Source organism: Miniopterus natalensis, chromosome X (assembly GCF_054644295.1).
Source record: "Miniopterus natalensis isolate mMinNat1 chromosome X, mMinNat1.hap1, whole genome shotgun sequence".
NCBI classification, from domain to species: domain Eukaryota; kingdom Metazoa; phylum Chordata; class Mammalia; order Chiroptera; family Miniopteridae; genus Miniopterus; species Miniopterus natalensis.
The window spans coordinates 29,127,448-29,188,395 of NC_142103.1; the positions used below are offsets into that span (position 1 = coordinate 29,127,448).

General features: G+C 39.1%; 2 protein-coding genes and 1 long non-coding RNA gene across 5 annotated transcripts in view; 2 read left to right on the forward strand and 1 right to left on the reverse strand.

Annotated features, from left to right (window-relative positions):
- XKRX (XK related X-linked) overlaps window positions 1–24 on the forward strand; it is a 10,671-nt gene extending 10,647 nt beyond the window's left edge. Inside the window, exon 3 of the mRNA XM_016195753.2 lies at window positions 1–24. This exon is cut by the window's left edge and continues 731 nt beyond it. Within this exon, the coding sequence (XP_016051239.2) occupies window positions 1–15 (15 nt within the window). The 3' untranslated portion in view covers window positions 16–24.
- A 38,104-nt stretch (window positions 25–38,128) lies between these two features.
- On the forward strand, window positions 38,129–60,724 carry NOX1 (NADPH oxidase 1). Of its 3 annotated transcripts, XM_016195750.2 has the most exons (13): window positions 38,129–38,173; window positions 42,134–42,229; window positions 47,798–47,908; window positions 48,467–48,551; window positions 48,894–49,045; window positions 49,148–49,329; window positions 49,417–49,549; window positions 55,845–55,937; window positions 56,496–56,731; window positions 56,977–57,139; window positions 57,566–57,712; window positions 57,912–58,036; window positions 60,598–60,724. In XM_016195750.2, exons 1-13 carry the CDS (start codon window positions 38,129–38,131, stop codon window positions 60,722–60,724), a joined length of 1,695 nt encoding a protein of 564 aa, XP_016051236.2. The 3 variants fall into 3 exon arrangements, with proteins under 3 accessions (XP_016051236.2, XP_016051238.2, XP_016051237.2); XM_016195752.2 differs by lacking the exon at window positions 57,566–57,712; XM_016195751.2 differs by lacking the exon at window positions 47,798–47,908.
- On the reverse strand, window positions 47,761–53,101 carry LOC148090447 (uncharacterized). The gene is made up of 3 exons (XR_015713705.1): window positions 52,892–53,101; window positions 48,914–49,558; window positions 47,761–47,965 (listed from the first exon to the last, which is right to left on the reverse strand). It is a non-coding gene; the product is annotated as an uncharacterized LOC148090447 (long non-coding RNA).
- Window positions 60,725–60,948: the final 224 nt, after the last annotated feature.

The following is a 60,948-nucleotide window of genomic DNA, read 5'->3' on the forward strand; positions in this document are numbered from 1 at the left end:
CAAAGTGTTGTCTGATTCTATCTCCTGGGTATTTTTGGATGGATTTGGGTGGCCAAGAGCAACTGTGAAATTTAAGCAGAGGATGAGGCTCATGAATGATGAGTACCCACTGGGACTTTTTTTTTTTTTTTTTTTTGAGTTTTCTGGTAAGCCTTTCAGAAGAAAGAGCAGCCCCCAAATAGGTTTCATTTTCTTAAAATTGACTGCTATGTTTGCACACCAGGATAGCCACCATATATTCAGAAGGGTCAGAGATAGCATTTATACTCCTCCCATCCAGGTCAGCTGTCTCGCCTCCCAATGGGATAACCTACCTCCATGCACTTCAGGCATTCTTTGACCTTCTAGTTCTGCTCATTTGCTTGAGGTGCATTACTGAGCTTTCCCCAGGCTGAACTAAAAGACCAGAATCCAGCCAGAATATATCCTGACTGATCAGAGGATGTGACTACTTACTAGCTATGGTTACCCTTCAGGAAACATTCTGACTAAGGTGGAACATTTAACTGTAAGTGTGGCTGGGGTCTTTAATTCGAATGAGAAACTCTGGTTAAGAAGAAAAACCCCACTATTAAAAGTTCTGCTCTCCAAATGAGTTAGCTCTCCATTAAGATTTTACTAGTGATCATTCATCAAGGACCTCTCTTTTCAGTGGTCCGTTATAGGCACACTCTGAGGAGGGAGTGGAGAGTAGGATTCCTTCAGGGCATATGCCAGAATGACTCTTTTCCTCAGGGACCTGCATGGACCTGCAGCTTGTACAATGGAATGGTTAAGTAAAATCTCTCTCTTTGTGGCTCATTATCAGGGATTCCCTTCAACCCAGCTTTTATGTGTTTTTGGTGTTTTGCTACTTGATATGAACCTCAGAGAAGGTGAACTGTAATTAAAAATGTTTCTAATGTGTGGAAGAAGTGAAGATTTCATTGTGTCTTTTACTGTCTTGAGTATTTTGTTGATTTGTTTTTTTAAGGGAGAGAGAATGTAATAACTGGGATATCACCTTTATGTTTTTTTGGGTTGAGATGGTGGCTAACACTCCAAGGTAGAGTGAAGGCAGAGGAGGGAAACAAGATCACAGTAAATCATGTGACATGGGATATTATTTTCTAATTAGGAGCATATGTTTATCATTCCCATACCCCTAATGGATGAATGCAAGTCTCCCTTTCTCATGTATCTCAATGTTTACATCTCAAATCATTTGAGTATTTTGATGGGAATATCACCTGGATGCCTCTAAGGTAATGAAGGAATCAAGGTTAGTATATCCATTACCTATTGGGACCGAGAATCCCACCATTTACCTAACTAATGCTTGCCTCTCACAGACCAAGAAGGTGAGAAGAACTCACTAGTAACATGTACTACTACCACAGTTGCTGTGAGAAGTTCTGAATAGCCCAAGCTAAGACTTCTCATTCCCATCCAATTTTACTCTTGGGATCATGCTTTAGCCATTTCCCTTCCTCTTATTCAGTGTCAGGACATGTTGCAGGGGCTCCCCCTTCTAAGTAAGTAGCAGGCTGTTTAGCCAGAATTGTCCTGTTTCCTGGCGTATCTAGTGTGGTTTTCCCCTCTTCAACCACTGTTGGGGGCTAAAAGGATTGGATAGTACTTAATTTGGGGGAGACTAAAGTGACTTGCTTTGGAGCATGGAGATTTCCTTTTTCAATCCACCTCCCTCATTCCATCCTTCATGATGAAGAAGAGATTTAGGTGGTCATAAAAAGCTCACACTGCTGTCTTCTATGTTATTCAAGGTGAATTTGAAAGAAATAACCTATCAGACGTCCAAAAGAACATGCTGCCTCTTTAGAATTCAAACAAGAATCTCTACCCAGTGATTAATATGCCCTCCATTAAAAGCAGAAGTAGTGTGGAACTATAATTTGGTCCATAAAAGCCATGTGAATCAGCTACTTAAGGGGTGGGTGCTATGGGAACATAGAGAGACACGCTAAGCTAGGCAGGCCAATTAGAGCTAGAGTGGAGATACACAGCGTGGAAAAGCATGTCTTGGTACTGAACCAAGCCTCTTTTCCCAGTGTATCTTCCCCAGCCTTAGTGACTTAATATCCAAGGAATGCAGGAAGTTTAGGGTGAAGGGTGTGGAGCAACTTCTGACCTGAAAAACCTGCTGCCCTTACCCAAGGAGAAAAGACTCTAGTGATATATTATGCAAATGAAGCCTCAGAACCTCCTATAAGTGGTGGCCTCTCTATTCTGCAGCAGTCTTCTAGATACACAGGAGAAGATGGAATTGTGGAATATGATTGTGGGGGCAGGGGAAGCACCCCCTTTCACCTACAAACCCTTCTTTAATTTACTACTCTCTTTTTACCCTTTGAAATCTTAAAGCAACACAGGGTACTAATGTAGGGGCAAGTCTGACTGAGTGGGAGAGAAGGCAGAGATTGGGCCAGAAAATTGGTCTTGGAAGAGGAAGGCAGAACCATGAAGATAGGCCATTGTAACAACAGCTTCTCTCATATTGGAAATTTGGTGGGCTAAGTATGGGCAAGTGAATATGGTAAAGAAATGTATTATATAAACCAGTAATTTTCACCAGTGCTGCAAGAATTTTTAAAACATGCAATACCTGACTATTTAGTCAGGGCCACTAACCTCTTTTCCCTTAGATTGTCAAATAAAAAAATGACAACAGCCAACACAACAATAGTCATCCATTGTGAATGAGTAAAAATTATGCCTATTTTTTTTTTTTGTCGGATTGACAAAAAATATATTTTTGGTGTGCCACAGATTTTATTAATTAGTTTGTGTGCCATAAGATAAAAAAGGTTAAAAATCACTGATATATACTAATTGTTGTCAATTTTATTTCTCCACAAATGCTTTAAAGACTATGGGCATAAAACTGTGAGGCACTGTAGGAAAATTAAATAATAGCTAATATTAATGAGCACTCACTATATATCTAGCATTGTGCTTTATGTGCATTATTTCATTCAATCCTCAGAACAAATGAAGGTTTGAAGGCATAGAAAAGTGAAGCGAACTGCCCAAGATTATAGCTAGTGTCAGAGCCAGGATTTAGAATTAGACACTAAGGCTCCAGAGCTTACACTCTTAATCATGATACAAGCCTCTAAATCCTCTTAGGTCCTTTGTGAGATTATTTTAATATATTAGTGATTTCAGGAATATTTTCTGGGCTATGGCTAGATTCATATCAAACATTCTTTCTCATAAACATACCTTATCAAGGGGCACCACTCTAAAGAGAGTCAAGTCCTAAAAGGCCTGGGATGAAAACTGAGTGTGTGTTCACATGTACTTATAGGTTGGTATGGGAGTGGGGATAGGGTGGAAGAGAATGGTAAAGGGACCCATTTCCTTTCTAGTTTCAAGATTTTGCTTCCTGTGTGTTCTTAAACACACATTTTCCAGACCTTGGTTGTGGGAATTAAAATGGTGGGAGCAATTTTCACTTCGATTTGTATGAATTCTTCCTCCAGAAACAACCTATTAGAGCAGGGCAGTGCTGAAGCCCATTCTTTTAAACTTCCTCTTGCCAACACTGCCCTTACTCTCACTGAGAGGCTGACTTCTAGTTCTTAGAGCAGGCCATAGAATGTGGATGTTAGAGAATAATACCACCTGCCCCCCCTCCCCAGCTTTTCCAATCTTGAGAGCCTAGGTCAACCTTCAGTGCTCTTTCAGCTAGCCCCCTCAAGTCTGCACCTCACAAGGTCATGATCCTTAGCATTACAGACTTGATGGCTATTTCACAGTGTGGAGGTGGAGTGAGCAGCTATAGGGTAGGGTATTCACCAGGACATTCCATTTAAACCCATGGGGCTCTATCTCTGAGAAGTCCTTTATCACAAAATCAGTGGAACCTCCAAAATATTTACCTACTTCAAAGTGGTAATCCTTGTTCTCTGAAGCTTTTGCTATTGGGCTTTATTACTATCTTCAGGGGAAACATATGCCCATAATCTTATGTCATTGCACACACTTTAGACCTCAGAGCCTCTGGGGTTCTCAGTGAAAGTTACCTCAGGAGCCTTGGCAATAAAACATATAGCATGTGAAACTGGGAAGTAGCAAGACCAACCTGAATGAGAGATAAGAACTAGGTGTGAAAACACATTTCTGTGTATGGAAGGGATGTCTGAATAGCACTGCGTAATATTAAAGGGCACATTTACATACATTAGCTCTGTGCTCTTGTATCATTGTTAGGACAAATCTTCTGAGTTGTACACATGGATTTACATTGTTCTAACCTTCAGTTCATCAAACAATTACTAAATTCTTATTTTATGACAGGGAAATCTATCTGGATATCTAAAAATGCTTTATAGAGGCTCAAAGACTCAAAGGAAATCCCAAATATCGAGTATAAGTCATTTTGGAGATAAGGAGGCACTCTAATGCATTACTGGTATAAGGGTAAAGTATTAGCACAATTTTTTGGAAAGCAATTTGTCAATATTTGTCAAAATTAAATAGACATGCTTTTTGTCTCAGGATTTTAACCTCTAATAATTTTTCTTATGGAAACATAGTCACAGTTGTGCAAAGAGATATGCATAGGAATGTCCGTTGCAGCACTTTGTAATGGTGAGAAATTGGCACCAACTTAAATTTCCATCTATAGGGAAATAATTAAATTCTGGAAATTCTAAAATTAGAATACCTTTTAGCCATTAAGAAGAATGGGGTAGATGTATACAGCATTATTAAGTGAAAAGGCAGATGGGAAAAGCTTTGATTTTAACTTAGCAATATTGTTTTAGCATTTCTTTGTTTTTTAACTTACTATAAAATGCCAGTTCTCATATCCTCTTTTGAGTTAATTTTGCCACCATGCTGGTTTCCTCCTTCATGAGTTAAAATTAAACTTTGACACATGCTCACTCTATTTGTACGAAACTTAAAAAAGCACGTTGAGAATCTACTTTAACAATGATCCCACATTTGTAAAAACAAAACAAAAACAATATGATGTGGAGGGAGTAGGCAAAAATTGCTCCAAACTCTTTACAGCAGTTCTCTGGTTGGGGAAGTGGAGGAGGTTATTGGGGATATTTTCTGTGTTAAATAGTTTACAATATTTGAATTTTGTATAATGTTACATGATATTTATAATCAGAAAAATACATTACTTCAAAAAGTAAATATATGTAAATGAAATAAGCCAGTCAAAAAATACAAATACCATATGATTTCACTCATATGAGGAATCTAATGAACAAAATATAAACAGATTCATAGATAAAAAGAACAGTCTGACAGCTGTCAGAGTGGATGGGAGTTGGGTGGAAAAAGAATCCAAGAAAATGAGGATAGTTTAAGGCACCTCTGGGAAAACATCAAACATAACAACATTTGTATCATTGGGGTACCAGAGGAGAAGAGAGTGCAAGAAATTGAAAACCTATTTAAAGAAATAATGACTGAAAACTTTCCTAACCTGTGGAGGAAATAGACATACAAGTCCAGGAAGTGCAGAGAGTCCCAAACAAGATGAGCCTAAAGAGGCCCACACCAAGACACACCATAATTAAAATGCAACAGGTGAATCTGAAAAGCGGCAAAAGAAAAGCAGTTAGTTACATACAAGGAAGCTCTCATAAGACTGTCAGCTGATTTCTCAACAGAAACATTTCAGGCCAGAAGGGACTGGCAAGAAATATTCAAAGTGATGAAAAGCAAGGACCTGCAACCAAGATTATTCCACCTAGCAAAGCTATCATTTAGAATTGAAAGAGAGATAGTTTCCCCGGAGTACTATGCAGCTGTAAAAAAGAAGGATCTCTTACCCTTTGAAACAACATGGAGGGACCTGGAGAGTATCATGCTAAGCAAAATAAGTCAGTCAGAGAAAGAGAAATATCACATGATCTCACTTACATGTGGAATCTAATGAACAAAATAAACTGATAAGCAAAATAGATCCATAAACAAGTAAGCACACAACAGACTGACAATTCTCAGAGGGAAGGGGGGGGGGAGGCAGAAAGAGATTAGCCAAAGAACTTATATGCATATATGCATAATCCATGGACACAGACAATAGTGTGGTGAAAGCCTGGGAGGGGAGCGGGAGTGGGGAGGAAGGGGCCAATGAGGAAAAAAAAGGGGACATCTATAATACTTTCAACAATAAAGATAATTTTTTTTAAAAAAAGTTTCCCAGACAAGAAAAAGCTGAAGGATTTCATCACCACCAAACCATTATTACAAGAAATGTTAAAGAGACTTTTAAGAAGATTTTAAAAAATTAAGAAAACACTGCAAAGAATAGAAATTCTCACTTACAAGGGCCAACACATAATAAAAGCAGTGGATCAACCAAGTTTAGAACTAGTACAAAGGTTAAAAGGCAAAATAGGAAGACCATGTGTAATTACAACAGTAAAGTAAGGGAAACACACACACACAAAAGAAGTAAAAAATAATGACAAAACATAAACATGGAGGGGTGAATAAAAATGGTAGTGATTTTAAAACGTGCTCAAACTTGAGGGGCCGTCAACTTAAAATAAGCTGCTATAAACATAGCTTGTTTGGTATATATGAAGCACATGGTAACCACAAACGAAAAATCTAGAAAAGATATGCAAGAAATAAAGAGAAAGGATTCCAAACACAGCACTATATGAAGTCATCAACATACAAGAGAAGAGAGCAATAAAAGGAACAGGGAAAGAACTCAAAAACAATCAGAAACAATAAAATGGCAATAAGTACATGCTTATCAATAATTAGTTTAAATGTAAACAGATTAAGTGCTCTAATCAAAAGATGAATGGATAAAGAAGATGATACATATATATATAACGGAATATTACTGGGCCATAAAAAAGAATGAAGTCTTACCATTTGCTACAGCATGAATAGACCTAGAGGGCAGTATGCTCAGTGAAATAACTCAGACAGAGAAAGTAAAATACCATATGATTTTACTTATATGTGGAATCTAATAAACAAAATATATGAACAAACAACAGAAACAGGCTCATAAGTACAGAGAACAACTCATGGCTGCCAGAAGGGAGGGGGGTTGAGGGGCTGGGTGCAAAAGGTGAAGGGATTAAGAAGTACAAATTGGCAGTTATTAAATAGCCATGGGGATAGAAAGTGCAGCATAGAAACTATAGTTAATAATATTGTAATAACTATGTATGTTGCCAGGTGAGTGCTGGACTTAAGGGGGGATCACTTTGTACATTATATAATTGTCTAACTGCTATGTTGTACACTTGAAACTAATATAATACTGAATGTCAACTGTAATTGAAAAGTAAAATTTTTAAAAAATAAATGTATGTGAAAATGATTCACACAGTGCCTGCCCTCAACAAATTTAAGATCTGGTTAGAGAGAGAGAGAGGCATGTATTGCATATAACTAACTAGAAATGTAAGTCAAATTATGATAGGTGCCCTTTGAAGGAAGGGGGCTTGTCATCTCTTGAGTGCTTATTAGATACCAACGTCCAGGTTGGATTATTTATATAATTTCACTTCAGCATCACAGTGATTCTCAGAGATAGTTGCTCTCTATCTCCATTTCTCAGATGATGAAGCTGAAACTGAAAGTGAATTGTCCACGGTCACAAAACCTTTAAGGAAAAGAGCCAGAATTTAAATCCTGGTCTTTCTGAATACAAGGTTCATATTCTTCCCATTCTACCATGCTGCCTTCCATTGATGTTGGATCCCATAGTCCGGACTGGGTAGGACTGAAATCAGTGGGTATTTTATACTCATCTTTGGCTTTTTAAATAGGACAGGTCCATTCACACATAACACAGAGGGGAATAGTCAAACAGCCCTTATCACTAATATTTACCCAAAAGAGCCTATGGTTTTGCCTGCTCTCTATGGTTCAGTGCTCTTATTCTTGGCTTTGGGATCCAGTTCCTCCTTGTTTACTTGACCCACTTGGCTCTGCTGCTCTTGTTTACCACCCTCTGCCTACCACACTTGACTTTAGAATTTCGTCTTCCCCATTGGGTTGGCTCAATTGCCAATGAGACAGTCCTCCTGTCAGCCTCAGCCCCAGGTACCCACACCTGTTAGGCAAGCTCCCTTGTCTTCCAGCCAGGAGTGTGGGATTGAACAGGCATAGCCAGGTCAGAAAACTAGAATGTCCCTGGGAGTGGCATGGAAGAATCATGCTTAGGGGACCAAGTCAGGAATTCAGTGCTAGAGCAGAAAAGCTGGAACTTATGTAATTGAGAATAAAGTTGATGCTGGGGTTTGAAAGATGGGAAGGTAAATAACAGGACAAATTTAAAGTCTACAGGTATAATAAGCTGGCCTGGAAGCCAGGGGGGCACTGGGTGCTGAGATAGGAACGGAAGGAATGCAAATGCTTGGTACTAAGTGAATAGTTCTGAGTGGGTTTAGTGGTTTTATTGCATAATTATTGGAGCTTGTTTCTGCTTGGGCTTGTCCTATAATATCTGGTTGTATCAGTCAATGAGATAAAAGCAGAGTTCTGTGGCAGCACTAAGAGATTCAATTCTGATTGAGGAGCTGAGGTCCACAGAAGATGTGAGGTTTGAACTAAGCCTCGAAGGATAAGTAGACTTGCTATTGTTGGTGGGTAAAGGTGCATTTTAGCAGAGGGAATATTAGAAGCAAAGACACAGAAGTGTCAAGGTCCTTGACATATATGTTCATTGAAGAGCAAGTACTTAGTGTGGCTGGAATATAGTGTGCATTTGGGGTGAGGCTCCATGAGAGATGAGGTTAGAAAGGTAGACTGGGAGGTGGGGGAAATGTGGAGGGCTTTACATACATTAGCCAAGAATCCCGAGTTTGAATCTATAGGCAATGGGGAACCATTGAAGGCTTTTTCAAAAATTATAGAAAAATTGAAATTTTGGGGTAATGTATAAATTTTAACACATTTATAGATTTGTGTAACCACCACTACAATCAGGACAGAGAACAAATTCAATACCCCCCAAATTTTCTCTTAGTACCTCTTTATAGTCACACCCTCCCCACACCCCGGACCCCTGGCAACCACTGATCTTTTCTTTGTCCCTGTAGTTTTGTCTTTTTGAGAATGCCATATAAATGGAATCATACTATTATAATCTCTTGCACTGAATGTTTTTGAGCAGAGAAGTGACATTGTTAGGGCTGTTTCAGGATGATCACCTTCATGTTTGTGTGAAAGAAGGATTAGTTGAGGGTAAAACTAAAAGCCAGGAGACCAGCTGCAAAAGCTCAAACCAGAGATGACCATTCCTTTGGCACATATGGTACATATTCATTAAAGGGATGACTGTAGTTAATGAAACAGCTGTCAGAAGAAGATAACTAAACTAGGTCATGTTTACACATCTATAATGTTTTTGATAAACTTTAGCATGATTACCCCAAGGATATAATAATACACACAGAGACAAAAAAGAAAACCCAACAAAACGAAATATGAGGCCACAAAATGACACAGTATAGTCCAAATTTTATTTTTTTAAAAAACATGTATATAGCCCTAGCCTAGTGGCTCAGTTGGTTGGAGTGTCATCCCATACACCAAAATGCTGCCAGTTTGATTCTCGGTCAGGGCACACACCCAGGTTTTGGGTTCTCTCCTAGTTGGGGTGTGTGTGGGAACCAACAGATCAGTGTTTCTCTTTCACATAGATGTTTCTCTCTCCATGTCTCCCTCCCTCTCTCTCTAAAAATCAGTAAAAACATATCCTTGGGCGAGGATTAGAAAAAGAAAGACAGTATATATATTCACAGAAAAATATCTGGAAGACATGTCAAGATCTTTGTAATTGCTGTATGGTGGGTGGGATCTTCTTTATAATATTCTATGTTTCCAAAAGCCCTGTTTTCTTTCCTACTCCCCCTCCCCACCCTGATGCCTTTAAAATAAGTAGAATATTTCCTATATATGGACCATACTTTCTTGTTTGTTTTAATGATTCTTATTTTTTTGTTGAAAATTGGATATTTTGAATAAGTTGAAATTCTGGAACTCAGATTTTCCCCCAGGACTTGTTGCTGCTTGTTGTGAATTGCTGTTTTTTGTTTAGTGAGTTTTCTAAATGATTTTTTTTTAAAATATATCTTTATTGATTTCAGAGAGAGGAAAGGAGAGGGAGAGAGATAGAAACCTCAATGATGAGAGAGTCATTGATCGAGCCCGCAACCCGGGCATGTGCCCTGACCAGGAATCAAACCCCGATCGCCTGGATCCTAGGTCGATGCTCAACCGCTGGGCCATGCCCGGCTGGGCAAAATGATTTTTTTTTTAAAGTCTGTATTCTATGTCATGTGTGGCTACTGAAGTCTGTGTTCCATTATTTTAGTGACCAGCTAGTATATTAGCAGGGCTTTCCTTTAAATGCCTGGAGCCAAAAAAGAAAAAAAGAAAAAAAGAAAAAGAAAGTTATATTCTCCCAAATTTTGTAGATTGGCTCTTTTCTGGGGTAGTCCTTCAGTGTTTAGCCAGGCTGTTAGCAACTGTGCTTCGACCTTCACTTTCTACTTGCCTGGAGCCTGAAGATCAGCCAGTGGTGAAAGCTCAGGGTTCTCTCAGGCCTTTTCAAAGTATGTGTTCCGCCCTGGGCATATGTGTGGCCTTGTTTTCTTGGTATACCCAGGAACTTTTAAAAGCCCTTATTTCCTTATGTATCTCCTTTTCCAAACTCTTCCCATATTTTTCAATCTATTGCTTGTCCCAACTGACATCCTTTGACGCAGGGTGCAGAGACCAATACCTTTGCCTTGAAATCCTTTTAGCAAACACCACCTTGTAAGCTGCCTCAGCCTTTGGAACACTTGAAGTTGGGCAAAATAAACAAACCCTTATGACCTTTCTTTAGGGAACCACCAGACAGGTTGAGTACACATACCCAGTTCTTTGAGAATAAGGTCTATGCTGTTTCCTCTGACACAAGCAACCTGCACCAGCTGCCAATTTGATGAGTGAAGAGGGATGGAAAGCCGGAAATTTCAAATACCAAAAATCCTCTCTTACTGCAATTACAGCAGCTTCTTTCTTCATTAAGCTTTCCTTTGTTTGATGTACATTTTTTTACCAGGTTCCAGAGTTCCTGGAAAGTTGATTCTGACAGTTTTCCACATTATTAGTTGTTTTTGTGGAGGGGCAGAGCCCTGGAATTACCTATTCCACCATTTTTTGTGACCCTCAGTTTTTTATTTTCTGTAAGGATGGCATTACCACTTCTAAGCTCTTAATATGCCAGAGCTAAAGCCAGATGTCCACCCATTATTATTTTTTTTATGCACAAATCATCTTATCATTGGCCAATGGAATTCCCTTCAAAATGGCTCTTAGTCTTTTTAACAGAATCTCAGTAATCACTGATAGCTTCCTTTCTTTCTGCTACAAGAGATCTCAGACTCATCTTGTACACTTACTGACTCGGGTTCCTTTAGGTGGGAAACAGTATTTAAAGGCCAAAATCTGGATGCTAAGGATATTTGTTGCTATTGAATTGTCATTGCTTCTAGACTTTTCAGTGGATAGACCTAGAAGAAACCTTTTGAAAAATGAAAAATATCATGACTTTGTAATGATATTTCCAATTCAAATGTAATAGTACAAAAATTAATAGTACAAGGTTTTACCTAATTTCTTTATTTTGTACTTATGTATTTTTTCTCTTATCCTGACCATCTTGGTTTCTAACTACATGAACTTCGTACTTATTTGTAATATTCTAAATAAATAAATTATAATTCCAAAGTAACAATGCTACTATTGCTATTAACAATAAAACTACTGAAAGCAGTTTAACATTTTTTGTGTGTAGTTCATTTTGTTCTTAAACCATTTATCACTAAAGATGTACAGCCAAAATACTATGTTTTAAAGTCAATTAAAGTTATTCTCTTCTTTATATAATTATGCCACCAACATGACATAGAGTAGGGTTCATTTGTTTCTCTTCATTTTCAATAGAGATTGCTTTTTATTTTCCTTTTTATTTAATTTTATTTTAAATTATGCTTCCAAAGTAAAAACTAAATTAAAAATACATTTAGAGAAGCTTAGCTTCTATCTCTGTCATTGCACTCTGTTCCCTCCTTGCCCCAGTTTTTTTTTTTTTTTTTTTTTTTTTAGATTTTGGTTTATACTTTTGATGTTTCTTGTTGAAAAATATAAACAAATATATGTGTGTATGTATTTCTCCCCTTTTTGTACACAAAAGGTGGCACACTATAAAAACTATTTCTACCTTGCTTTTTATCAGTTATTATATCCTAGAGATCATTCTATGTTAGTATATGAAGATTATCTTGTGTATTATTTCATTATGTGAATGTACTGAGTTTCTTTTAGTGTTTTGCTGTTATAAATAATGTTACAGTGAATAGCATTAGGCATATGTCATTTTGAATTTTTTCCAGTATGTCTTTGGAACACATTCTGGGAAGTGAGATTGCTTTATTGTATGCATATGTAATTTTACTAGATAGCAACAAATCCCCCTCCATAAGGGCTATACTATTTTGCATTCCCATCAACAATATATGAGAGTTAGAACTCTTTACATCTCTCCACAGAGCTAGTGTGGATAAGTTTGCTAACTCTGGCCTTCATGGCATGGGAGACTTTGCCTTCTTTGCTACTCATCCCTCAGATACATACCAGAGCTTGCAGCCTATTATCTTTCTTATTACATGCCTTGGAATTCAAAACAAATAGGTTGCCTAATTTGTTAGAAGTAATGAGGAATGAAGTAATGTGGCAAGCCTTGGCTTGTTATGAGCTGCTTCTCAAGCTGCCTGTGACGGAGGGAGGTTTCTGAAAAACATGTTCAACAGCCTTGACAGCCTGATTGCAAATGAGTCCACATTGCTGTTGGTACCAACCATGTGATCTTGCCTATGCCCCTGTGACCAGAAGGCATGGCCTAGTACACACGGCTCAGGAAAGTACATTAGACATGCATCTTTGTACTTCCCTGAAGTAACTGTTTATTGTTTATTATCAACTTTGAAATAAACCCATTGAAAGTTCCCAAAAACAAACACATCTTTGTTTTTTATTTCCTTTAAAAATTGTTTACCTTTCAATTACAGTTTACATTCAATATTACTGTGTATTAGTTTCAGGTAACAAATCATTGATATTTAAAAAATAATTTTCTTTTTTTTTTTTGCCCAGCCAGTGTGGTTCAGTGGATTGATTATGGTCCCATGCACCAAGAGGTCACCAGTTCAATTCCTGGGCAGGACACATGCTTAGGTTTTGGGCATGATCCCCAGTAGGGAGCATGCAGGAGGCAGCTGATCAATGTTTCTCTCTCATCTATGTTTTCTTCTCTCCCTCTCCCATCCTCTCTCTTTAAAATATCAATAAAAACATTTAAAAAATAAAATAATTTTTTTATTTTTCAATTACAGTTGACATACGTTATTATACTAGTTTCAGGTGTACACCCCAGAGATTAGACATTACATAACTTTCTAAGTGATCATCTTGATAAATCTCACACTCAGCTGACACCATACATAGTTATTAGAATATTATTGACTATATTCTCTATGCTGTACTTTACATCCCTGTGACTATTCTGTGATAATCAATTTGTACTTCTTAATCCCTTCACCTTTTTCATCCATCCCCCCCCTCCCCTCCTCCCATCTGGCAACTGTTAAATGTTCTCTGTATCTATGAGTCTGTTTCTGTTCTGCTTGTTCATTTATTTTGTTTTTCAGATTCAATTGTTGATAAATATGTATTATTGCCATTTTATTATCATATTTTTATTTATTTTTCTTCTTAAAGAAGACCCTTTAACATTTTATATAATACTGGTATGGTGGTGATGATCTCCTTTAGCTTTTCCTTGTCCTTCCATTCTAAATGATAACCTTGTTGGGTAGAGTAATCTTGGTTGTAGGTCCTTGCTTTTCATCACTTTGAATATTTCTTGCCAGTCTCTTCTGGCCTGAAATGTTTCTGTTGAGAAATCAGCTGACAGTCTAATGAGAGCTCCCTTGTATGTAACTAACTCCTTTTCTCTTGCTGCTTTTCAGATTCACCTGTTGCATTTTAATTATGAAGTGTCTTGGTGTGGGCCTCTTTGGGTTCATTTCCTTTGGGAATCTCTGCACTTTCTGGACTTGTATGTTTATTTCCTTCACCAAGTTAGGGAAGTTTTCTGTCATTTTTTCACATAGGTTTTCTTTTTTTTCTTTTTTTAATTTTATTTTTGTTCAAAATATTACAGATGTCCCTTTTTCTCTCCAATGACCCGTTCCACCGTATCCCTTCCCCCTCCCCAGTCCCTCTCCCCATAACTGTCCGTGTCCTTGGGTTGTGCATATATGCATATAAATTCTTTGGTTACTCTCTCCCCCTCCACCCACCCGCCCTCTTCCATCCCTCTGACATTCGTCAGTCACATCTATGCTTCTGTATCATTGAATCTATTCTGTTCATCAGTTTATTAAGTTCTTTAGATTCCACGTATAAGCGAGATCATGTGATATTTGTCTTTCGCTGCCTGGCTTATTTCACTTAGCATAGTATTCTTTAGATCCATCCATAGTGTCCCAAAGGGTACGAGATTCTTCTTCTTTACAGCTGCGTAGTATTCCATGGTGTAAATGTCCCACAGCTTTTTTATCCACTCATCTACTGATGGGCACTTGGGCTGTTTCCAGATCTTAGCTATTGTAAACATAGGTTTTCAATTTCTCGTTTTCTCGCTTCTCTTTCTGGCACCACCATAATACAAATGTTAGTACTCTTGAAGTTGTCCCAGAGGCTCCTTATACTATCCTCATTTTTTTGGATTCTTTTTTTCTTTTTGTTGTTCTAATTGGGTGCTTTTTGCTTCCTTATATTCCAAATCATTGATTGGATTCTTGGCTTCATCTATCTACTGTTGATTTCTTGTAAATTATCTTTCATTTCAGTTAGTGTATCCTTCATTTCTGAAGGTCCTTTTTTATGCTGTTGAGGTTTTCATTAAGTTTCTTGAGCATCCTTATAACCAGTGTTTTGAACTCTACATCTAGAAAATTGCTTGTCTCTGTTTAGTTTTTTCTGTTCTTTCATTTGGGTTATGTCTCTTTGTCTCCTCATTTTGGCAACTCTCTGTGTCTATTTTTATGTATTCCACGTATAAGCGAGATCATGTGAGCTGCTACATCATCCAAGCTTGGTAGAGTGGCCTAATGTAGTGATGTTCTGTAGGGCCCAGTGACACATCCTCTCCAATCATCCAAGCTGGGCCCTTGAAGTGGACCCTTCCACCATGTAGACTGTGATATCCTCCTCTTGTAGTTGAGCCTTGATTGCTGTTGGCACATCAATGGGAGATATTTACCCCCAAGCCAATAAGCTTCAAACACTGGCTGCAACCACTGACTACCATGGTCGATCAGCTGTGCAGTGGCTCACCCCAAAGAACAGGACTCACTTAAGCAGGGCTCTGTTGCCTGCTGAGTCTACCCCTTGAGTGTGTGGCTTGTGGAAGTGGTTGAATGGTGGTGCTTTGATATGGTCTGAAGCTGTCCACTGGGTGCACTGGCTCTGGGGCCTCCCAGGAAGTGCAGGCCAAGGTCAACCACTGCCTGTGTTCTTCTCAGGGCCACCTGACATAAACTACAAAGCAATCTGTAGATGGCTTCTACTTGTGCTGGGCTTGGAGGTACCCAGGTGAGGCAGAGCTGCAAACAAGGCTGGCTGCTGCTAGTGCCAGGCCTGGGGCACTTAGCGAGAGGTACAGGGCGTGCTAAGGCCAGATGCTGTTTTTTTGAGAGATTTTAGGAAAAGATGAAGCATGGGCCTAGACAGGCCATTCAATAGAAAAAGCCACTGGAAACAGCTTAGGTGGGCCTGAAAGTTGGGTTAGATGGGGCCTCAGGGAATGAGGGGAAGAGAAGTGCAAATAGTGTTAGTAGCCAGGTTGATGGAGTTTCAGATATGGCGCCTGCCTGCCGGCTTTGGCTTCGTATGGGGAGAGCTCATCAAAGGAACAATGGACTCTGCCAGCACTTCTGTATGGGAGAAAACTGCCCCTCCAACTCTCGCTCGGATGTCTCTGGTGCCTTTCTTTTTTTTTTTTTAATTTTTATTTTTGTTTAAAGTATTACAGATGTCCCTTTTTCTCCCCAATGACCCATTCCCCCCCATTCCTTCCCCCTCTCCAGTCACTCTCCCCACCATTGTCCGTGTCCTTGGGTTGTGTATATATGCACATAAATTCTTTGGTTACTCTCTCCCCTTCCATCCCCCCGCCCCCCTCCATCCCTCTGACATTTGGTCAGTCTCAACTAAAGCTGCTGCCCCAACACTAAAACTCAGAGGGAGTGAGTCCAAGTACTTTTGTGCATGTGCCCTTTAAGAGGAGCTGCCTGGGACTCCAGAAGCCCTCCGTCTCCCCCAGCTACAATCTCTGCTCGTTTTTACAGCCAGAAGTTACAGGTACTTCTCTTCCCAAAACTAGAATCCTGGGTTGGGAGACCTGGTGTGGGGTTGGGACCCTTCACTCCTCAGGGGGGACCTCTGCAGTTGAGATATCCCTCCCAATTTTTATCTGCCACATGTGGGTGTGAGACCAGCTCATTCCATGTCTCCACCTTTCCTACCTGTCTCAATATAGCTTCTTTAATTCCTTAGTTGTTGGATTTCCATTCATCCAGATTTCAGGCAGTGCTGAATGATGGTTGTTCTGTAGTTGTAATTTTTTAAAAAAATAAAGGATGCGACTCCATTTTTTTTCTTTTTCTTCTCTTTAAAAAATTTATCTTTATTATTGAGGGTATTACAGATGTCCTCCTTTTTTCCCATTGCCCCCCTCCACCTGGTTCCTACCCTACCCCAGTCCTTCACCACACTACTGTCTGTGTCCATGGATTATACATGCATATAAGTTCTCTATCTGTTATTCCCTGCCCCCTCTTCTCTGAGATCCCTCAGTCTGTGCCATGCTTCCATGACTCTGGGCTTATTTTGTCCATCAGTTAATTTTGTTTTCTTTTATTAATTTTAGAGAGGGGGGAGAGAGAGAGAGAGAGAGAGGAGAGAGAGAGAGAGAGAGAGAGAGAGAAAGAAAGAAAGAAAGAAAGAAAGAAAGAAAGAAAGAAAGAAAGAAAGAAAGAAAGAAAGAAAGAAAGAAAGAGAAAGAAAGAAAGAAAGAGGGAAAAGAAGGAAGGAAGGAAGGAAGGAAGGAAGGAAGGAAGGAAGGAAGGAAGGAAGGAAGGAAGGAAGGAAGGAAGAGAGAGAGAGAAAGAGAGAGAGAGAGAGAGAGAGAGAGAGAGAGAGAGAGATTGATAAGTTGCCTCCTGTATGCATCCTGACCAGGGATCAAACCTGAAACCTAGGTATGTGCACTGACCGGGAAATGTACCAGTGACCTTCTGGTGCATGGGATGGGATGATGTTCCAACCAACTGAGCCACACTGGTAGGGCGTTTAGTTGTAATGTTGATGTGATTGTGGGAGGATATGAGTACCAAATTTACCTATGGGGCTATCTTGGCTGGAAGTTAACACATCATTGTTTTGGTTTTTTTCTCCCCCAGTTTTATTGAGAAATAATAGACTTACACCATTGTATAAGTTTAAGGGGTACAGCATGATGGTTTGATTTACGTATATTGTGAAATGATTACTACAATAGGTTCAGCTAGTTATTGTTGTTCATACTTCTTTCATCAATGACACTTGCCTTCACTTCCATTCTCTGCTTCTCCAAGTATTTCCTTGGAGCTCTTGACATTCTGTGGCAGGTCAGCAGGCTTGCGAACTGCAATGTTGACTTTTCATAAGTGTGAATAAAATGTTTTATAAAATATCACAGGCTCAGGCTCTCCCTGCCACCTTTGGCAGCACTGTGAAGGAAGAAATATTCATTGCCAATGTTCCCAGATTTTCTTTTTAGAACTCCCTTCATTTTGTGCTCCCAGTGCTTCTTCAAGGTGCTCTCTCTGACCTAAAATACTCAGAGCCCTGGTGGTCTCTGCACCTTAACAGCTTTTTGTGATAACATGTCACTGTATTCTTCTCCTGGAGATTTTGTTCTCTGGCTGTGAAAAGAAAAAAATCTGTCTTCAACTAAAAAAATTTCAGGCACCAGAGAGGGTGGTAATGACAGGATGAAGGGGGGTGCGTACCAAACTTAAGAATAAAATTTTTCCTGAAATCATGCCATACAAATATCATTTATTCAGCCTCTGCCAGGACTGTGACATAGCAAACTGAGAGAGGACCTGAAAGAACTTTTTGATATAATGGCAAACTTTCACAATAGCATATCACTTATTTCTAGCCATGGTACTTGTCTGGTACTTGCAGTTCATTAAGGCTTTTCCCCAGAGATGACTTGATGTTTCAGTGGTTATCTACAAGGTGCAATCCAAAGGGTTCTAGGAAGACTCCAGAGCCCAAAAGATGTTTTCCCCTAGATTTTTACTCTCCTGGAAAATTTCACTCATATGTGGAAGTACATATTTTAAATTATAAAAGCAATGCATGGTTCTATGTAAAGATGGCAAATTGAACACACGAATTTGTTTTTGCTCCTTCAGAAAGCCTCATTTTAATGGCAATGAAAGAAAACCTCCAAGATTTCAAAATGATAACAAAACTAAAAAGATTGGTATCCAGAATATGTGTGTATAATATGTAAAAATGACAGTGAAGGGATTTTTAAAAAGTAATAACCCATAAGAACCAAGAGAGTAAGAAATAAGATAGAATTGAAAGTATTTTGAAAGCTGGAAAACAAATGGTGAAGTTATTAATTCCCTCAGAAGATCTGAGGAAGCTGGACCTTATAACAATAGTGAGAAAACGAGGAAATGAAAATTTAAATCTATATTAACTCAAGAAATTTTCCCAAAACTGAAGCTGATGTATTTCCAAGTTGACGGATCCTATGAGTAATGTAAATGGATCAACACTAGGCACATCTTCATAAAATTTCTCAAAGTTGAGTTAAAAAGATCATACGCGCTCCCAGTGATAAGAAAAAGTTATATATAATGGATCAAGAATTAAAATGGCTTTGTATTTCTCAATATCAATATTGGAAACTAAGAGATGATGGAAAATGCTTTCAAAACTCGGAAGAATAATTATTTTCAACCTAAAGTTCTATACCTAGCAATGCTGTCAATCAAGTGTGAGGATAGAGTAAAGATATTTTCAGACAAGCAAAGTCTCAAAAATCTACCCCTCATGCACTTTTTGGTTAAAACAAGTTTTAAACCAAGAAAAAGGAAATGCTTGGGTTAGTGGGAAAAGTATCCGGCATAAGACGCAAAGAGAATCTCCAGGATGACGGTTAAGGTAGTCCCAGGATGACAGCTACACACCAGAAAGGAATAGAAGACAAATAGCTCATACAGGACAAAAGCTACAGTAGAGATACCTGACATACCTAAACACGTGGAGAGGAGATGGAGGTAAATGATGAAGTGTTTAAAGTTGAAGTCCTGCTAAACTGTTTAAAGAAAACTATTTAAAAGAAATAAAATAACTATCCTACCCAGTTTTGCTCAGTGGTTAGAATGTTGTCCCTTGGACTGAAGGGTCCTGGCTTCAATTATGGCCAAGGGCATGTAGTTCGGTTGCAGGTTCGATCCCTGGCCCACTTGGGGCTCATGGGGGAGGCAACCAATTGATGTGTCTCCTTCACATCTCTCTCTCTCTCTCTCCCCCCTTCTCTCTCTGAAAAGCAATGGAAAATATATCTTCGGGTGAGGCTAATAAATAAATAAATAAATAAATAAATAAATAAATAAAATATAAAGTAAAATAAAATAATAGAATAGAATTATTAGCTCCAGGAAAAACAAAAATTTGTGTCAGTAAGGAAAAATATTCGTGATGCTTCATGACTCAACTGCAGTAATGTCTACTTAACAACCATACCATAAACACTAAATAGTGGCCTAACCAAAATCATGATATGCCTATACCGGAAGAATGTAGGGATAGGAAGTGTCCTTGAGTGAGGTGGGAGGACAGGGTGTGTGTGTAGGTATGTCAATAGACAATGCCAAAAACTTAAAAGTCAAGAAATAATAAGATAATGTTATTTAGAGAACCAAAATAAGTACCAAAAGAATCAGCTGAAAGAGTTGAAAGCTTTTGCCCCTGGGGAGTGGGAAATTATGAGGAAGGAGGGGAAAAACACTGTTTTGCATAACAAAACTTGTAGAATTATTGAACTCTGTGAAATATGATATTGTATAACTTTAATAAAAATAAAAATAAATTAAAATATAAAGAAAATGCATGCCCATTATAAAAACTTAGAAAATTTGGAAAAGCAAAAAAAAAAGTTTTAAATCACAAAAAAACTCACTACTTATCAATAGCCATATTTAATATTTTGCTATATTTCCTTTCAGACTTTTTACATGCCCAGTTTTTTTCTGTTAATTTTAAAAATATAGAGGGTACACTTCACGAATTTGTGTGTCATCCAATTTACATAGTTGTGATTATCCTGATATCTTGGCTTTTCTCTCTATTAATGTCAAGGCATATACATTTTCCTGTTATATTCTGTTAAATGGCTTTGTAGTGTTCCATTGTGTAGATATACTATAATCAATTTAACTATTCTCTACTACTGAGTATTTAGATTGTTTCCTTTTTTGCCACTATAGCTAATGCTGCAATGAACATGTTTATTCATAATTTTTTCTGTACTTTAAATTATTTCCCTAGTATATATTCTGCAGAGTGGTGCTGAATTGTGTGCCCTCTAAATTCATATGTTGAAGCACTATCCCCTAATGTGGCTGTATTGGAGCTAGGGCATATAAGTAGGTGGTAAAGGTTAAGTGAGGTCATAAGGATGAGGCCATATTTCCAAAGGGTTGGTGTCCTTATAAGAGGAGGGGACACAAGAGGTCTCTCTCTCTCTCTGTCTCCCTCTGTCTCTCTCTCTGTGCACACAGAGGAAAAGCCATGTAAGGAGGAAGCAGAAGGCAGCTTATCTGAAAGCCAGGAAGAGAATTCTCACCAGAGACCAACCCCTGATGGCACCTTAATCTTGGATTTCTAGCTCCAGAATTGTGAGAAAATAAATTTCTGTTGTTTAAGTCACCCCGTCTGTGGTATTTCATTATGGCAGCATGAGCAGTTTTGCATCTTATTTTATACATTAGAATCAGAGAAGATGTAAAGTGGGAGAAAGCAAAGTGGAGAAATCTCTGAGATTATATAAAGAGTAAAATGGAGAGACACATGCTTTTACATTGGTGGGTACAGGATAGTTCACAACTAACATTTACAGCACCTAGAGATGGTAGGAGGGGAACAAGGTAACAATGAGGGGCTCCGTGGTCTCTGCTGTGGTGGGAGATTGTGCCCTGAGGGATCTAGGAAAAGGGGATTACTCCCACATTCTAAAGGCATGTTATCATAGATACAAAAAGGTAATAGGCTCAGTTAAGGTAAAGATTGACCTTTGTCAAGGAAGATACCGGCCTAGGACCTGAGTACTTGTCATGACTGGCTTTTAGTTAGGAAGTTTTCATTTCAGACCATCCTATGTGGTTACTTTAGGTCTCTGAGTTTGTAAGGCTGCCAAGCAGGCCTCCTCAAGCTTGTCAGGTTTAGTATGTGGCCCCTTTTTCATCCACAGAAACTAGACTTTTGGTCTATAGTGTATACAGATATCAAATTATAATGTTGTGCACCTGAAACTTATATAATGTTATTAACCAATATTACCTCAATTAAAATGAATAAATAAAGCCCTCATGTAAAAATGTCAATGTACTTGGGGAAGACTTACACAAAGGGCTATTGTCAGCTGTTCACGCCCTAGTGTGACAATTTTATTTGCTCCTTTCTCCTTTACAATGAAGTGAAATACTGGCACCTGGAGGTGGAACTCATTGCAGCTAATAAGGGATTGGCAGAGCTTCTGGAAGTCACAGAGACCTAGCAGTACTGAGTTAATAAATGCCAAAACAAGACTTGATAATTATTTAGATTTGTAGCAGTGTTTTCTTTTGTATAAATTGTTTATCAATATGAATAAACACTGCCCGTTCACCTGCTCTTCAAAATATATCCTAAATCCACACTTTCTTCCTATCTCCACTGGACCCAGCCACTCTGATAATTTCCCCTGCTTCCATAATCAGTTCTTTGCACCACTAACAATACACTTATAAAAACTGAAAACCAGAACCCATTCATTCCCTGTTCAATACTGCTTTCTATCACATTTTAAATAAAGTTCGAACTCCTTGCCATTATATATTGTATATGTGCAATGTCTATAATTTACTTCAAAACCCTTCAGTACCACTGTGTAATATATCTTACTTAATCTACTGTAAAATGTATATTTTTTCACTTTTTATTACCCCTGAAATTGGGGCAAATTTTACCATTAATGGCATGTCATAGTTTGAAAACAATTTTCTTTTCTTGGTGCATAAAAGAATGACAGGTCTCACAACCTATGACATCTTGGATTCACAGAACTAATGACTTAATAAAATGGTATACTTGTCTACAAATGATCTTTGAAATATTGGTCTAGGGTGTGGGCACTGGAGGTAGGAAGAAGGGGTGGATTTAGTATGTATTTTGTTGTTTTTCTTCTTTTTAGTGAATTTACTGGGGTGACACTGGTTAACGAAATTATACAAGTTTTGATACCATTGTAATTAACCAGTTATTAATTCATTAACAGGAAAGGAGCAAAGGGAAGGCTGAATATTATAGGCACACCCAGTGAAATCTGGGTGACATAGAGAGGTGCTTTCCTGTCAGTCATACCTGGGAACAGGGCATTGGCCAGAGTAGATGTGTAGTCTTGGCCACTACAAGTGCAGGAAAATTTGATATTTAAGCTCCTAAACAAAGGGGTTCACTTGCTTGCTTGCTCTCCTGCTGCTCTTGTCTGATTCATGTCTTGCGGGGCTCTCACGCTCTGCACTCGCCCACATGGGCCACAGACGTGTGGACCCTCCACAAAGGACTGATGGACTGGAATTAATCTAATGCTGTGCTGGACCCAGCTCCATCATGAAACAGAAACTCTGGACACTGGCTTTGCTTTTGACTGCTGAATCCCCAGCTCCAACTTTTCCAGGACTGGTTTAAGGGAAATGGGACTTTGGAAAATGAGGGATATAATTCCAGGCAAAGAAAGCTTTCTACCACATCTCATTCTCATGTGGGGGCCTCCAGAAATTCTTATTCCAGCAGCACCCCAAGAATCCCACTTCCACTAGCAACAGAGAAGTTCTACCTGTGCAATTTTCCGATAACAGTTTCAGGTGCACAGTTCCACAACACATCATCTGTATATTGTATTGTGTGTTCACCACTCCAAGTCAAGTCTCCTTCCATCATCATTTATTCCCCTATACCCTCCTCTACCCCCCTCCAATCCTCCACAATCACCACACTTAATATATATTTTGAAGTGGAGAAGAACCAGGCAATGTTTATTCATATTGATAAGCAATTTACACAATTCACTGTAAATTCGTTTTAATCCACACTCTGGAGGTGGTTAGTTAACATATGAATTATCTTAATCAGGAATATCACTCAAAAGTGGTTAGTTAGCATTTGAAAGACCCTGCATAGGTTTCCACACCCCAGCCCCTTGATGTTCACATTTTCTTACCTGAACCTGTGCAGGAATTCTTAAACTTTCTTTGTACCATGGTCTCCTTTTGTCAACTGGTGAACCCTTTTCAGAGTCATGTTTTTTAATAATTTATGTGTATGTATGGCTTTATACAATAATAGCAAAGATTGTTCTTGTGTCTGTAAGTACATCGGCCTCATCAGGCACTTCTCAGAGAGTATTGGAACAGGAACATGGATCTGTACTGTTACTAAACTCAAGAAGCTGTACCAGGCTGTGCACCACCCTCAAGGAGGAGGCTATGAGTAAGGCCCAGCAGCTTTGTTTGCATAAACCACACTGTTTTTTACTGAATGATTACTCCAAAAATAAAATCACAACAGAAACTTCTCATTTAAATGTCAGTTGTAAATTAAGACCTCTTAACAGCCGAATGTAAAAATTTTTGGGTGGGGGGTAGATAACATATATCTAGTAGTTGGTCAAGTCTAAATTATATACCTTTGGAGAACTGTTTCCATTTTAAGTGGCCTTCTCTTCTTGGGATGTTCTATTGACTTGTATATTTAGATTCATTTTAAAGGTATTTGCATGAGTTAAGAATTTATTTAGCCTTTAGCAACCTAAATTATAATTCTGATCATTATATTTTAATATTGTCCAGTTACCTGTAACTGACAGACCAAGCTAATTGGCTTTGTGTCCCACTTAAAGCATTGGTTTTTTTCAAGTCACGTGGATGCCTGAAGTCAGCACAGTAAAAGGAACAGGTGAACAAAAATGTTCCTCTTTGCCTGCTTGAGAAGGCTCTTATTTCTATGTACTTAGCCCCAAACATTTGCTTTGTCCTATCTTTGAATTGCATCTTTGTTGGTTTGTTTTTTCCTACATGTTTAACAAGAACACAGGGGTCCCTGATAGATTTCCTGCAGGAGGCCAGCTCAATGGTAAGATTCCCACTGTAACTTGTACTATTTTGAAAATTCATTAAGCAACCACCTCTCTAACCATCTTCACTGTCGGCCACTCCAAAATGTGTCTGGGTTTGGAAATCCTAGTTTCTCTCAGCAGTGCTTCCTGCATATGGAAAAGAACTTGGTGCAGAGTACTCATGTTTCTGTTACCACAACTGTTAGATGGGTCAGGTATGGAAACCCAGGTACAGAAACTAAGGTACATAGGCTCACTGGGAAAGAAGGCCCTGGGTGACTAGCAAGGGGCAAAACTGGGAAAACAAGAACCTTGTCCCCTGCGTAACCTATCCTCCTCTAGCATATCTCTGGTCATGTGGTTTAGATCCCCTGACCTTTTGTCCCTAAAGATAACATCTAGCCCTTAATTGTATTTCAGCTCCAGGCCCAGAAAAGCAAGAAAACCAGATAAGTGACCCTGTGGCTGCCTCAGGACCAGCTACCTGGAAAGCTGATGAATATTCTATTGAGACACTCCCTTGAGACCTCCCCTAAGAATCCCGCCTGCAAGAAAGAGATAAATAGGCTCAGGATAAAGGACCCAGTGTGTGCTTCCCACTAGGGGAGCATGCCAGTGCCATCTCCTTCTCTCCAAGGGGACCCCAGGAGACTTGCAACCAGGGGAGCAATGCGCAGCTGCAGCTCTCCTGGGCTTAGCCCCTGAACCTGTTTCCAAGGCCTCCTTCTCTCTCCCTGACTCCTCAGGGAGCCAAAGCAGCCCAGCCCAGGCTCTCCTGTTACTTCTATGCCCTTCCTTGTCACTGTCCCAAGTATATTTTTGCTACCATCATGGACCCAGTACCCTTTGGCTCAGTGCTGTGTAGCCCTTTCCTTTGGATATTCCTATCCCCTTTTAATAAATTTAATTTTTCTTTATCCACCCATCTGAGATGGCTATTTAGCCTGCCCATGCACCACCATGTTAACCTTTCAACAACTATCACTTCTCATCCCATGCCATTACACATGAGCCTCAGAGACAACTACAGCTAACGTCATTATTAATATCTTACTGCTTCATAGTGTGACTTTTAAAAAGTCATTTCTCCCTCCCAAGTCTGTGTAAATGTCTTTTTTTTCCTTCAAATTTTTCTTTGTGTTGAAATACTAACATGAATCCTAGGCACAATGAACTCCAGTGAAAATACCTTGTCAATTTTGAAAATATTATATGACCTCTGGTAATTCTTTTCCTGTATGAATACTGACTTTTTGGAGTAATTAGTGTATCAGTTACTGTACATGATTGCTTTGTGAACTGTGCAAATATCACCTATGTAGCCTTGTTTGATTTACTTTTTCTGGTTTGTACTGTTATTAAAAGCATATTGTATTACAGTCATGTTTTTAATGCATAAAGTAAAACACAAAGGATTACAATTAAAACCAATTGTGTTGAAATGCTATTATCAAAATTATAGAGATATAATTCTGACATTAATATGTGTGCTTCTTTATTAACCAAGCAAATAACAAGATCTAGCAGCAGGCCTAATAAACACCATAATTTTGAAATAGTGATGAATATAAAGGGTCTTTTGAGATATTTGCAACAGCTTTAATGTGACATGAAAATATCTTCAATATGTAAGTAAGACTAGTGTGTTGACTTTCAGTTAGAAATTGATAAAAATGTAGGAATAATTTTTTCCAATGAAAGTCCACAGACTCCCCTAAATTCTCTCCTCAGGACCCAAGGTTAGGAAACCTTACACCACAGACTTCATTAATTAATTGCATGAATAGAATATAAAAATCTTGTGAGCCAGCCACTTAGCTCAGCACTCTTCAGAATGACTTTCTAAGCCCCAGACTGTGTGGTTCTGTATCCCTCTATGTGGTAGCCAGCCTGCCAGATGGTCCCAAGTGATGCCTTCCTTGTGTAATCCCTTCCTACATTGAATAGGGATGACCTGTGTAACCAGTAGGATACTGTATTATGGAAATGACTGTGTGTGACTCCCAAGACTATGTCAGGAAATACATTGCAGCTTCTGTCTTGCTCTATCTTGGATCATTGCTGTTACCTTGTTATGAGAATATTCAAGCAGTCCTATGGAGAGGTCTAGGTGGTGGGCAACTGAGATCTCCTGCCAGCAACTAACACAAACTTCTATACATATGAGTGAACCACCTTGGAAGCAGACCCCCAGCCCATTCAAGCCTTCAGATGGCTGCAGCCCTAGCCAACATCTTGACTACAACCACCTAACTAAGCCACTCTCAGATTTGTGACACACAGAAACTACGTGAGGTAATAAATGTTTGTTGTTTCGAGGCACTAAATTTTGGGGTAATTTGTAACACAGCAGTAGATATACCACTTAATAGAAGATTTTCCTGCTCCACTCAGAAAACAGGCTGATCCTGTTACCATATCATTAGGTCATCTGTTTCAGGTAAATCTTTTATGCAAGGAACTTCCTGGAGTTCCTAAAGGTCAGAGAACATGTACTTTCACCCAGTTTACAAGATGAGGCTATATAGCTTCTTTGGTCCCTGATGACTAATCATTGTATGAGCCATAGAGTTCTTTCTGACAATTACCTTCACTGTAAAGTTCTATCTAGTAGGAGGCTGTGGAAGAGGTGACCTATAGCCCTCGCCTACCTTTAATCTTCAGAAGCTCCCTAAGTCTGCCAAAAACAATGGGTTTAGGTCTATTTGCAACACATGTGCAAAGGCCTGCAAGGCCTTAGATAGTCAGACTTTTATCTACTTCTCTGAACTCTTCTTAGCTCCTACTCTCACTTCTCTCTAGCAACACAGTCTGTATTTGTTTGCTGAGGTGCCATAACAAAGTACCAAACACAGAATGGCTTAAATAATAGAGGCTAGGAGTAGAGATCAAAATGTTGGCAGGATTTGTTCCTTCTGAGAGCTGTGAAGAAGAATCTATTCCATGCCTATCTCCTAACTTCTGGTGGTTTGCTGGCAATTTGGGGTGTTCCTTGCCCTGATTCCTGTCTTCATCTTCACATGGTTGTTCTCCGGGTGTGCATGTCTGTGTTAAAATTTCCCCTTTTATAAACACATCAGTCATATTGGATTTGAAGTCCACTCTACTTTAGTCTGACTTTACTTAACCAATTACATCCAAATAAGGTCATATTCTGGGTTATGGGGGGGGGGGGCAGTTATGCCTTATGGGCTGTCAGAAAGAAGATGCCTACTAAGAAGGGCTCCTGGTGGCTAACTGGGCTCAAATTAAAAACAAAAAACAAAAAACAGAGCCTAACAACCGTTTCTACACTGAGGGCCTCTCACACAACTGCACTTCAGGGAGAAGCCTGCACTCTGCACTGAACTGCCTGTCTGCACTATATTTCTGCCATCTGAGCCAGCCCTTATAAAGGAGTTTCTGGAATGCTATTTCAACCAATAGTACAGAGGCTTTCCCCATCCAATCAGAGTTGTGCAGCTGTATCACCATTACATCATCACCAACCAATCAGAGCAGCTCATTTCTGACCAATCAGGACAGTGCATTTTGGACCAATTGAACTGTGAGGATTTGAAGTCCTTATTTGCATGAGGATGAACCATTCAGGGACCAGGTACAAGGACTTCTGTCTCTATAAGCCAGCTCCCCTCTGGGTCTGGAAGCGCACTTTCTTTTTCCACTGAAAACTGGAAGACTACATTTCCCCAGCTGAGCTGAAATACCTAAGGTGTCTTTCTGGAACAGAGCAGAGCAGAGCAGACCAGTGCAGCACAAAGCAGACTGACTTGAAGCAGAACAGAGCTGTCTAGCCGGAGAGGGGAGGGCCTCAGGACCACCTGGCCCCAGAGCTGCCTCAGTTGTGCTGTTTTCACAGCTGTGCTGTATCACGATTGAACTATTTTACATTGAATAAATTTTCCTTCTTCACTGCACCCCAAATTGGGGATTCCTGTTGGCACCAACGGCCATTGGTTGACAGCTTTCAACATATGAATTTTTGAGGAGACACAATTCAACGCATAACATTGGACTTCTTGCTGTTTCTCTAGCGCACTGAGCTCATTTCCACCTCATATCCTTTATACTGATCCTTCCATCTAAACCCCAAAGAAGCATTGACTGTTCCCTTCTCAGCATATAGGTGTCATCTCATGTCACCTTCTCAAAGAGGTCTTCCCTGATTACCCTATCTAAAATAGCCCCTCCACCACATACACATCATTCTCTGCCCCATTATCTGATTCAGTATTCTTCATAGCTCTCATCACTACCAGAAATATATTTCTTTTTTAAAAAATATGTCTTTATTGATTTCAGAGAGAGGAAAGGAGAGAGAGAGAAACAGCAATAATGAATTATTGACCTGTTGCATCCTGCATGCCCCCCACTGGGGATCGAGTCTGCAACCCTGCATGTGCCCTGACTGGGAATCAAACCAAGATCTCCTGGATCATAGGCTGATGCTCAACCACTGAGCTGTGCTTGTTGGGCCTGAAATATATTTCTTTTTACCTATTTTTATCAGTTCATCTCTCCAGAATGTAAGTTCCATGAGGACAGGGAACTTGTCCATCTTATTTATTACTATACCGTCAGCTCCTAACACAGTGCCTGTTAGAGGGTAAATATTTAATAAATGTTTGTTGAATGAACACTGAATGAGCAAATGTTCACTGTGTTGATTCTCTAATTTAGTCTCTGGAAAGTCCAGTAGAATAAAGTTTTCCCTGAGAAAATGGAAGTTGTTATAACTCAAGATATAAAACAATAAAGTAATATTACTTCTCTCCCCCAAAGTTACCTGTTTTCCCTCTGCTTGTACTACCAGGAAATCACCCAACGGTAGTAAAAAATCAAAGATCAGAGCGAAGAGAGGTCAGTTCTGAGACAGAGGCACATTTTTAATATTTCCTCAAAGATTGTCTACCACCTGCTCTCTCTCCAGCCCGGCTAGTTCTTTTCAGGTCCAGCAGGCACACATTAATGTGCCTCGCTGGACTACCTATTAGGAAATAAAGGGGGTTCCCCTTTCATTGGATCTACTGCTCAGAAAAGGCCAATGAACTAAGCTGACTTCCAATCGAGATTTCTGAATATAAGAGCCTTAAGGTAGAACAATGGCTATACTTTGTTCTTCAAGGTTTTTGTTTTTTAAAAATAATTGTCCACTTTGAGTTCTGACCTGCCTGAGAGTAGAGAGGTGACCTTACTGACCTTCCGCCTGCCTCCCAGCTCTCAGTTGTAGGACAGGTGCAAAGATAAAGTGTTATCTAAACAGTCTCTTGGGGCTTTTTGGTTATTGTTTGTTTTCATATTTCCTTAACCATCAAAAGAGGACTCTAAACGGAACTTTTGATGTGTAGTCACCTAAACTCGGGCTTTTCCTGTAATAAGAAGAAGGGATTGTTTGTGGCTTGTGAACTGAGAAGTTTCAAGCAAGTAGGGAGGGAGGCTTAGTTTCTAAACTATTTTTTAAAAGACAAATTTTTGTTAAGTAAAGGGAAGAATTAATTTAATTAAATAATTTTGTGAGATCAATTTCCAACTTTATTCCATTTAATCTTTTCCCAAGCATGCTTAAGTCAGTAGTTTTTGAGCCCTTGTGGGTTGCAGACCCCTTAGAACATTGCTTCTCAAATTTAATGTGTGTATGAATTACCTTGTGATCTTGTTAAAATGAAAATTCTAATTCAGTAGGTCTGGAGAGGGAATTATAGGGTAAATCAAGTGGGTTTTCAAGCTTCCCCTTTTCAAATTTTTATTTATTTTTTATTTGAGAGAGAGGGGAAGGGAGAGGAATAGAAACATTGATGAGAGAGAGAAACATTGATCCTGCATGCTTCTTACTGGGGATCGAGCCCACAACCCAGGCAAGTGGCCTGACTGGGAATCGAGCCAGTGACCTCTTGGTTCTTGGGTCAGTGCTCAACCACTGAGCCACACAGGCTGGGCTTCAAGCTTCCCCTTTTGAACACTCACTTTGGCTTCAGCCAACCTCTAAATGCCCAATGCAGCCCTGTTTTCTGAAGCCCTCTGCTGCAGTACCCCATTCTAACTACCCCTTCCTGCCAGACACACCATTTTACAGATCTTGCTGTTTTTAACTCACCTGAAAATTTACCTGTCTTTTTAAAAGATATTTTGCTTTTTTAAAAATATGTTTTTATTGATTTTAGAGCGAGAGGAAGGGAGAGAGAGAGAGAGAAACATTGATGTAAGAGAAACATCGATATGCTGCCTCCTGCATGCCTCCTATTGGGGATCAAGCCCACAACCCTGCCATGTGCCCTGAAGGGAATCAAACCTGCCACCTCTTGGTGCATTGTTGGGAGTCGGTGATATGCCTCGACATGGTCCACTGAAGGTCTGGAGTCAAGGACTCGACCCTCCCACAATTACCCTTTGTTGGGAGCCGGCTACGTGTCTGGACATGGTCCACGTAGCCTGAGGGTCTGAAGTCAAGGACTCGACCCTCCCCACAAGTTCCCATGAGGAGCCGAGATAAAGAAATTACCAAGGTCTGGGCTCACGCAGGAGGCAGGGTGTTTACGCTGAAAGAGTGTTCGTGCAGCCTAGAAGGGACTACTTTGTATCACCCTCACCTCATTATCACTTGTTTGTTGCTTACTGTATAATAAAGGCATTGAAGCCATTTGGGGCTGCTCCTCATGGGAGGGCAGCCCTCCTGATCCCATCACTTTGTCTCTTTCATTCCCACGGCTCGAACTCAGGTTTGTTTGTTTCTCAGGCTGGTTCCTGACTGCATGGGATGATGTTGAAGTAGCTGAGCCATAATGGTTATGGCAAATTTGCCTGTCTTAGGTCTTTTTCTTTTTGGACCCTACTATCTATGAAAATATAATGAGTAACAGATAATAAAGAAGTGAAAGAAGCCAATCACAAAAGTCACATATTGTAAGATTTCATTTATATGAAATGCCCAGAATAAGGAAATCTATAGAGACAGAAAAAATATGTCAGAGAGTAGAAAGCAACTGCTAGGGGCTGGGGAAAGGCAGGAATGGGGAGTAACTGTTTAATGGGTATGTGGTTTCCTTTCATGGTGATAAAAATATTCTTTGACTAGATACTGGTGATGATTGCACAATATTGTGCATGTACCAAGTGTCACTGTGCTGGGCACTTTAAAATGGCTAAAATGGTAAATTTTATGTTATGTGTATTCTTGCCCATGTACAGACTGGAGAACCAGTGGACACATGGCTCTTTTCTCAGTGCACTTGACTAGTTATAGATGTGGGGACAGCATTCTAAGATTAAGCCCCAGAGCACCTAGGCCACATTCTCTAATCCATTCAGCAATTCTCTTCTTTGTCTCCCCAACTCGAAATCCTACCTGGATTTCAGGATACCACTTCTCTATCCAAAACCCAGTTCTGTTTTCTTTACCAACCTTGATGACCCATGGTGAAGAGCCTCAAACCAGAGCCCAAATCCTTAATAATCAAAACCTTTTTTTGACAGCAAGAAAGTATCAGTCTTGAAAATTTAGATAATCTCATCTTGTACTCTCTGGAAGGAAGGACAACTATTTGCATCCTGTCCTGGGAGAGTTCCCTTACCCCTATAATGAGCTGAGTGTTTCTAATACACCAAAGGAAAAAGACTTTAAAAAATCAGTTCCATTTCCTTATTTAAAAAAACCCAATCATTTATATCCTGCTTTACATGCAACCAAAATAGTTCTAACTCATCTACCCCACAGCACATGTTATGTTAATGATAAGAATTGTAGTCTGTCAATCTTGAGCTCTGAAAACTTGAGGCTTTACCTTCATTCTCAGGCAGAGTAGGAAGTTCAGAGCCAGTGAATAGTCACAGGAAAGTCATTCCTTGTCATCTGCATTAGTTTCCTGTGGCTGCTGTAACAAATTACTACAAACTTGGTAGCTAAAGACAACCCAAATTTATTATCTTACAGTTTGGATGTTAGAAATCTGCAATGGGTCTCACTAGGCTAACATTAAGGTTTTGGCAGGGCTGCGTTCCTTTCTGTAGGTCCTAGGGGAGAACCCATAACTTTGCTTTTTCTAACTTCTAGACACTGTCTACATTCCTTGGTTCATAGCCCTGATCCTCCATCTTCAAAGCCAGAAGCAGAGTGTTGAGGTCTCACATCACATCACTCTGACCTCTTCTTCTGCTTCCTTCTTCCATTTTTAAGGATCCTCGTGTTTACACTGGGCCCATGTGCATAATCCACAATAAACTCCCTATTTTGAAGTCATCCGAATAGCAACCTTAATTCAATCTGACACCTTAATTCTCCTTTGCCATGTAAGGTGACATATTCACAGGTTCTAGGAATTAGGATGTGGACACCTTTGGAGGCCATTATACTGCCTACCACACCATCACTTGACAAATGTTTCTTGAGCACCTACTATGCACAGAGAGCTTCATGCTCTGCCTTAGGGAGCCACTTGGGTGAGACAGGACTTAGTCAGAAAGGGTAAATAAAAATAGGTTTCTCAGGCTGCAAGAGAGATAAGAAGATAAGAGGAAGTCCTGTTATGAAAATTAGCAGAGGGTGTGGTGTGACTGATGTGTTCAGAGAAGGCTTCCTGGAAGAGACAGAACTTGTTTAATCAGTCTTAAAGAAAGAACAAAACTTGAATATTGTTTTAACAATATTGAAACATTAAATTGAATTCAATGAGTTGAATAAGTCTTACATACTGTTAAATTAGTTGAACAAGGAAACCATTAGACTAAGGTGGCTTTAATTCATTGGTGGCCCATGTAAGCAGATCAAAACCTATGCCTGTAAATGCCTCAAGGTTAAAAAACAGAAGCCTAAGGATACCCAATCACAAAGAGCCAACTAGGCTTTAAGATTTAACCCATTAAATCATTTTTTTTTTTCTTCTGTACCTTCTCTGTATAAGTAATTCCCCTAGCTAGTGTCCATGGAGAGCCCCTAACCACCTGTGGTTTGGTGCTGCTCAATTCAAATCAATTTTTGCTCAAATAAATTCTTTATATGTTTAATATGCCTCAATTTAACTTTTAGCAATACACATTTTTGAGTGTAGCTTTCCAGCGTAACAGCTGTAAAATGTAAGTACTCACTGCTATTCAAGTGACGTCTCCAGAACACTTATCAGCTTCAAAAGCACCATTATAAGCTCATTTGATGTTCTCCAAAGCCTGTGAGGGCAGTAGGGAGGGCAGGCAGCCACATGTGTTTTGTCATCACTAAGTCCTCAGGCCCCTTTCCAGGCCTGGATTTGTGCCTCATGTTCCTTCTTCCTGGTAGCCCAGGGACACAGCCAGTTTTCTCCCCTTTCGGCAGTTGTCTTCCTATGCCTAGCTGCAGAATGAAATGCAGTCTCTCCACCTCCTCCACTTCCTTGCTGCCATTTAAGTCAAGTAAACGGGCTTATTTAATTAAAGGTTTATCTGCTAACTACTTTGGACAAACAGGGGGTAAAGCTAACAGATAAGGGAGCGGCAAAGGTTCCATAATCTTACAAAGTTTATATAATGAATGGCCATTAATCTATAATTTCTGCTTTCCTTTACAATGGTAAAAGCAAGTAATATTGGGTTCAGGCCCTCAGCTTATATTTTCTTAGAGATCATTATCATCCTAGCAACAAGCAGCCATGGAGTGCATTGTTCTAATTGCTTTACATATTTTGACTCATTTAATTTTCACAAAATTTAACTTTATGAATAAATAAAATGAGGTAGACTTCAAACCCAGGTAAACTGGCTCTGGAATCTGTGTTTCTAACCATTGTGCAGTACTGCCTTTTCCCTGCCTCCACCTACCTTCTTCCTGTCAATACAGGCTACTATTTGGACATTTCCTCCATGAAGAACCAGTGTACTAAGTTACAGATGAAGAAACTGAGGTCTAGAAAAGGTCGACTTTCCCAAGGCAGTATTGGTAGGGAGTAGGGAGCTGAGAGTTAAATCTAGCTCCATCACACCACGTTATCTTTAAGGATGGCTACTTTGTGAGGTTTGGTTCAGATCCCAACATAGTGGGGGGGAAAAACAAAACTGATTTCAGATGACGAGATCGAGCGCTTTCAGGGTGGTATGGCCATAGATAAAAAACTGATTTCAAACCATTCCACATGCACTAATCCCTCTTATCATTATGGAATGTTTCATGTTTGGACACTGATCAAAGCCAGATTAATACCTTTAAAGGCTCTAAACTCTAAAAAGAGAAGGATGTCCTCCCAGCACAATCCTCTATGGATACAAATTAAAAACAATTATAAACAGTAAAATAAATACAACAAAGTATTAATTTTCTCGTCATGACTACTTAAATTTTTCTTTTTGAAATTTTAATAATCAAATACTTAAAAGAATTCTTAGAAGGATTTTTTTCCAGGTGTCCTAAGCACATGTTTAAACTGTTAAGTAATTTAACACTGACTGTTATATATTAATTCCTGGAAAAGGTGTACAAGAGTTATTATTGTAAAAGTAAGTTGGAGACAAACGATGACGAAGACAAGTGAACAGGAAGAAGACAAAACAAGCTGGTCAGGGAGTGCCTCTGGGCGTGCAATTTACAGAAATCCACCTATCATGGGCGGGATCGTCAGTCTACAGGAAAGCTTTGCAAAAGACTATGGCCAACAGTACAACTGTTGGTGAGTTACTGATGACATTAAAGTATTCCCTAGAGGTCTCCAGGAAGCAGCCAACCTTAAACCTAATGTCAATCTATAAACCTGGGAAATGCAAACATTAAGACAGCCTTATGAAACAAAGAAGCGGGGAGGTATTATAATATCTAGAGCCAAAAAGAAGGAAAACAATTCTTGGAGAATTTATAAGAAAAGGAGATGGACTGTAAGAATTTTTCAGTGTGTCCAGCATTGCCTGAGGAAGAAGGGCCTCAGATTTGGGCCAGAAATATTTTAGTTGGATTAGCTGGTCTAATCTTATTTTGAAAGGACCCAATTAATCTTGCTGTTGCAGCTTAATAATAATAATAATTCATTAAGATCATCCACTTATCTTTGCTCAGATTTTATGCTCATCAACTTATCAATTGACTTCCTACTACTCTGGTATTAGGAATAGGGCCCCTATCCAGTGGCTCCATTCAGTATGACATATATAATCCTTTAGGTAATACACAAATTGTCATCTAGGTTATAAATCATTCTTTTGTGAATCACAGGATCTCATGGTTGGAAAATAACTGGCAAGTAGTTATTTTTCCTTGACATGTCAGGTAACAGGAAACGCATCACCTCTTCACTTCTTTGAATACCGCATTAGAAAATTCTGCTTTATATTAAACAAAAATGTTGTTACTTTAGTGCTTCCAACCCTAGGTTGACTCTTTGGGTCCACATAAAAAAAAACAAACTAAACCTTCTCCTCGCCACCCCCACTCCCATCCCCACCCCCAAAACATAGATAAGCTCATGTCCCTGACAAACTAGGATGGTTTCAAATCATCATTCTGGTTACCCTCCCATGGGTGGGCTTTAGTTTCTTTTTTAAGGCATAGTCTTGGGCATGGTGAAGTATTTTTGTAGAATTTGCAAAAGTAACATATTTTCATTGCAAATGGTTAAGATAACTTTTTCCGCTTCTCCTTCCCCTCTGTCACACTTACCCTCACATCAAGCAATGCTGAAATGGCCATGGGCATTTCTAGAATAAAGTTAAGGGGAAGCTGTGTTGGTAGTGTATTTAGTTTGGGTTTAGGAGAATATATATTACGTGGTTTACTGACACTTCCATGCATAGTTAACTGATTGTTAGCTGTCTTAGTGTAGGAATGGCTTCCGGGAAGACTCCAAACACCCACTCACTGTGCTAATTTCACTCAGCGTTGTGACACTAAAGTTGCAGGTGTATTAGGTAGCTAATGAAAATGTTATGCTATTTTTATGAGTTTTATAATAGTGAAGAGATTTTTCAGCTTTTAAAAACATAAAATGTGATATGCATTGAGCTGTACCCTTACAATGAGTAAATTTTATGGTATGTAAATTATACCTCAATAAATCTATCAAAAATGTTAGGTGATTTCTTTTCTTACTTTAAATAAATATTTATTTTTTTGCCCAAAGTAAAGTAAAATAAGAGTATATAGCTTTTTGTACAAAAAGCTACACCCAACATTATACTTAAGGGTGAAATGTTGAAAGAATCCACTTTGAGACTGGGAATTAGACAAGGAGATCGCTATTACTACCTTTGTTCAACATTGTATTAGAAGTTCTAGTACAGCAAGCCAAGAAAAATAAATAAAAGGTATAAGAATCAGGAAGGAAGAAATAAAATTGTCATTATACAAAAAATATGGCTGTGTTTGTAGAAAATCTAAAAGACTAAATACAGAAATATTATTAGAATTAACAATTGAGTTTAACAACATTGCTGAATACAAAAATTGGTATGTAAAAACCAGTTGCAATTTTATTTAGTTTTTTGCACTTTTAAACAATAGCCACAATTAAAAATTAAAAAGATATAATTTATAATCATATAAAAATATAAAGTACTTAGCAGCAAACATGACAAAAGAAGTGCAAGAGGAAGTTGAATCTAAAATTTACACTGGCCCTGCCAACGTGGCTCAGCGGTTGAGCATCGACCTAGGATCCAGGAGATGGCGGTTCGATTCCCGGTCAGGGCACATGCCCGGGGTGCAGGAGGCAGCCAACCAATGACGACTCTCTCATCATTGATGTTTTTTTCTCTCTCTCTCCCTCTCTTTTTCTCTCTCTGAAATCAATAAAGATATATTTTAAGAAATAAATAAAAAAGATACTGGAAATAAATGTGTTTATTTTTAACTTAGGTGGCAAGTACATAGATATTCATTCCTTAAAATTATTATTTGAATTACATCAATGTTTTATATATCCTTCTGTGTATATTTTACCTTTTATAGTAGAAGAAAAATCAGTGCCCAGAACTGAACACACAACTCCAGCAAATCAATCATACTAGGAGACAATCACCTCCCTTGTTTTGAACACTGACTCTGTTTTGCAAATCTGGGTGTACATTTATACTGCTAATTTATCTCTTATTCGATTTAGCTATTCTTTTCACTTGTCCTCCCAGGCAGCCAAGCTCTCCCCAGAAACAGATCATCCTCTCCGATACAGACAATCCTCCAGTTACTTAAATTTCTGAGCCAGCTAGGCCTGAGGTCCACATTACAGCTGGAAATGTGACAACTCCTCTGAAAGCCCATCTTAAAGCAGCTTCCTTAACAAACTCACTTCCTGTCCTGCTTCTCCTGAGGTTATCTGTTTATAGCCCAGCCTAATGAAGGTAATGCCTCACATTAGGTCATGTTGATAAGATGATGAGAGCGTATTCTCACTCAAGAAGACTGTTATTTCCTGAAGGGATAAAACCCCAAGAGGGAAAATCCCTGTGGTTCTCATAGGTAGGGCTGGTCTGCTACCCAAGCTGATAACATAGTTCCGTCCAGAGGAGGAAGGGCAAATGCATTTATTTGTTCTGGAAGTTTTGTGGGTAGATGTGCATCTTCCATGTCTTAAAGACTCACAGACCTTGAGCTGGAAAGAGGTCCCAACCCTGAAGAACCTCTCCAGAGTCCAGGCTGCTGAATCTTTCCTGCTGCTTAAAAAGGTTCCAAACCACCTCTTGAGAATGGCAAACTGGGTGGCTAACCACTGGCTCTCAGTTTTGGTTTTGGTAAGTGATATTTAACTGCCTATTAATTACTCTTAAAAGAGGAGACATCCTGTTTGTTTATATTTGTAAAGCTATTTGAAAGGGAAAGATTCCGTGCCAATATTGGGGTCATCAAGGCCAGTTATCAGTTAGAAATTTCAACTTTATGCTTTATATACTCTTTTGTGTATAATATATTTCACCACTTTAGAGAAGGAAAAAAATCCAACTCTAGAAATTCATTAGTAGAGACAAATAATATGTTCTTAAGTCACAAGTATTTGAAATTTCAATCTTTTCATTTTCTATCTTCTCTTTATCTCTTCCATCTCACTTATAACTACTGCCATGGATCATTCTATTCTCTCCATCCTTCCTGCACTGCTTAATCAAGATTTTATAAGGCCCTGGCCGGGTAGCTCGGTTGGTTAGAGCATCGGCCCCATATGCCAAGGTAATGGGTTTGATCCCTGGTCAGGGCACATACAGGAAGCAACCAATGAATGCATAAATAAGTGGAACAACAAATTGATGTGTGTTTTTTCTCTCTCTCTCCCTTCCTCTCTCTCTCTCTAAAAGTAATAAAAAAGATTTCATAAAATCATTGAACTTTTGAGTTAGAGGGGATCTTAGAGATAATCTGGTATAGCATTGTCTATTAGAAATATAATGTGAGTCACATATGTGATTTTTAACTTTTCTAATACATTGAAAAAGGTAAAAATAATAGGTGAAATTAATTTCTAGTAATATATTTGTTAAATCCAATATATCAAAAAGATTATCCTTTCAACATGTAATCAATAATGAAAATATTAATATGATCATTTATATTCTTGTATTTTTACTAAGTCTTTGAAATCTGTTGTGTATTTTCCACTTACAACACATCTCAAACAGGACTAGCCACATTTCAAGTGCTTAGTGGTCACATGTGGGGATAGTGACTATGGCATTGCATTGTGCAGATATATATAAATTCCTTGATTTTACAAGGGAAAATGAGACCCAGATTTCACACAGTGAATTGATTGCAGAACCATCACTCAATCCCAGCTCCCCAGTGTTCAGGCAGAACTCCTGTACACACACACACACACACACACACACACACACACACACAAACACACACCCTTTTCCCAACTCTCATTCTTTCATTTCTGAGCCACCCCTGAGCCTTGGACTCCCTACCTATGTCCTTTCTTACTTTCCTTGATCTTCATGCCATCACTCCTTCTAGGGTCCTTGTCTCTTTCCTCTTGTTTTCCTTTGGGCCCCATAGGACTGCCATGTACTCCAGGGGAAAAAGTGTGGAGACCAATCACGTTCCCCTGGAGAGTTGTTCTGCATTTATTTTGGCAGGTTGTACTATGACTTATATTTTCAGTGTTTCAATGCTCTATGTTTAATTCCTTTTGCACTAGTTTAGGAAATAGCACATCTGGGAATTAGTTTCAGTTCTGCTCTTAATTGAGTGGCCTTAATCAAATTATTTATGCTTTTTAGACTTCAGTTCACCCGTGTGTGTATGTGTGTGCGTGGAGGGGGTAGATTAATGAAGTGACTAGATAAAATATAATGGTGTTTCTAGCTTTAAAATCCTTTGCTTTGTATTATCCCTCTCCTATTTTTTGCTCAGAGAGTTTATTGCCCATGGTGATGAGTCACATTTAACTGTCTAGCTTTGAATATCCATCCCCCACCAATCATCCTGGCAGGCCCAGACTTCTTGCTATCTCTGACATATACTCTTATACACTATTTTTTTAAATGAAAAAATAAATTACTCAAAAATATTTTTACTCCTCTTTCCTGTCAGGTCTTCTACTCCACTTTCTTTTTCATTCATAGTGGAGGAAATGATAGTCAAGGTGGGAAATGGAATTATTTACTCTCAGATGTCACTGTATTTCATCATTCACCTTACCTACAATTGTTTATTGGGCTGACACAGAGTTCCTTGCCTTTGTGTACCTCTCGGATTCTGAAATATTTCTGCTCCCTCTAAATTAGTTTCTCTCCTCTATCTTCTGAATCTTGAGATATCTGTGGTTTTCATCACTTTTTCCATGAGGTCAAAGAATCTCTGGAAGGCACTCATCTCTGGAAAGGGTCTCTAAACAAAGGATGCAGGAAAAAATTAATCAGTAAAGCCGGTCTGATAACAATGCAACTCTGTAGCCTGCATTTATTGAGCTCTTACTATGCACCAAGCATTGCATTAATTATTTCACATGTATTATTTCATGTAAGACTCATAGCAGTGCTGTGAAGTAAATATTGTTATCACTCTTATTTTACAGGTGAATTAATTGAGGTTCAGACAAGTTAAATCATATGTCTGTTTAAGATTACAGAGATAAAAAGTAGTGGAACTAGAATTTGAGCCCGGGGAGTCTGACTCCAATATCACACATTAGATCACTATGCCATGCTGCTAGAGGTGTGTGAATGGTCCAGATCTAGTGAATCTGAATGGGCAATGTCTTAGGCTAAAGACCCTTTACCCTGGGCTGAGATGGTTCTGATCCATCCTGGGACCAGGGATACACATTAGAGGCATCCCAGTGTCTGGAGTCCTGTTCAATTACAAACTAACACCTCTAAGCTTCAGCTAGAGCCCAGTTGTTTGATCTCCCAGGCAGTGGGCAGTGGGTTCCAAATTTCCCCCTTTACCAATGCAGAGACGGAGCTTGGGATATACAAAAGCAGTCTTAAGAGCTCAAATGAGTCCAAAACAATGATAGGTTAATTTAAAAAGAGACTCACAATCTAAAAACAGGAAAATGTGTGTCAGGGTGTAATTAAAGAGGCCAGCCCATCTGGAAGGGTTTAGTCCTTTTCAGATGAATATTGTTAAATTTATTCTTTGCTTCTTTAGAAATCCATTATTCACTGATTGTCATCTTTTAGGTAATAGTGTAAATTCTCTAGTCCAGGAGTTGGCAAATGCTTCCTGTAAAGGGCTGGGCAGTACACATTTTAGGCTTCACAGGCCATATAGTCTCTGTTACAGCTACTCGGTTTGTTCACTGTATCATGAAAGTAGCCATAAACAACACAGAGATGAGCAGGCATGGCTAAATTCCAATACCACTTTATTTATAGACACTGAAATTTGAATATCATGTAATTTTCATGTAATAAAATATAATTTTTCTTTTGATTTTTTCCAACCATTTAAAAACTTGAAAATGAAAAAAGTATAAAACCTATTCTTAGCTTGTAGGCTGTACAAAATAGATGGTGAGCCCATGGACCTTGGTTTGCTGACCCTGCTCATGAGTGTCCAATCCATGTTTCGAAGTTCTAACTCACTGTGAAAGTAAGTTAGATACTAGCAGGATTGTGTTCATTTAAAATAAAAACAGACTTGCCCTAGCTGGTTTAGCCTAGTGGTTAGAGCGTCGGCCCGTGGACTGAAGGGATCCTGGTTCAATTCTGGCCAAGAGCACATACTTTAATTGCAGGCTCCATCCCTGGCCCTGGTCAGGACGAGTGTGGGAGGCAACCAATCTATGTGTCTTTCTCACATTGATGTTTCTCTCTCTCTTCCTTCCACTCTCTCTGAAAAGCAATGGAAAAAATATCCTCAGGTGAGGATAAAAAAATAAAAATTAAAAATAATAATATAATAATATAAAAACAGACTGCCCTTGTGTGGCTCAGTTGGTGGAGTGTCTTCTCGTGCACTGAGAGGTCACAGGGTAGATTCCTTATCAGGGCACATGCCCAGGGTTTCTAGCTCAATACCCAGTAGGGCAGTAGGGGGCATACAGGAGGCAGTCAATCAATATTTCTCTCTCTCTCTTTCTCTTCCTTTCTCTCACTAAAATCCATAAAAACATATTTAAAATAAAATAAAATGAAAACAGATAAACACAAAATAGTCAAAGGGTGACACTATTTCCTACCCTTTATTTCCTGCTGCCCAGACCCCAATTTCACTTTATTCTTTGCTTTTTTTTTTTCTTCCTTTAGGTTACTTGGTTGGGGCTGAATGCTTTTTTGTTTACACATGCCTTCCTGTCATATGAGAAGGGTGACAAGTACTACTACACAAGAGAAATCCTGGGGGTGAGTATCACAGTTGCAAATGTGGGGAATCTAGGCATTTTTCTTGTCTTTGATCCTGGCTCATTTGAGACTCAATTTCCTAACTTCCTCTAGGGTTCTCAGAAAAATTACAGGATGCCCAGATAAATTTGAATTCCATAAAAATAACAAATCATTTCTTTTAATATAAGTATGTTCCAAATATTGCATAAGCATACAGTAAGCCCTCACTTAATGTTGTCATCAATTGTTTCTACAACTTCTAGCAAAATGATGTATAACAAAACCAGTTTTACCATAAGCTAATTGATATAAACAAGAGTTAAGTTCCTATGACAGCTCATCAGCATTATAACTACATGACCTTAATCAAAAGGACTTTATTCTAGGGCCTCCTGTACTAAAAAAAAAAAAAAAGGTTTTCCCCTCTGAAAGTAAAGCATTTACTCTCTGAAAGTAAAAAGGTTTACTCTCTGAAAGTAAAGCATTCCTGTGAAACCTTTTGCAAGCCAAAATGGCATAAAGCAAAGAAGCAATTACCATTGATTTATATGGAAAACTTTTTGAGCATTCTTAGACTCCAAAAATAATCCATCACATCATACCAAATATGCTTAATTACATATGGTTTTATGCTAAGTGTAACACTCTTCTGAGCTCGGATACTTTAGGACACACCTTGCTAATATGTACATAATGAATCAAGATAAAGCATAGATGCTCAGAGACACAGTTCAAAGCTATGGTGGCTTGGTGCTGAGATGCTGAGGTAGCTCCTGGGAAGGATCTTAGTGAGGCCACTCACTGCTCAGGTGTGCACTGTCCCTGTAAGAGCTGGCTGCAAAGCAAACGCTGAATGCTATTTTTGCTTTTAACTTTTCTTTTTTTTTTAAACACAATCCTCTTTGTGCACCCCCCTCCCCCCGAAAAGGTACTGATGTAGGTCTTTTGTAAAAGTTAAGTGGCAGAACTCAAACTTCTGAAAATTGGGGTGATATCTGTATTCCTTTTGTAAATCTGATGTTCAAATTTAACTGGGCATCATGTATTTTTGTTCACTAAATCTAACAGCTCTGTCTAGGGCACACTCCCCAGACCCATTAATGAAAACATGCAATACAGTAAACTATTAAGCAGTGTTTTTCAAACTGGTTTCCACAGAAACTCAGGTGCTCCTACAGGCTGTGAAGGGAAGGCTAACTGAGTAGTGGTCCTGCCTCTGCCCCTACTTCAACCAAAGCAGCCTTTATCTGTCTTAAGGACTCTTGCTTATGATTTTAAGAGTTTGGTTAAAAATAAACAACTGAAAACCACCGCTATGGATAATCTCACAGAAAAATAACTTCCATGAAACAGGGATACTTAGGGAGGTGTGGGGTTGGGTGGTGCTACACAGCTCAAGGCCTGCAGAAAAGTGGGGTCAGGTCACAGTAACAGGATGGAGAAGGTTGGAGATGTGGCAGATTGAGAATAGAAGATGCGGTACATATATACCAGAGAATACTCAGCCATAAAAAGATGAAGTATCGCCATTTGTGACAACACGGATGGATCTTGAGAGTATTATGCTAAATGAACTAAGTCACACAGAAAGGGGCAAACACTTATGGTTTCACTCATATGTAGGATATAAAACAACAAACAAAACAAAACAAAGAAACAAAAAAACAAACTCATAGGTACAGACAACAGAATGGTGGTTACCAGAGGGGAAGGGGAGTATGAAGTGGGTAAAGGGAGTCAAATACATGGTGACAGAAGGAGACTGACTTTGGGTGGTGAGCACACAAAAAAGTACACAGATGGCATATTATAAAATTGTACACCTGAAATTTATGTAATGTTATCCCAAAATTTAATATAAAAAAAGAATACAAGAGGAAGGGTAGGGGTGAGTAGGGCACATTGGTGTGGAAGTTTTCAGGGGGAAGCATGGAGGTGAAAATGGTTCTCTCACAGGCTCATCAATCTGGCCACTACTTGTTAGAGAAGGAAATGTGACTACTAACTGGTGAGTTATTCAGTAACAACAGGTGAGAGATTTGGTTAAGTCACTTTAATCTTGACAGTGCCTTTTTCTTTTCTTTTTTTTTATCCTCAGATGAGGATATGTTTTTATTGATTTTAGAGAGAGGAAGAGAGAAGGGAGAAGAGAGGGAGAGAGAGGAAGAGAAAGAAACATTGATGTGAGAGAGAAACATCAATTGGCTGCCTCCTGTATACACCCCTACTGGGGTTCGAACCCGAAACATGAGCATGTGCCCTGACCAGGAATCGAACCTGAGACCCTTTGATGCATGAGACGACTCTCCAACCAACTAAGCTACACCATCCAGGGCTTGACAGTGGCTTTTTCCACTAGCTTTCCACAAAGATCCACCCAATGTACATGTTTAAAGATAGCTTGTCCTTTATTTATTTATTTTTTCCTAAAATATATCTTTATTGATTTCAGAGAGAGGAAAAGAGAGGGAGATAGAGAGATAGAAACACCAATGATGAGAGAGTCATTGATCGGTTGCCTCCTGCACGCCCCCTGCTGGGGATCGAGCCCGCAACCCGGGCATGTGCCCTGACCGGCAATCGAACCCTGATCGCTTGGATCCTAGGTCGATGCTCAACCGCTGAACCACGGCCGGCCGGGCTATCTTGTCTTTAAAAAAAAACAACAAAAAAAACCTTCTTTTCTCTCCATAATCAAAGGATCCATGTTGAGATCACAACTAATTTGAATGTTCTTCTCATGGCTTATTTTACCCTGCTGTTTTCTATTTAAAATATTTGTTTTTGATCCTTCTTTGGAAACTATAACTCCAAAGGAAGTGTTAATTTGTTTTAAAAATAGTTTTTTATTAAGAGAATGATGCAATAAATGTGACTAGTTGTTAACAGCTGAATTGTTTTATGATCAAAAAGTCAGCAGCAGAAAAATGAATCATGATGATTTCCTGTGGGTATTTCATTTTTAAAGGCCCTCTCTATTAAAAAATCAATTATAAATAATGCTGCATTCGATGAGATCAAATGATAGAGAAGTGTATAAGTAAAATGTGAAAATTGCCCCGCTGGCTTGGTTCAGTGGTTGAGCATCAACCTGTGATCCAGGAGATCGTGGTTCGATTCCCTGTCAGGGCACAGGCCCGGGTTGCGGGCTCGATTCCCAGTAGGGGTCATACAGGAGGCAGTCAATCAATGACTCTCTCATCATTGATGTTTCTATCTCTCTCTCTCTGAAATCGATAAAGATAAGCTTTTTTAAAAAAATGTGAAAATTACTCTCCCATCCCATGCCCCCAAAATAACCGTTTATTAATAGTTTGGGGGGGGGTGTGTATAAATACACTGACATATTCACAAATACATCAGGCATGGGTTTTGTTTTATTTTTGAGGTAGATACTATTGTTATTCAATTTTTTCCTGTATATGGTAAAAGTTGCTCTTTTTGGTGTACTGTTCAATGAGTTTTGATAAACACATTCAATAGGACGCATAGGTTTTTTAAATTTTATTTTAACCAAAAAATGGATCACATTGTAGATTTTGGCTGGCAATTTCTTCCCACACTTAGTATATCTCAGATATCTTGCAATATGGGTATGTGACCAGCAAAGCGCTGGAACCAGCTTATACCAGCTTACAGTAGCCAGGTATGTGCATATCTTACCAAGCCAGCATTCAGTGGCATTCAATGATTTCAAGTTGGTATCTTGAAATATGCCATGGTGGGAGTGTTTACCTCATGTAAATTGGAAGATGCTGGAAATAAAGATCGCTGTGTCTTCCGAAAGCTGACTGTTAAACATTTACTACACCTATACCACTGCATATTGTTCTCATTCTTTTAAGAACATAGCACTCGACGGCATTGATGTGCCATAATTTACCTAATCATTCCATAGGATATTTCTTAAACTTGTGTTCCCTCTAGGAAAATGCAGAGAGTTATTTGATTCAGCATGAAGCAGAGCAAATTAAGTAGCAGAGGAAGGAGTTTAAATCCATAGTTAGTGAGGCATTAATGACAGTAGCAGTTGAATTAGAATATCGCCTAGTGTTGATGTTGAAAAGTGAACAGAATTTGGGGTATTTCAGTGTGCTGCAATGGGAAAAAAAGATTTGTTCTAAAAAGAATCCATCCTATACAAATGGCCCCCACAGAATATGGAGCTGTGAAATTGAAGCCCTATATTTTCAATTCACTTGCCAATTTTAGCCTTAAGAAACCTCTGTGACTTAAATAAGCAAGCTGTGGGAAACAATGTGGAAATGTGGGATTTTTGAGATGAGCAGAGAAAATTTACGCAGTAATGGAACACGCTGTTTCTATCAAAAAACATTCAGAGTGTGACTCAGCGGAGGGAGAAACACAGGTCATGTGGAAAAGCCAGAAATGGAAAACAGTAGGACAGCTCTTGTTCACTGCACTGCCTGACATTGTAAGGCATTATGGATGCGAGGGAGATCTTGCTCAGGCTTATTAAACCAATGTCGCATTGCTCGAGGTTTAGGTTGTATGGAAAAATAGCTTTTGTGTCAAAAAGATTACTAGAAAAAAAGGCTGAGAAATTGTTAACTCTAACCCATATTCTTCCTTTTAGTAAGTCATCAACGCGTGCACATGTAAGGCCAGCCAGTCACCTGAAGTGCAACAGTAATTGCTTTCAGGTGACCGGCAATTGTGAGATTGCCATAGTGCATTGACTGTGAGATGGTCATACCGCATAGCCTGCAGTTTCAAGTACATGGAGCCGACTCAGAGACCAGTTGTGCAGAGTTGAGAAGTTGGATTTAGCTACTATGGAGTTGAGCATATTCTTTCCAGTGTATACCTAATTAAGCCTCTTTCTGGGCTAAATCCTTCTTTGAAGAACTGATTTTTTGTCTCCTTTTCCAGCAGCTTCTACTGCTGGATCAGATTGACCTTGATGTCTGTTGCCTGGCCACCCAAGGAAATCAGTTTCAAATTCTGTTCTCAGAAGTTGTCCCTTCTCAAATCTCTACTGAAGTTTAACCTTTTCGCTTTAAGAGATTCACTAGTTTTGCCTAGGCTTTATTCAATTATTAAAGACATCTTAAATACAAGCAGTTACATTTTAATTGTTTTTATTACATGAGTATTACATGCTTATAATTGCTACAGAAAAGACAGAAAAGAAAAAACAGTCACCATCTGTAATTATACCTCTAAATAAAATAAGCTTTATTTAAACTGCAAATAAAAAAGATATATCCAAGATTGTTTTACAAATGAAAACAATATACTCATAATCATTGTTGTAAACTATTACACCCATAGAATGTGTTTGTTGACATGGAATCATTAAATCCTGTTCTCTTTCATATTGAAAATGTATAGTCAAATATTTCAAATCACTGTCACAGGAATTTCTCAATTCAATATTAAGTTCAGCAAATTTTCAGTCATTTGCAAGCAGAGAGCCTGGCCTGATTGTTCTAGCTACTGAGAAAGAGGGGAGGAAGCTGCAGCCTGCCCATTTCCAGGTCTCAGACAAGTCGACTGGGCTTATCCTCCCCGGCTAAACAGTGAGATGAAGCAGCTGATGATGTCTTCTCTCCTCTGCTCTAGTCCGCGTTGGCCTGGGCCCGAGCTTCTGCTCGATGCCTGAATTTTAACAGCATGCTGATCCTGCTTCCCATGTGTCGGAATCTGCTGTCCTTCCTGAGGGGCACCTGCTCAGTGAGTCCCAACCATTTGTAGGTCAACTTTCACATTAAGGAAGGTGATTTAGAACACCTAAAATGGAAGGGAAAAAAAGTGAATTAGGGTACTCTCAAAGAATAATAGTTTTTTTCTGAATAGCTGTACATCTTGTATTACCTTTAGGGCATTCATCTGAATGTCAATTTATAAAGTACTTTCAATTAAACTAAACCTATAGAAAAAAAGCAGACACATCACAGGGTTTCTAGGAAAAAATGAGAAATAGGATGGAAAATGACTATGGTGTAAAATGTATCTTTTAATTTTCATAACCACTCTGAAGTATGTATAATTTATGGTTTATTAGTAAAGACTTAAAGATTAAAAAACAGACGAGAGACCCTGGACTCCTTAGTTGGACAATCCAACACCAAGGCTCTAGGGATGGAAGTCAAAGGTCTCCTTGGTAGCCAAGGGGGTGGGCATTGGTGGGTGAGTATTGGTGTGCTCTGTGTAAGACATGTTGGTTATGGGTTGGTGAATTTCATAAAGCTGCCTGGGAGAAATCTCACCTCCGTCACTTTACATTTGTAGTTTTGCAGGCGCACCCTGAGAAAGCAACTGGATCACAACCTCACCTTCCATAAGCTGGTGGCATATATGATCTGCCTACACACAGGTAACTGAGGCAAACCATGAAACTATAGGCTTCCAGGCATTCAGAGTCTAGTTTCATTCGTCCATGAATATAGACATTCAACAAATATGTATTTTACACTTGGCATTATTTGCCAGGCACTGTTTTAGGCCTATTTTCATGGAACTTACATTCTATTTATTTGGAAACAGAGTAAGTATGGAAAAGGTCTTGGGTCTCTCTATGGTCAAGGTTTATTGGGCACCTTCTGTGGACTTGGCATTCTGCTAGACACTATATATAGGATTCTCCTTTTCTAGTGAGGCATGCCTGCCATGATGCTCCTGGGATACCTCTCACAATCCTTTTCATCTTTCCACTTAGCTATTCACATCATTGCACACCTGTTTAACTTTGAACGCTACAGAAGAAGTCGACAGGCCACAGATGGATCCCTTGCTTCTGTTCTCTCCAGCTTATCTCATCAAGAGAAAGAGGGGGATTCTTGGCTAAATCCCATCCAGTCCCCAAACACGGTGAGTTGACTCAATGGCAAAGCATCTGGCCCTGGTCACGAACAGGAAAAGCCTGGTATTCTTGGTGGATATTGTGCCAGGCTGACATTTCTCCTTTCATAGACCGTGATATATATGACATTCACCAGCATTCCTGGTCTCACTGGAGTGATCATCACAATAGTTCTGGTTCTCATGGTGACTTCATCTATGGAGTTTATCCGGAGGAGTTATTTTGAAGTGTTCTGGTACACACACCATATTTTTATCATTTACTTCATCGGCTTAGGGATTCACGGCATTGGGTAAGGTCCCCAAACTCCTTTCTCATGCTCCAGCCCCTGACCTTGCATAATTCTTTGCCTCAAACTGTCCTTCTTTGTCTATTTCAGTGGAATTGTCCGGGGCCAAACAGAAGAGAGCCTAAAGGAGAGTCATCCTCACAGGTGTGCAGAGTTTTTCGAGAAGTGGGATGATCATGACTCCCACTGCAAGCGTCCCCAATTTGAAGGGAACTCCGCTGAGGTAAAAACCCTATGGACAAGGATAGACTCTTGTTAGGAGCTGTTATTTGTATTGTTGTTATTATTATTTGTTATTATTACCTTATTAGTTCAGCCAACATATCCACAAAATTCCTACCATCAAGGAATTCCAATACCACTGGCAACAGGCTAAGGAATTAGCATTAGCAGAGGACCCTGAAGAGGAAGGACTAATAGTTAGTGAATGTTGTGAAACCCTCTCCAAAGGTAATAATGATAGCCTATGTTATTAATAGTGTTTACCATGGGCCAGGTTTGCTGCGTTATATGGATTACCTCATTTATACATAGCAATAACCTATGAAGTAAGTACTTCTTCTGTCTCCATTTTGAGACAAAAGGACTAGGAGGATTCATAGAGATGAAGTAAACTGTAAGTAACTAGTGGAGCTGGAATTCAAGCCCAGATATTTTGGATTCCAAAGATTGTGTTCTTGACAACTGTACTGCCCCAAAACTTAGGTGAAATTCCAATCAATTTTGGGGGGGTTTTGTTTTTTTGGAAAAAACATTCTTTTTTAAGCTCTATTGAAGTATAATTGACAAATAAAATTGTATATATTTAAAGTGTACAGTGTGATGAATGACATACATATACTTTGTGAAATAATCACTGCAATGAGGTTAACACATTCATCACTTCATATAGTTACCATATTTTTTTTTCTGCTGAGAATGCTTAACATTTACTCTTTTAGCAAATTTCAAGTATATTATACAGTATTATTAACTATAGTCACCATACTGTACTTTAGATCCCCAGACCTTATTTTATTTTTATTTTTTAGTCCTCATCTGAGGATATTTTTTCCATTGCTTTTCAGAGACAGTAGAAGGAAGAGAGAGAGAGAAACATCGATATGAGAGAGACACATTGATTGGTTTCCTCCCGCATGTACCTCAACTGGGGCCCAGCCTGCAACCAAGCTATGTGCCCTTGGCTGGAATCGAACTCGGGACCCTTCAGTAGGCAGGCGCAACGCTCTAACCACTGAGCCAAACCGGCTAGGGCAGACCTCATTCATTTTAAAACCGAAAGTTTGTACCCTTTGACCAAGTCGGGATCCCCCACTCCCATCACCAGCCCCTGGTTAACCACTTTCCTACTTCTGTTTCTCTGAGTTGAACTTTTTTTTTTTTTAAGCTTTCTTAAGGTCGGCTTTCATTGGTGTTATAAGAATATGCTTAGAAATTATTGTTAAATAGTGGATGATCAAGAAATTGGATTCCAGGGAACTCAAGGTGTGCCTCAGGATAATTTTGTGGCTAGTATGGCTTATTTTGGCTTGCTCATAAAATATGTTAGCTTAAAGAATAAATGGAAGGGAAAGGTTAATTGTGATGCCTCAAAGTGTTTTGAGGATAATTAAAGCATTTAAATCAGATGCAGAATGAAGAGCAATAGCTCAGTCCTCATCTAGAAAAGGAAAAAATATCTAAAGAAATTCCCTAACGTTGGCATTTTAAATCAATGGGAAAAAGATAAGAGTGTTCAATAATTTTTTTTAAAGATAATATAATAGTCATCTAGGAAAGAAAAGTTCTATCTTTAGTCCATATTTTACATTAAAATATGGATCAAGGATGCATGGATCAAGAATTTAAGTGTTAAAAAAAAGAGAAAGAAATCATAAAAGCACCCTAAGGCCACATGAGGAATTTTTTCTAAGACTGTAATATTAGTAAAAATATTCTCTAAATAAGATAAAAAACACAAAGCCAGAAAACATAATAAAATTTAATAAATATATATTCAAATTTATTATCATATATATATGGCATGTATAAACACACATGCATACTTTTGTGTAGCCAAAAAACCCCATCATAAATAATAAAGACAAGCAACAAATTACTAAGTAGGAAAAGTACTTACAACTTACAGATCATGAACTAATTTCCTAATATATGACTCCTACAAATCAACAAGAAAAAGCCTAACAACCTGATAAAAAAGATATAGATCACAGAAATGTTGATATGTGTTAATCTTAAATATATGAAATGATGTTAAATGTTTCTCATAATGGAAGAAATGAAAAAAAGAAACAACTTCATTAAGATGCTTTTTAAAAAAAATATCTTTATTGATTTCAGAGAGAGGAAAGGAGAGGGAGAGAGAGAGAAACATCAATGATGAGAGTCATTGATCGGCTGCCTCCTGCACGCCCCCTGCTGGGGATCGAGCCCAAAACCCAGGCATGTGCCCTGACCGGGAATCAAAATGCGATCTCCTGGATCCTAGGCCCGTGCTCAACGGCTGAGCCACGCCCGGCCGGGCAAGATACTTCTTTTTTAATCAAACAGATCAGCAAAGATGAACAAGTCTGTTCATGTGCTGTGTTGGCAATGCTCTCATGCATTGCTGGCGAGAGTGTGCACACAACTGCTTGTAAGGTTGATTGGCAGTATTTATCAAATTTAAAAATTCTACTTCTGGGAGTTTTTCTAAAAATATACTTGCTTATGTATTAACACGTATTCGGTTATTAATTTTATCATTACTTGATAGAACAAAAGATTGGAAATAAGTGCCCATCAATAGAGGACTAGATAAATTATGGGACTTTCCTACAATTATGGGACTTTTCTGCAGCCATTAAAGAGAAAGAAGCAGGTCTATAGGTACTAACATGGAGCAGTCTCTGAGATGTTAAATGAGCCCTGACAAGTGCAGCTCAGTAGGTTGGAGTGTTGTCCCATACACCAAAAGGTCGAGGGTTCGATTCCTGGTCAGGGAACATGCCTAAGTTGCAGGTATATCCAGGTTACCCAGGTTTCGGGTTCAATCCCCAGTGCATACAGGGGGCAACTGATAGATGTTTCTCTCTCACATCAATGTTTCTCTAAAATCAATTTATATCTCTATCATCTATCTATCTATCTATCTATCTATCTATCTATCTATCTATCTATCTATCTATCTATCTATCTATCTAATCTATCTCTATCTATCATCATCTATCTATCTATCTATCTATCTATCTATCTATCTATCTATCTATCTATCTATCATCATCTATCTATCATCTATCATCTATCATCTATCATCTATCATCTCTTAGGGTGAGGATTAAAATTTTTTTTAAAGGATGTTAAATGAAAAAAAGGCAGGGCAGTGTGTATAGTCTGCTACCATTCATACTTTAATGCATATTATCACTTAAACATATATTTTCCAGAAAGGTTTACAAAATAATAACATTGATTGCCTGCCTCTGGGGAGGAGGGGTGGGCAGGGATGGAAGGGAGATTTGTACTTTTGATTTTTGTGCAATGCACACGTATTACTTATTTAGAAAATAACTTTAAAAGGACATACCTGGCATATGTTAACAGCACACTTCATTTCAAAAGTCAGAGGAACTTGGAAGCTATAACCAGAGACCTTCTGTATTATTCGACAAGAGGCCCTGAAAAACAGAAACCTATAAAGCTTGATCAGCCCCTTACTAGCTAAGACAATTAATCCCCTGTCTTACCAACATCTATCTTTTCCCCATATAGTCCCTGAGATAAGGTATATTTGGCCTATTGGGAGGTATACTTAAAACTCAAGGCTGCTTTGATTGGTTACATAATACCCCAAGGGCGAGAACACCAGTTTTGCCATCTATTTGAGTATATTGTTTTGTTTCTTCCATAAACATTAAAAAATATCCTCTCCACATTCTCCCCACTTGAAAATTATAAAAATAATTCATGTTTATTGTAGAAAGTTTGAGAAATATAAAAAAAATATTTAGAGGAAAATAAAAATTTCAGAGTTCTACCACTTAGATGTAACAATTTTTCCCCTTCATCTATATCATTGGATGGTTTCCTCTGTTGTCAAATATTCTTTTGAAACTTAAGTTTTAAAAAAGCTGTATGGTATACCATTTTTCAGTCTTCTTTTTCTACATGGTCAATTTTAGTGACCTTGAGGGCATTATGCTAATTGCAGTAAGTCAGACAAAGACAAATACCATGTGAACTCACTTATATGTGGAATCTAACTTTTTTTAAAAACCGAGCTCATAGATATAGAGGAGAGATAGAAGGTTGCCAGAGGCAGGGGGTGAATGGTGGGCAAAATGGGTGAATGTGGTTAGCAGGTACAGACTTGCAGTTATGAATAAATAAGTTCTGGGAATGTAATGTACAGCATGGTGACTACAGTTAATAATACTGTATTGCATATTTCCAAGTTGCTAAGAGAGCAGATCTTAAAAGTCTTAATCATAAGAAAAAAATTTTTGTAACTATGTAAGGTGACGGATGTTAACTAGACTTATTGTGGCAATCATTTTGCAATACATACAAATATAGAATCATTATGTTGTACACCTGAAACTAATATAATATTATATGTCATTCATATCTCAATACAAAAATGAATTAAAATAAAATTTAAAAGACAGTTTGGTTTTGACAAGAAATATGTATGGTATACCATTTTTGTCATTTTTTTTTTTGGTAGTAAATAATGTGGCCATTACTATACTTGTATATTTGTGCACACCTTAATTATTTTTTATGCTCCATTTCCTAGAAGTGAAATTCCTGGGTAAAAGAGAAGAAATGCTTTGCAGGCTGTTGAGATGTACTGACAAATTGCTCCCTGGGAAGATGTTACTAATTTGCACTTTCACCAGCGGCACATGTGAATGTGCCCATTTCCCTGCATCCCCATTAATGGTGGGCATTATTGTTTAAAGCTGTTTTTGAATTTGAGAGGCTAAAGTGATATTTTGTTTTAATATTCACTTCTCTGATTACTTCTGAGGCAAAAATTTTTCCCCACATTGTTTGTTTTTTTAAAAAAAATATTTCTTTGTTTTTTAATTACAGTTGACATACAGTATTATATTAGTTTCAGGCGTACAACTCAGTGATTACTTACGAAGTGATCACCCACTTCTAGGAATATATCCTAAAAATCCTGAAACACCAATCAGGAAGAATATACGCACCCCTATGTTCATAGCAGCACTATCCACATTGTTATCAGTCATTTCTTAAGTAATTTTTTTCATGTCTTCTGAATTCAGCTGGGGATTTGTCCCCAATAAGAAGTAGCATCACATTGTATAATGCCCACTCTCAGGTTCACTAGCCCCATCTCTGCCCTTTTTCTCCCCAGAGATACCCAAGGAAGTTACTTACCTGAAAAAGCACGAGAAACCTCATTTCACACAGTTTTGATGTATCACACTTGAACAATTATGTGAGAAAGGATATGACTTAGCATTGCTAGAAAATACATTTTTAGTAGTTCTGTGGATATGGAAGCAACTTGCTACCTTTAAAAAGATTTTTGGGATAAAAAGGCTGCTTTAAAAAATGTAGACAAGACCAAAAGTGTATTACCATGTTAGGTGCTTTGAGCACCTGAGAAAAGAGGTGATGAACAAAGACCAAGTTTTATATATTGTTACCAATAGTGTCTGCCACCTACTTTCCCTTCTGTGTTTGTTTTGTTTTTAATCATCTGCTTCCATTTCACATCTACCTTCTCTGTTGGTCTTTCAGATTGGGCAAGCTGTCCTGGAAAACAGTCTTAGATTCTGAAAATTAGGTTTATACATATAGATGTAGATATATAAATTTATCTTTATTGTTGAAAGTATTACAGATGTCCCCTTTTCCCCCCTGTTGATCCCCTCCATCTCCCATCCACCCCCCAGGCCTTCTCCACACTATTGTCTGTGTCCATGGGTTATGTGTATATGTATATACTTACCATGTACTTTATTTCTTTTTTTGTTTAATCCCCACCTGAGGATATTTCTTCCATTGCTTTTCAGAGAGAGTGGAAGAGAGAGAGAGAGAGAGAGAGAGAGAGAAACACAGATGTGAGAGAGACACATCGATCGGTTGCCTCCTGCATGAGCCCAGACCAGGGCTGGGGATCGAGCCAGCAACCAAAGTACATGCCCCTGGCTGGAATCGAACCTGGGACCCTTTAGTCCTCGGGCCAACGCTGTAACCACTGAGCCAAACCGGCCAGGACCCATGCACTTTATTTTTGTGCTTTTCTTTTGCTTCCTGGTGAGGCCTGTAAAATTTCAGGAGGTGATTTGCTTTATGAGTAACAGATTAGCAAACAAAAGCACTGTGATTTATTCTTTTCAACTTCTGTCCTCAAGATTTGGTGAAATTAGTGGCTTACCAATGATACACAGCAGGGAACTCAGTAAATACTTACTGAACGAAGGAATGAACTGCCACACAAATAAATCCTAAACGAGAGATTAATGTGTAACCTCATTCTGTACTCTGCTTCTGTGCAGTCTTGGAAGTGGATCCTTGCACCAGGTGTTCTCTATATCTTTGAAAGGATTCTCCGATTTTACCGCTCCCAGCAGCAGGTTATGATTACCAAGGTAAAGCATATGCACTTTCATCTTCCTCTGATAAGAGTTCTGTTCTTCCCAATTATAGAAATAAACTGCCATGTTGTCACCCTGAAGGGAATAAAAAAAAAGATCTTGGGGGTTGCATACTTCAGTTTGTCTGGAGCTGGACAGAACTTTGGCAAGAGGGGTTTAGCAGAAATCATCAGCATGAGCATGGGTCTGTGTCAGAGGCTGCAAACAGGCGGCCTGTGCCAGATTTAACCCACAAACATATTTTGTTTGGCCCACACACTCATTGTTTAGAAAGTTGAATTGGTTGCTAACACTTAAAAATCTGGATGGAGGCTTTCACATTAAAAATTGCATTTCTGGCTTCTCTTGAAGAATCAGGCAACTTCCTAACGCTGAATCACGGTTCCATAGCGCAACCATTGTCTGGATAAATAACAGCTACTCCCTTTAGAGAGAGCACTTGTGCTAAGGGTTCACCACTGTCACCAGGCCTCCAGCTTTATTAATTTACTTTATCTACCTGCCCCTGTTGCCATTTGAAATTGCCTCCTTTGGTCTCTGCTTCATTCATAGGTTGTCATGCACCCATCCAAAGTTTTGGAATTGCAGATGATCAAGCGTGGCTTCAGCATGGAAGTGGGACAGTATATTTTTGTTAATTGTCCTTCAATCTCTTACCTGGAGTGGCATCCTTTTACTCTGACCTCTGCTCCAGAGGAAGACTTCTTCTCCATTCATATCCGAGCAGCAGGGGACTGGACAGAAAATCTCATAAAGGCTTTTGAACAACAGCATTCACCAATTCCCAGGTAGGTCTTGGAGAGCTGCAGAGACCCAAACCAGGATGCAGACAAGCAAAAAAACAAGAATGCAATTCCATTGAACCTTACATCTGGTACAACAGGATATAATAATAATAATAATAATAATAATAATAATAATAATAATATAAGGCTGAAATCAGCTGTGGGAACTGCTGTGTCTCTGGGATGATGTTTGAGGTTGGGGGTGGAGGTGAGACTTCACTTGTCCGTTGTCTTCTGTCTTCTGCCAGGATTGAGGTGGATGGTCCCTTTGGCACTGTCAGTGAGGATGTTTTTCAGTATGAAGTGGCTATGTTGGTTGGAGCAGGAATTGGCGTCACTCCCTTTGCTTCCATTTTGAAGTCCATCTGGTACAAATTCCGGCATGAAGATCACAACCTCAAAACACAAAAGGTATACTCCCTCATACCACTTTTTATCTGGACTGGGCCTGACAGGTTCATTGCTTTCATGGGCTAAGTTCTTTACAATTGGTGAGAGAGTAGCCCCTCCCTGGAGTTATGAGAGCAAGTGATCACTTCTCTCTGCCAAGGCATTTGTTTCTACGGGTTGACCATGAAAACAGGGTCTTCATTTTCAATTTGAAATTTAAAATTACCTTGAACCAAAGATGACACTGGTGGGCAGTCTCTCTCCATAAGGGAAGTTATCAGAACTCTGGACATTTGTGCTGCCTAAGGTCTGCTGCTCTGTGAGGTGATTTCTCAGGTCACCCTGAATTTGATCAACAAATATACAGTACATCTACCTAACCTTGTCATCACAACACACATTGTAAATGGTACTTAATAAGGCCATGTTCTCTCTTGGTGGTTCCAGATATATTTCTACTGGATCTGCAGGGAGACAGGTGCCTTTGCGTGGTTCAATGACCTATTGGCTTCCCTGGAACAGGAGATGGAGGAATTAGGCCAAGATGGTTTTCTAAACTTCCGTCTCTTCCTCACTGGATGGGACAGCAACATTGTGAGTTCAAACAATACACTAATTCCCATGTTAGATGCAAGCTGAATGTCAGCCAAAAGACAGTGCATGCTGATTGGAAATAATTATTTCTTGTGATTTCCTACCTGCCCTCACCCTCACACCCAAGTTTAAAAGTGACTGAAGGAAGAGACAGCTATCAGGACCTGCTTTTTCTAACTTTTTATTTCTATGACTCTAGGTTGGTCATGCAGCATTAAACTTTGACAAAGCCACGGACATCCTGACAGGTCTGAAGCACAAAACCTTCTTTGGGAGGCCTATGTGGGATAATGAGTTTTCTACAATAGCTACCTCCCACCCCAAGTAAGTGCATTCTCCTCTGGTTTAGGAAAGGTATTACAGTATGTTGAACGCCCTTGGGAAAAGATCTCTGGGGTAGAAACTATTTGCACCATTCTTAGATTCTTGCTTGAAACTGAGGAAATTACATCTGGGGTTTCAGACATATAAGAGTCATGATCTTGTAATTGATGAGAAGACATCTGCTGCCCCTACAAGCCCGCCTTCAAACAGTGAGGTAGAGAACTCAGCTCTGATCTGCATTACCAATGAAATAGGGAACTGGAACAACTTAAATGCATTGCTTTTGGCCTTAGTGACCTCTACTAAAGCAGCAAGGGTTTGGAGTGTATTACCTAGTTAACTGATGACTTGACCTGGTGCCATGACGTCAGGCATTCTGGTGGAAGGGAGATTAAGCTGATTGTTAAAGTTCCAGGAACAAGTTGGCAAGTGAAGATCAATTCAATTCCACAAACATTACTGCTTACCTTCTATAAGCTTAGCAGTCACTAGTCTAGAAGCTTTGGAGGTTGAAAGAGAAATAGGATACGGTTCTTGCCTTCAAGGAGCACACACTTCAATAAGAGATGCATAAAATCAACTCAAAGCAGAATGAAGCACTGCATGAAACAGGTGGAAGGAAAGTCTATGCCCACATGGGCTGATCAGGAAAGGCTTCATGAAGGCAGTGGCCACTTAGTGACTGGGATTCAGATGATCCTGGTCATAATGCTAGTTCTGACACTTTCCAGTTCTGGGACCTTGAGCTAGAAAATGCTCTGATCTTCAAATTTCTCATCTGTAAAATGGGAGTTATGTGAGTAGATGTCTACTCTCTCACTTGCAGGATTCTTATGAATATTAAGCCAAACGATATATAAAAATGTTCTGTAAACGGTAAAGCAGCATATAAGCAAAAGAGATTATTTTAATTAGTGTGTCAATTGACCATAGTTGATGCTATGAGAATGGATGGGATTGCTAGGGGAGAGAGAGTAGCAGAGGACAGAGTATTATGTAATGTTTCTATTATGTAGGAAAGGAGAGAGGTGAACCAGGCAAGGAGGAGACTGTGAAGCAGTGTCACAGAAGCCAAAGGAGGAAATATTAGAGAAACACGGTCAACAGTTTTGAAGGAGTGGCAGGGTCCAGGAAATGCTTATTTAGCATAAAGATGATCTAAGCATATTTATAAAAAGAATAGGAGCCAGTAGACAGGAATAAAATAAATACACAAAAAGGGGGATAGGGCTAAGATGGTCATAATAAAAGATAGGTGATAATAAGAATTTGCAAGAAAGTGAAGACATTGTAGGAGGGTTCTTCCTACATTGCTTGTTGGAATGTGAAACGGTGCAGAACTTGAGGAAACCTTCGACATGTCCTCAAAATGTTAAACACAGAGTTACCACATGATCCAGCAGTTTTACTCCTAAGTATATTCCCAAGAGAAATAAAATACATGTCCACACAAAAACATCTACATGAATGTACACTGAATAGGCCAAAAGTGGAAGCAACCCACGTGTCCATGAACAGGTGGATAAACAAGATGTGGTACATGCACAGCGAAATATTACTCAGCTGTAAAAAGGAATAAGCACGAATGCATGCTACAATATGGATGGACCTTGAAAACAGCATGTTAAGTGCAAGAAACCATGCACAAAAGGCCATGTACTGTAGGATTCCATTTATATGAAATGTTCAGAACAAGCAAATCTAGACAGGAAGTAGATTTGATTGTCTAGAGCTGGGGGTGGGCAGTTGGGAAGAAATGGGGAGTGACTGCTAATGCGTATGGGGTTCCTTTTTGTGATGATGCAAATGTTCTTGGGTTAGATAGTGGTGATGGTTGCACAACTTTGTGGCTATACAAAAAAAAAAAAGCACTAACTGCACACTTTAAAGGCGTAAACGCTATGACATGCCAGTTACCTCAATTAAGTAAAAAAGAGGTAAGAGGAAGGTATGAAAGAAGGAAGGAGAGGGTGAGACCCAGAGAATAGTTAGAAAGATTATCGCCCACTGCCTCTTCTGTGTGAGAACTTTTGAAGTGGGAATTAAGTGCACAGTGAATGACTTTAAGGGCAGCTAACACATGTGTACTTGTTCTGTGCCAGGCATTTTTCTAATTGCTTTATATGTTTTTCATTTAAACCTCAAAACAACCCTATAAGGTGGGTACTATTTTTATCCCCATTTTTGGAGGGGGGGGGGCGGGACTGAAACACAGAGAGCTTAAGAAACTTGCCTAAAGTCACACAGCCGGGACAGGTGTCAGAGCTGGGATTTGAACCCAGGCAGCCTGGCTCACTAGTCTAGCTAGCACTTCACTGCAGGGCACTACATCTGAGCATCTGTTCTCAATAGAATAGGCAAGGCCAAGTGCTGAGCGTGCTAAGGGCTGAGAGCACATTTGGGGCTTACAAGGAGAAAAAGTGAGAAAACTATGAAGAATGTGAGAAGGGCGTCAACAACTGAGTTTCCACGCAGGGTTGTCAGTAGCAGAGGCCTCGTCGTTTCTCTATTCTAACATCACAGCCTTTACTACATTCTAGCCAACTATTCTTTTCTTGCAGGTCTGTGGTGGGAGTCTTCTTATGTGGTCCTCAGGCATTGGCAAAACGCCTGCGCAAATGTTGTCACCAATACTCCAGTCTGGATCCTAGGAAAGTTCAATTCTACTTCAACAAAGAAAATTTCTGATTTATAGGGATAAGGACCGTAATCTGCATTTAGTGGCTCCTTTGTATCTTCAGCGACTTATTTGGTCTGCTCAGCTTTGGGCAGCCACTGAAGGACACTAATGGTGCCTCTCAAGACTTGACTTCCTGCCATTCGTTTTTGGTTGGATTTAGTTTTGTTTCCACTGAACTTAATGTCGAGTGCTGGCGGGAGTGTGGAGAAAGGGGAACCCTGGTGCACTGCTG

Excerpts from the sequence above, each read along its gene's own strand:
- NOX1 (XM_016195750.2), top strand. The coding sequence starts at position 38,129 with ATGGCAAACTGGGTGGCTAACCACTGGCTCTCAGTTTTGGTTTTG. Across the intron at positions 48,552-48,893 it reads TATGATCTGCCTACACACAG|CTATTCACATCATTGCACAC; the intron begins GTAACTGAGGCA and ends CTTTCCACTTAG. Across the intron at positions 58,037-60,597 it reads ATAGCTACCTCCCACCCCAA|GTCTGTGGTGGGAGTCTTCT; the intron begins GTAAGTGCATTC and ends CTTTTCTTGCAG.